Genomic DNA, 72089 nt, shown 5'->3' on the forward strand with positions numbered 1-72089 from the left:
CAAGATTTAAAAATTGAAATTGAGACAATAAAGAAATTGAGGGAATGCTGGAAATAGAAATCCTGACTAAAAGAACAGGAACTACAGAAGCAAGCATAACCAACTGAATGCAAGAGATGAAAGAGAATATCTGACATTGAAGACACAATAGAGAAAATAGATTCGTCAGTCAAAGCAAACACTAAAGACAAAAAAGTCATAACACAAAAGTCCAAGAAATTTGGGACACCATGAGAAGACCAAACCTAAGAATAATAGGGATAGAAGAAGGAGAAGAATACCAACAAAAAGGCACAGAAAATATATTCAACAAAATCATAGAAGAAAACTTTCCTAACCTAGAAAACTTTCCTAACCTAGAGAAAGAAATGCCTGTGGTGGTATTGTGTTCCCCAAAATATTGTGTACCTTAATAAACTTATCTGGGGTCAGAGAACAGAAAAGCCACAAGATACTTAGGCTAGAAAATGTTAGCACACACCTTTAATCCTAGCATTCCATAGACAAAAATCCCTCTGGATCTCTGAGTTCAAGGCCGCATTGGAAACAGCCAGGCATGGTGACTCACACCTTTAATCCCAGAAAGCAGCCTTTAATCCCAGGGAGTAGTAGTAGAAAGCAGAAAGGTTTATAAGGCGTGAGGACCAGAAACTAGAAGCATTTGGCTGGTTAAGCATTTGGCTGGTTAAGCTTTTAGATTTCGAGCACAGTTCAGCTGAGAGCCATTGGGATGAGGACATAGAAGCTTCCAGTCTGAGGAAACAAGATCAGCTGAGAAGTTGGCCAGGTGAGGTTGGTGAGATAGCTGTGGCTTGTTCTGTCTCTCTGATCTACCAGCATTGACCCCAATAACTGGCCTCAGGTTTGATTTTATTATAAGAACCTTTAAGACTCATGCTACAAATGCCTATGAAGATACAAGAAGCTTACAGAACACCAAATTGGCTGGATCCAAAAAAAAAAAGGTCCCCTTACCACATAATAATCAAAACACTAAACATACAGAACAAAGAAAAAATATTAAGATCCACAAAGGAAAAAGACCAAGTAACATATAAAGGCAAACCCATCAGAATAACACCAGACTTCACAATAGAGACTATGAAAGCTAGAAGATCATGGACAAATCTTATACAGACACTAAGAGACCATGGATGCCAACCCAGACTATTATACCCAGCAAAACTCTCAATCACCATAGGCGGAGTAAACAAAATATTCCATGATAAAACCAGATTTAATCAATACCTGTCCACAAACCCAGCCCTACAGAAAGCACTAGAAGGAAAAATCCAACCTAAAGAAACTAAACACACCCACAAAAACTCAGGCAATAGATAATCCCACACCAACAAATACCAAAGAAGGACAACACAACACAACCACAAAAAAAAACCAGGAATTAACAATCACTGGTCATTAATATCCATCAATATCAATGGTCTCAACTCACCTATAAAAAGACACAGGTGCTTGCTTTGGCAGCACATATACTAAAATTGGAACGATACAGAAAAGATTAGCATGGCCCCTACGAAAAAATGACACACAAATTCGTGAAGCGTTCCATATTTTTAAGATACAAGAAGCTTACAGAACACCAAAAAGGCTGGATCAAAAAAAAAGTCCCCTCACCATATAATAATCAAAACACTAAACATACAGAACAATGAAAAAATATTAAGATCCGCAAAGGAAAAAGACCAAGTAACATATAAAGGCAAACCCATCAGAATAACACCAGACTTCGCAATAGAGACTATGAAAGCTAGAAGGTCATGGACAAATGTTATGCAGACACTAACAGACCATTGATGCCGACCCAGACTATTATACCCAGCAAAACTCTCAATCACCATAGGTGGAGTAAATAAAATATTCCATGATAAAACCAGATTTAATCAATACCTGTCCACAAACCCAGCCCTACAGAAAGCACTAGAAGGAAAAATCCAATCCAAAGAAGCTAAACACACCCATGAAAACTCAGGCAATAGATAATCCCACACCAACATACACCAAAGAAGGACAACACAACACAACCACAAAAAATAACAGGAATTAACAATCACTGGTCATTAATATCCATCAATATCAGTGGTCTCAACTCACCTATAAAAAGACACAGGCTAACAGAATGGATAAGAAAACAGGACCCATCCATCTGCTGCATACAAGAAACACACCTTAACTTCAAAGACAGACACTACCTCGGAGTAAAGGGCTGGGAAAAGGCTTTCCAAGCAAATGGACCTAAGAAGCAAACTGGTGTAGCTATCCTAATAGCTAATAAAATAGACTTCAAACTAAAATCAATCAAAAGAGATCAGGATGGACATTACATATTTATCACAGGAAAAATCCACCAAGATGAAATCTTGATTCTGAACATTTATGCCCCAAATACAAAGGCACCCACATTTATAAAAGAAACATTACTAAAGCTTAAAACGCACATCAAACCCCACACATTAGTAGTGGGAGATTTCAACACACCACTCTCACCAAAAGACAGATCTAGCAGACTGAAAGTTAACAAAGAAATAAAGGACCTAACAGATGTTATGACTCAAATGGACTTAATAGATATCTACAGAACATTCCATCCTAACACAAAAGAATATACCTTCTCAGCACCCATGGAACCTTCTCAAAAACTGACGACATGCTTGGTCACAAAAACAAATCTCAACAGATACAAAAAAAATTGGAATAACCTCCTGTATCTTATGAGACCACCACACCTTAAAGTTAGACTTCAACAACAACAAAAATTATAGAAAGCCTACAATCTCATGGAAACTGAATAATGCCCACCTGAAACATCAATGGGTCAAGAAAAAAATAAAGAAATTACAGATTTCCTAGAATTCAATGAAAATGAAAGTACAACATACCCAAACTGATGGGACACTATGAGAGCAGTGCTAAGAGGAAAATTCATGGCTCTAAATGCACACATAAAGAAAATGGAGAAATCCCATACCAATGAATTAACAGCACAACTGAAAGCTCTAGAACAAAAAGAAACAAACTCACCCAGGAGAAATAGACATCAGGAAATAATCAAATTGAGGGCTGAAATCAACGAAATAGAAACCAAGAGAACAATACAAAAAATCAATTAAACAAAGAGTTGGTTCTTTGAAAAAATCAACAAGATAGACAAACCCCTAGCCAAATTAACCAAAAGTCAAAGAGAGAGCACCCATATTAACAAAATCAGAAATGAAAAGGGAGACATAACAACAGACAATGAGGAAATCCAAAGAATCATCAGGTCATACTTAAAAAACCTGTACTCCACAAAAATGGAAAATCTGGAAAAAAATGGACAATTTTCTGGATAGGTACCGCATACCAAAATTAAATCAAGACCAGATAAACCATTTAAATAGACCAATAACCCCTAAAGAAATAGAAACAGTCATCAAAAGTCTCCCAACCAAAAAAAGCCCAGGACCAGATGGTTTCAGTGCAGAATTCTACCAGACTTTTAAAGAAGAACTAATACCAATACTCTTCAAATTGTTCCACACAATAGAAACAGAAGGAATACTACCAAACTCTTTTTATGAGGCTACAATTACCCTGATACCCAAACCACACAAAGATGCAACAAAGAAAATTACAGACCAATCTCCCTCATGAATATTGATGCAAAAATACTCAACAAAATATTGGCAAACCAAATCCAATAACACATCAAAAAAATTATCCACCATGACCAAATAGGTTTCATCCCAGAGATGCAAGGATGGTTAAACATACGAAAATCTGTCAATGTAATGCACCATATAAACAAACTGAAAGAAAAAAACCACATGATCATCTCATTAGATGCTGAAAAAGCCTTTGACAAAATCCAACACCCCTTCATGATAAAGGTCTTAGAGAGATCAGGAATACAAGGAACATTCCTAAACATAATAAAGGCAATTTACAGCAAGCCAATAGCCACCATCAAATTAAACGGAGAGAAACTCAAAGCGATTCCACTAAAATCAGGAACAAGACAAGGCTGTCCACTCTCCCCATATTAATTCAATATAGTACTTGAAGTTCTAGCTAGAGCAATAAGACAACAAAAGGAGATCAAAGGGATACAAATTGGAAAGGAAGAAGTCAAACTTTCACTATTTGCAGATGTTATGATAGTATATGTAAGTGACCCCAAAAATTCTACCAGGGAACTCCTACAGCTGATAAACTCCTTCAGTAAAGTGGCAGGATACAAGATCAACTCAAAAAAATCAGTAGCTCTCCTATACACAAATGATAAAAGTCAGAGAAGCATCACCCTTTACAATAGCCACAAATAATATAAAATACCTTGGGATAACACTAAACAAGTGAAGGACCTTTTTGATAAGAACTTTAAATCTCTAAAGAAAGAAATTGAAGATGATATCAGAAAATGGAAGGATCTCCCATGCTCATGGATAGGCAGGATTAATATAGTAAAAATGGCAATCTTACCAAAAGCAATCTACAGATTCAATGCAATCCCCATCAAAATCCCAACACAATTCTTCACAGACTTGGAAAGAAAAATACTCAACTTCATATGGAAAAACAAAAGATCCAGGATAGCCAAAAGAATCCTGTATAGTAAAGCAACCTCTGGAGGCATCACCATCCCTGACCTCAAGCTCTACTATAGAGCTATAGTAATAAAAACAGCTTGGTACTCACATAAAAACAGACATACAGACTAATGGAATCAAATTGAAGACCCACGCACATATGAATACCTGATTTTTGACAAAGAAGCCAAAACTATACAATGGGAAAAAGAAAGTATCTTCAACAAATGGTGCTGGCACAACCGGATGTCAATAAGTAAAAGATTACAAATAGATCCATATCTGTCACCATGCCCAAAACTTAAGTCCAAGTGGATCAAAGACCTCAACATGAATCCAGTTACACTAAACTTAATAGAAGAGAAAGTAGGAATTACTCTCAAATGCATTGGCACAGGAGACCACTTCCTGAATATAACACCAGCAGCACAACAATTAATAAATGGGACCTCTTGAAACTGAGAAGCTTTTGTAGGGAAAAAGACACGGTCAATAAGACAAAAAGACAGCCTACAGAATGGGAAAAGATCTTCACCAACCCCACATCTGACAGAGGGCTGATCTCCAAAGTATATAAAGAACTCAAGAAACTAGACATCAAAATATTGAACAATCCAATTAGAAAATGGGCTAAAGAGCTAAACAGAGAATTCTCAAAAGAAGAATCACAAATGGCTGAAAGACATTTAAAGAAATTCTCAACATCCTTAATCATCAGAGAAATGCAAATCAAAACAACTCTGAGATACCACCTTACACCTGTCAGAATGGCTATGACCAAAAACACTAATGACAGTCTATGTTGGAGAGGATGCGGAGCAAAGGGAACACTCCTCCACTGTTTGTGGGAATGCAAACTTGTACAACCACTGTGGAAATCAATATGGTGGTTTCTCAGAAAATTAGGAATCGATCTACCTCAAGACCCAGCTATACCACTTCTGTGGGATGGTCTGTTTGGCAAATGTGTTGCTAATTAGTCAATAAATAAAACACTGATTGGCCATTGGCTAGGCAGGAAGTGTAGGCGGGACAAGGAGGAGAATAAAGCTGGGAAGTGGAAGGCTGAGTCAGAGAGACACTGCCAGCTGCCACGATGAGAAACAGCTTGTGAAGATGCCGGTAAGCCACAAGTCACGTGGCAAGGTATAGATTTATAGAAGTGGATTAATTTAAGCTGTAAGAACAGTTAGCAAGAAGCCTGCCACGGCCATACAGTTTGAAAGCAACATAAGTCTCTGTGTTTACTTGGTGGGGTCTGAGAGGCTGTGGGACTGGCAGGTGAAAGAGATTTGCCCTGACTGTGGGCCAGGCAGGAAAACTTTAACTACAAATGGCGTCCAACGTTGTGGCAAGAGTTTCCACCTAAAACCTGAGAAAAAAGATTCTAAAACGGAGCTAAAAACAGTTCCTAATTCTCTCTCTCAAATGAGCGGCAGCTGCTGGTTTGAGCTAATGGTGGGTTCCTAGTGTGCTCGCTCGACCTGCAGTGTGGCAGGAATGAGGCTTCTGCAAGTGGCACATTAAGCTGCATGGTGGATTTAGCCTTTGCTAGTACAAAACAAAAAAAGAGGTTTCTGGGCTACACGCTGCTTGGATAAAAGCATAGACCCAAGATAGCTCCCAGAGCTGATGGTAAACGTAGCCATGTTGGGAAGCTGAGGTGGGCAGAGCCAGCAGCCACAGCTGCTGCAGTTAAAGCAATAGATTCACAATAAGACAGATTCAGATGTAATAGTTTACAATGTGTGTAAAATATACGTAGGCTTGAAAGAGACAAAAAAGGTGGTATATACAGTTATAGAAACAAATACATAGTTTTAAAAAATAAAGTCTTTAAAGAGACAGTAAAATTAATATAAAAAATAAGCCACGTAAAGATGAATATTACACAGAGAATCTGGATTGTGTTGTCTTTGGGATTTTTAACTGCAGAAAAACATTTGATTGTAAAAGCTGTTGAGTTATGCCAATATGTATATTTTAAAGATATCTTGACTAAAAATTTTGGATATAAGGATATGTTGCTTTGGAAAAGAGTCTCTTTTGTTTCCACAGAAAGCCAGAGGCTATGGATTTGTTCAAGATTAAGATACATCAGGTTTGACCAGCCAAGACCCCCTGAAAGGTCACCGATGACACCATGGCCCAGATCATCCAATATCCAGAATGGTTTCAAGGCAACTGGCTCAGACGATACAGCCTCACGGACTACTCCATGATCCTAAAATTTTCTTTGTGTCCCCATAAGATACAGCGCCCCCCTCCAGCAGGAAGTAGTAAGAGAAGCTACACCCAAATTCCCAAATTATATGTAATTTTACTTTGTTAAAGTTAAAACCTTCCTTTTTGAAAAAAAAAAGGGGGAAGTGCTGTGGGATGGTCTGTTTGGCAAATGTGTTGCTAATTAGTCAATAAATAAAAACACTGATTGGCCATTGGCTAGGCAGGAAGTGTAGGCGGGACAAGGAGGAGAATAAAGCTGGGAAGTGGAAGGCTGAGTCAGAGAGACACTGCCAGCTGCCACGATGAGAAACAGCTTGTGAAGATGCCGGTAAGCCACAAGTCACATGGCAAGGTATAGATTTATAGAAGTGGATTAATTTAAGCTATAAGAACAGTTAGCAAGAAGCCTGCCACGGCCATACAGTTTGAAAGCAACATAAGTCTCTGTGTTTACTTGGTGGGGTCTGAGAGGCTGTGGGACTGGCAGGTGAAAGAGATTTGCCCTGACTGTGGGCCAGGCAGGAAAACTTTAACTACATACCACTCTTGGGCATATACCCAAGGAATGCTCAATCATACCACAAAGATACATGCTCAACTATGTTCATAGCAGTACTATTTGTAATAGTCAGAACCTGGAAACAACCTAGATGCCGCCCGTCAACTGAAGAATGGATTAAGAAAATGTGGTACATATACACAATGGAGTACTACTCAGCAAAGAAAAACAATGACAGCATGAAATTTGCAGGCAAATGGATGGAACTAGAAAATATCATCCTGAGTGAGGTGACCCAAACCCAGAAGGACAAACATGGTATGTACTCACTCATAAGTGGATACTAGATATAAAGCAAAGAACAATCAGACTGCAACCCACAGAACCAGGGAGGCTGTATAGCAGGGGGGAACCCTAGGATGACTGTGGCTTATAATAAGTTTTGGTTTTACTCAATTACTGGGCAAGCCTCAATGAAACATTTTACTATTAGGATAAGAATTTATACTGTATCAAGCTGATAATAGAAAATAATAAAAATGAAAAAAAAAATTATAAGCCATGACATTTCCCTACAATGAGACAATGTTTAGACATAAAAGTGAAGTGATGATACACACTGGGATATGGATAAACTTTGATAACATTATAGAAAGTGAGAGAAACAGATTGACCAAATTGTGCATTGTGATTCCATGTACAGTAACTGTCGAGAACAGGCAGATCCGAAGAGAGTGGATTACGGTTATCAGGCCTGGGGAGAGAGGGGAGAGGGAATGGGTGGTTATAGGAAGATCCCTTTTCGGGAAGATGGCGATATTCTAGAACTAGAGAGAGGTGATTGTACACTATCATGAATGTACAAAATGTTACTGTTTACGTTTAAAATGCTATGTTATTTTTGCATTTAAAAATAAATTTTATCTTATTAATAAAAAAAAAAAAAGTGCACCATGTTAAAAAAGAACAGCATATTCAAAATGGTCCAGAGAGGAAACTCAGAAAGGTCTGGGTGTCTGCCAGTGTCCAAACCTTGGTTTTTATCTTAGATTTCTTCAGTCTGAACCTCCAGCTTTCCATCAAATACTGAGCAATTTTCCCCAGTTCCCATAGAGTTGTCTGCTCCTGGGTTTCCACTCCGGTACAATTCTCTGTATTTGCCTCTCCCTCCAACCTCAGGGATGATTCTCTATTTGCCTCTCCCTCCACTTCAGGGATGCTGATGTTCCCTCTGACCTTGTTGCATCTACTGCTCTGGGAAGAATTGCTGTCCAGTTTACTCAGCTTTGTACATGCTTTAAAGCAGGACTGAAAAGGCTCTCATTTTTATAATTCTGTAAGCTTTTTATATGTTAGGAACATTAGTGCCTTTTTCATATGAATTAAACATGTTTCCTGGTCCATCATTTTGTTTTCATTTGTATTCTATAAATGTAGTCAAATTTATCAGTCTTTCCTTTAATGCTTGTATATTTTGAGCCACTTTCTCCTCCATTCTCCAACAATGGGGAAGTCCAAGGCTTTAAAACTTGTGTGAGGGTTTGTGGGAATGGTGCTTTGCTAATGCTCAAAGCCCACGTTTTCTTTGCTGGTGTAATGAGCCAATTGGCTGGCTGTCGATCTGATTAGTCAGGTCTGTATTCAGTTAACATGTTATGACTAATCCCAGGTAAAACGTTGAAGTCTGTGCTTCTGCTCTCCATCTCCCCCTCTGCCTATAGTTTTTTGTAACCACAATCTTGTCTCCTCAGAAGCCCTATCCAGTGTTCCAGCAAGAGCCTCAATGCACTGCTATCACTCAGCAGTTAAATTACAGGATTTTGTGTGTGACGTTTTGTCACTTCCTCCTCATATGATCTCAGGCAAATTACTCAATCCTTCTAAGATAACATCTCCATCACAGCGTCATTTTATAAGGTAGCATAACGTAGGGAACTTGCCAGCATAGGACTTGGTATATTGTCAGTGCTCAATAAATTAGTCTATATTAAAGGGAAGAATCCTTAATCCCCAAGTGATAATAATGTATGCAAATGGAAGTGATTAATGCAGAAACAATTCTACTGGAAGTGAAACTGTGCTGTATGTTGTGAGCACACACACACACACACACACAGGGCAAACTTTGCTAAGCAATGTGGATATTCTAGGTATGCCAACCAAATACAAATTATCAGTGAATACTATGAAAACTCAAAGCAGAGGGCATTTAGAGTTGGCTTAAAAAAAAAGTGTGGGAATTGAGCTGAACACCTGTCCTGAAAATACTGAAGTTTCTAGGCAATGCTCTGCTCTCAATGCTCTGTCCCAGACTTGGTGCCCTATCCTACCACAGGGTCCTAGCTGACAGCTCCAGCAGTCAGAAGAGTGGTGTGCCCCCACCCCCATCCCTCCATCAGTCCTAAGCAGGTCCTCTAGCTTAGTCTCCAGCTCAGCACTGTCTGCCCCAAGGGATTGGGCTGCCAGGTAGGAATCTAAAACCATAAATCCCTTTACACTGAAAAAAAAAATTTTTTTAACTTGATGGCTAGTAGAGAACATTGGTTTCATATGGCATTGAGAAGCATGACAGAGAAATTTCTAGAGGGGTGACAATGTTCTGAATTTTGGTGGGGTTTTGGAGCATGGTAAGGCACTTCTTAAAAAAACCATGAAGTTCACCTAAAATAGGTGCATTTCATTGTATATAAATTTTACACTAAACCTTGAAAATTCCGATGAATACTCATGTTGGAATATCAAGAAAAATATGCTGTTTGAAGTGGATCCAGATGGAATGGCTGTGATGGATAAATGGAAAGTTAGATGCTAATACAAAATTCAGGTGGTGAATACAGGTACCTATAAAATTCAACATTAGTTATCATAAATGGCTATGTGCAGAATGCACAGCAATCACAACATCTAGGCAGGAATGCCTTCTAGTGTTTCTGCTGCTTACCCGAGCCCCTGCTCTTGTCCTCTAGCCAAACATTCAGCCACAAAAAGTCCCTCCCCTACTACACTTTCCTAGGCAGGTCCAGGAGCCTCTTAGGCAAAGGAGAATGAAGCATGGTCCATTTGACCAGTGGGTCAGATCTTTGTGATCAAAGCCAAACCGTATCTATGTGCTGTCACAGCAGATCAGTAACGTGCTTTCCTCTACCAGGGAAATGTGCAAAAACTTGGAACTAAAGGTTTTTAATTGGAGCCGAGAACGGTGGTTCATACTTGGGAGGTGCAGGCAGGAAGAGCAGGGGCTCCAAGACGGTCTGGGTTGCATGGGACCCACTCCAATTTTTTTAAATTCATATAAATTTCTTAATATTCAGTTGGATTTTTCTGAATTCTTCCCAAATGGTGTAGAGGAATGAAAGCATTTGCCTTACATCCAGTGGCCATGAAGGGTTTAATATTTGTTGAGTCTTGGATATGGAGATGCTTTGTACAGTCTTAGATTCTTCAAATAGGGCTAGACAGCTCCAATGTCATGTCATGTTGTTGATAAATAGCAGATACAGGACTCAAATCAAGATCTCTTCAGCCCCAAACCATGTTTTCCCTTGACATTCTGACATCTGTTTTGATATGCAAAGTTCATATAACTGCAAGAATAGCGCCAGCCACTTCACATAAAGTAGCACTGGTTTATAACAGAATAGTTCCTAGGAGCAACGTCATGCTCTACTTCGTTTTCACCAAACCCATCTTTTGTAGCAGTTGTCACTAATCCTGACAAATACAGTCTGACTTGCCAGTACAGGCTGGAGAGAAGACTAACTGGTGAAAAGTACTTGCTGCTCTTGGAGAATGCCTGAGTTCAGTTCTCAGCACCCAAATGGCAGCTACCAACCATCTCTAACTCCAATTCTGACGCCCTCTTCTGTCCTCCACAGGTAATGGGCACACATATGGCGCACATCTAAACATACAGGCAAAAGACAATCATACAAAATCTCGAAAAACGGCCTTGGCAGTCCTGTCTTCTACATCTCTTGGGGCAGTTAAATATTTGATGTGCTTAAATAAGGGAATTTCTCCATTGCCTGTTTTACTATGACCACCTCTCAATGTCATGTATTTCCTTCATAAATCAGATAAGAATCATCCTATGGTATAAGGGACCCTCTTCTCCACCTTAAGCTAAAGCAGATTCGTCCACAGAAACTGCACAGTAATTACCAGCAGGTGGCTCTCATGCTGACCATTTTTGTTCAAGTGTCCAGGCTGGTCAGAAGTCTTCCTTAGGGTTGAACATTTCAGACTCCCGTGGGAATTTGATTGAGATCTGAAGGTGGAGACAGTGTGCCCTGTGCATTCTGTGATACCACTACCTCCAGGACTGCTTTAAACTTTTTTCATATTGAGTTGAATGACAGAAGTACCAGATGCCATATCCACTTTCTGAGCTAAGCCCAAAACGTACTTTCAAGTTTTAACCTAATGGTCAGGTGGGAAAGCTGGTTTTAACTGGATATATAGGTCAGTGAGCCCACGCTACTCCTCTGTAGAATTCTGCCCTTAGGTTGGACGTCTCTAGGCTAACCTGGGCCACAGTAAAACCTCTTCTCAGCAGAGACCTTATCTCAGCTTTGGTGTAATTTGATTCTCTTTGAACCTAATTTAATTTTCTAGCATTTCTATGTAGAGGGCCCAATTATCTCTATTCAGAAACACTTGCCTCAGCCAGTAATTCTGTGCTCTTGAGAAACACCCTTCTAAATACATTTTCCCTTTTTAATACAATTTCTGTGTTCTAGATTTATAGAAAAGGAACCAAGAAAGCATACACAATTCTAAAAATCAAGCTATCTCACTGTGAAAGGGAGATGGCAAGAACAAGAGATCTCCAAAGTGTTTGATGCAGGTCTTTCTGGCCTAAGTTTCCTTCCAGGTCAGAGGGGCAATCCATACTTCTGAAAAGCTTCATGTATGTTATCGAAAACTAGACTTGCTGAACATGTATTCAAGGTTACTCCATAGTCAAGTCTGTGAACAAGAAAGCTAGCCTGGCTTGAATCCAAATGGGGATTTTGAATACAATGATCTTTAATTTAGCTGGAAATGGATGGTTAAGCACAGGCTCTTTAAAGCATGCAGTAGCCCTCCAGTGCGCGTCATTATGTCTGTGGATCTAACTACAGGTCCGCAATGAACTGTGGCTTCGCTCTCAATGCTCAGGGAACACTGTAACACTTTGGATTATATATCTTGACTCTTCAAATGGCTTAAACACCTACTGGCTGAAATGTTAAATATTACACTGAACACCTCATAATGGAAGAAAAATTTCTTGGCAGTATTTTCAGGTCTAATGTTAGTGTGGAAAAATGCTTATTAGTAACTTAATGGACTTGATTTTGTGTCTGTGGTCTTTGTTCATTCAGAAACCCGGAATAATTTGGCTATAGCCTTCTAGCATATTTCCAATAAAGCAAAACTTTGATGCATCTAAAGCACTTCAATACACCTAGCAAACCATTTTCTAGCTTCTCCCTTGGGGTGTCATACGTCAGTGATGGTGCTACTTTCAAAGGTCACAATTCGATGTCAGAAGCATACCTGAGTGTTAATCATTAAAACTACTTTGTGAACTGTGGGGCTGTTAATCACTCCCACTTAAAATCAACATCTAGAGCCTCAGCACCAAGGATCTCACTAGCCAATCTCTCTGCCCCAAACCTCCTCATCCCATCCCTGTACTAGAGAATGATTGGAACCATATGGTCCTTGTCTACTAAAAATGATCAGACTTTCAGCAGGTGAAAGACAGGGAAGTAAAAACTGGGCATTAAACAAACAGGAAGGCGAGGGAGCTCAGAGGGGTTAGAGCTTGGCACATATCTGTTTGGGAACATGTTCTGTCGCTTCCAATGCCTCTCAGTCATCACTAGAGTCGAGTCACACACAGCCTAAAATGGCTTCAAGCCAACAGCCATTAAGGTAATGATACCCAAGAAGGGAAGCATTTCAGCAACTGTACTGACGGGTCGGATCCCTCCGCAAATGGAAACTAGCAACTGTGATGCTCCTTTGGACTACTGCACTAGACTATTCTGTATATAATCTCAATATATAATCTCTGTATATAATTTAAAAATATAAAGGGCTAGTTAACCTGCAAACTATGCTTTCAAACTAATCACTCTTCAAGTTTTAACACCAAGTTACTAAGACTATGGAGGAAAAGCCAAACAGAGTTGGTAGAGTATAGGAAAACCTGGGTGTTTAAACGCTTCTGGGAAGGCAAACTTCAGGCTTTGGCCGTTTGGACTTCCTCCTTCTACCCTGTGGCAACTCCCCAAACACCTGGCCAGACAAAAGGGACAAGCTGGCCTGATCATACGTTGTTGCTCCACTCCAGAACTCTTCCCAGAGACAATAATGGGGACCCAAACCTAGAAATGCATTTCTACACTACATGGTTTTTGCTGAAATTTGTGTCAACGTTGACAGTTGAAGGCAGAGAGGAGGAAGGTTGACACTTTCTTCCATAAGGTCTTGATGAGTGGTATCCAAGCAGACTGGGAAGGCAATTAGTCATTACTGTTTGGATGGCACTTTGCTTTGGTTTTGCAAGTTTTCCTTAAGAAAAAAGAAACTTGTTAATAAATCAAACCACAAAACATGTTAAATACCTGAGATAAACTTCAGTCATAAGTAAAATCTTAGACCATGTTCTACTTAATCTCAGTACCTTAAAGCACATTGATACTTCCACACTATTTCCTCTATTAACATTTTGACCATACCACAAGACTTGACTGATCATTTATCAGAACTTATTGTTATTCCCTATGTCAAAGTCCTAACTCCTCAAAGGAGTACCACTGCTCCTTTTCCTAATCACGACCTCCCTAGCATCATGGGTGAGAAGAAAATGGAAGCCCAGTGATCCACACCTTACCATACTTAAATCTGCCAAAGTTCAAATCCTTTCTTTAGAAATTACCTTTAAACACCATACCTCCCATAAATAAAAGCACTGTTTTCCTACCTCTTAAAATTTCAACATTAGTTTGTCATTTATTTTTATTTAAAACATCTGTAATCACAAAACACAAGTTATTTAACTCTTAGATAACTTTTTTGAGGCATTCAGTAATGCAAACAAAAAAAAATCATAAATTACAAAACCAAATTAGCTATAATTATTAATGTATGAACAAATGACCAATTATCTATAATATCAAAGCACTACACCTATAAACCTAAGTAAATTCCCTGCAATTTCTCAAATGTTGTAATAATCTCCACACGGAGCCTAATACAGTGCAAACTGACAAACTGTTAAACGGAATTAGAACAAAATCTGTCACAGATTATATCCAAATGCTACAGAATTCAAATAGAAACTTACTTATTGTACAGTGTGAGGTGAGGAGAAATGGCAGGTACAGAGCTGGGGAGCAGCCAGGCTGAAGCTGACTCAGCTTCAGTGAACTCGACTGGACTTTCCATGCTTAGGGAAAGAGCAGAGTTGGTGGCTATGCCGTCAGCAAAGCAAGGTATTTACTCAGGAGGTAATATTTAAAGAGACAAACTAACAATGAAAATATCTACCAATTACCCACCACTACAGTAAACAGAAGTACCAGGACACACAAACCCCACCCTAATTTCTAACTGAGGTATATACTTCTTGCGCCATTTATCTTTTGCTAATAAGGCTATGTGATGTGTTCAGAAACTAAAGCGCGCGCGCGCGCGCACACACACACACACACACACCCTCCTCCAGAAGAAAGGCAGTACCTACCCCAGCCTTTTTCCTTCTATCTGACGACCTGGAACAAGTAGTCACATGGCTATAAAAATTCAATCTGAATTGCATTTGCTACAATATTTATCTACCACAAGTTTTTGGTTTTTTTTTTTTTTAATAATCTGATCATCTTGGTATGGCAGTGCACAACTTTAACCCCAGCATCTAGGAGACAGAGACCCCTCTGGTGTACATGACAAGTTCCAGCCCAGCCAGGGCTACAGAGTAAGACCGAGTCTCAAAATTACTACAACTAGTACTAATGAGATCACTGTCCACTGTGGTATTGCAACTCCCTCCAATCACACTAATATTTAACATGGTTGTTTCAAAAATAAAACATTCAAGGACTCCACTGTAAATTTTTCTTCAACGTTTTTAACAGATGTTAAGAGCATTATCTTGAACAGTTTTCGCCTAAAAATGACTTGTTATATTACACATTTTATTCCATAATTCTGATAAGGAATCTGGTTTTCTGGTAATTAAACAAGATTTAGGACGATTTTGTTCTTGGACAACCTGAATGGCAGTGCGGTCACTCTAGCAAGCCAGTCATCCCGGGAACAGACACTCGAAGTACCATCGCACTGGCCAGGCTTCGGGCTCGGGGGCTATCGCTTCAGGTGGCAACATCCCAGTTAAGACAGAAGAACATTTCCCATGAAATGTTATGGCAAACATCACAGAGTATGCAGAAGATCCAGAGGCCATAAAGCTGGTGTCTTAAGTAACTCACCCTTGAAACAGGGACAGGTTTTCAAGTGATACCCAGTAAGTTCTTGCTCTAAAAATAAATGTTCCTGCTTTCAGAGTTCCTATTCTTCAATAGGATGTAACTGAGCAGCTTAACTTTTGCAATAAAAATCAACCATTCTTCTTAACAAACCAACAATGTAAAAGGAAACCCGTAAGAGACAAACTTTTCACAGTTAACGATAAATAAAAGTGCACTAAGTGTTCAAGTAGGGCATGTAGTTTAAAGACTACACGTGTCTCTTTGGCTTAGGTCATCTTTTAAAGGCTCTCCTCGGATCCCTGGCATTACTTATTGTGGTCATGACTGTTTGACTACAACGAGCTCCTGGTAGCTGTGGACTGATGGGTTCCCGGACATTGCTTCTACCACTATATGGAAGATGATATCCCCTTGACTCAGGGCCAGTCTGAACACCATTTCCTAAGATAAGAATACAAAAAAAAAAAAAAAAAAAAAAAAAAAATCACCATTTTCAGAAGTAGTCTATATTATGCTACAGAAACAATCATTTAAAGCTCCTACACACACTGTAAAGGCTTATATATATTATGGAAAACAAGCACCTTTATTCTATAATGAAAAAAGAGGTGGGCTCTAGGACTCTCTTCAACAGTGTTATTACCAAATACATCACCTTGGTACTGAATGAATAGAAAGAAAATCTAACTTGAGCAATAAAATTAGGAACAGAGTATTAAAAAAAAAAACATTAATTGCCTATACTGTAAAAAAAGGAGGGAGCAGAGAGATGTTTGAGTATTGCTGTGTGACTCAAATACAATTAATGTTTTGATGCAATCAAACTATTGGCATACAGATTTTCCACAATGTGAGTTGGTTACAAGTCTTTGGCTACCCTAACAACCACAGAAAGATGCATCTCAAAGACATATATATCCTCAGTTACTTAAAGACAAAAGACTTTTATTAGGTCTCCAAGGACCACTGGTGAGGTCTGAGAAGACAGGCTACTCTTTTAAAACACAACAAAGAACACCAGGAATGTTAAAATAGTCACCGACTGCTTCTCTACAGCATCATTTGTCTGGACAGGTTCCAATATGCCAAAACAGCCAGTGATTCTGCATATATTATAAATAACCACTACATCATACACATTTGCAAAAATAAAAAAATAAAAGATCTCATCAGAGGGTTACCAAAATTAGTCTTCTTACTAATCAATGTTCAGCATAATGGGCCCCAGTGTTTAAATACAGAATGTGCTCAATACATTGGCCTGGACAAGTATCTCCAAGTTTTACAAAATCATTTATTTGAGTATCCTTGTCTATTGGAGTTCCCGTTTAACACTAAATTATACCTAATGAGATTGTTTTTCTTTACATTTTTCATCATTCTCGTAATGTTTACATGTCAGCACAAATAGGGAAAAAGTCTTACCCACTGGCCCATATGTACTGGCACTCACTTTATCCTTCTCATTGTGTACCTGAAAGAAGTTTTAAGTTAGACAAATGAAGACAGAATTAACTCACGTATAAAATAATTTTTAAATTTTAAGGCTTTAAAAAATGATTTTCATCAGGCAGTGGTGGCGCACGCCTTTAATCCCAGCACTCGGGAGGCAGAGCCAGGCGGATCTCTGTGAGTTTGAGGCCAGCCTGGGCTACCAAGTGAGTTCCAGGAAAGGCACAAAGCTACACAGAGAAACCCTGTCTCGAAAAAAACCAAAAAAGATTTTCAACAATATTTAAAGATTTGTCTAAGTCCGTTCAATGTTAAAGCATTCAGAAATCTTCCCCAAGACTCTTAATAGCTTTTATTACACCCTGATAGTACCTCTACTCTGCAAAATACTAAACAGCACATATATCTATTGTCACAAAGTATATACAGACTCACAGGACCTATGTAATAAAGGTTACTTAAAGATTTTTTTCTTTTGAGACAGGGTCTCATATACCCCAAGTTGGCCTCACACTCGCTATGTAGCCAAGGATGGCTTTGAACTCCTTTCCTCCCACCTCCAACCCCCTGAGAAACAGGACTTCAGGCATGCACCACCACGCCAGTCTTAGGAAGCACTGGGGCTGAGCCCAGGACTTCATGCATGCTAGGCAAGCAGTCCATCAGTTGCACTATATCCCCAGTCCTCAACATCGTCTTACAGTTCTTTTCATTACACTTTGGACATCAGAGGTTTGGCCTACTGACAGAATTACAGTAAAGAGTCAACTTAACCCAATCATAAAAATATACCATGTATCTGGATTAATTACCCCTTTGTTCTGCTGCCCTCTATAATCTGGGTTTGGCTCACTGAAATTTGGCACTTCTGAATACACCATACAAAATCTGAAAGTAAAGGACAAGTTAAATGATTTTTTTGTATAACCTCCTTAACCTACAAAAATGAAAACCTTAGGTGTCAAAGAACTACCTTAACAGTAGCATGCTAATTCAATTCATCTGTAATAAAAACTTCCTAAATAACTACATCCCATATTAACACCCAACTATTTGATTCTCATCAAATCCCTCTTTTGATCACTATGAATCTGCAAAGATAATCGAAGGTAAAGAATAAATTCTAGATGATTAAGACAGATAATTGGCTAGCAAGCCACCACTTCCTCCCAGGGCTTCTTGTAATTGACAACACACTTGGTACCCTGTTCACACATAAGCATTTTCTTAGCTCTTCAACTCTAAAAAGAAACTAGATCCAGCTTGGGAAAATCTTAAACTGACCCTGACAAGGAATAGCCATGAGTAAAATGAGAACTTCCTGTGGTTCCTCACCTAGCTGACCTCCATTACTGTAGCATCTCTGTATACAAGACCATCCAGCTAGCCAGACCCTGTAATCCTGACCCAAAGACGTTTCATAACACTGACTCTAAAGGGCCCCACTGGGGCTGCTCAACGCAGCTCTGAGTACTGACAGTGTTTAAACCAGTTACCAACTTACAGCATGAAACCAAGTTTCCAAAGGCCAAGTAAGCGGTTTATAGCTTATACTTACTGTTTATTCTGCAGACATATTTGAAACTTAATCATACAAAATATATCTTAATACTTACTCCCCAATTTTTTGAAGTTCACCACCTCTTCCAGTATAAAGTGTCAGGCATCCTTTCCACATTGACGCATACCTAGAAGGAAAATAAATCAGGTTTTCAGAAGAATGTATAACTCTATTAGATTTTCAGTGTATTTCTGTATTAGGTAGAACTGCAAACCAACCCATTTACCCACCATGTCAAGTCAAATATAGTCCATGTAACTCTAATAAGAAATTACACACCGGGCGGCAGTGGCGCACGCCTTTAATCCCAGCACTCGGGAGGCAGAGGCAGGCGGATCTCTGTGAGTTCGAGGCCAGGCTGGTCTACAGAGTGAGTTCCAGGACAGGCCCCAAAGCTACACAGAGAAACCCTGTCTCGAAAAACCAAAAAAAAAAAAAAAGAAAGAAATTACACAAAGAAAATTCTACCGCCACATTATGACATAATCATCTAAATCATAACCCTAGGAAAAAAAACTTTGAGCACTGCTGGAGACTAAACCCAGGCCTTCCTTGAACTAGGCAAGCACTCAGCCACTATGTTACTGGATCTTGTTTCTAAGCCTTGCATTTAGGCATCTCCGGAAGTTGCCCAGGCTGGTCTTGAACTTGCTCAGTAGCCAATTAGCCCTCAACCTTGCCATCTTCCTGTCTCAGCCTCAGGAGGAACTGGGACGTCAGGCATGGGCTCCTATGCCTAACTTGAGAAAAACTTGACCGGACACGGTGACAGGCATTTGGAGTCCCAGCACTGAGAAGGCTGAACAGGAAAAACTCAAATTAGAGGCCAGCCTCAGAGAGGAGACTGAGGGGAGAGGAGTGGTGTTCTGGGAAAGCATGCACTGCTGTTCCTAAATGCATCAGTGGTTAACAAAGGGGGAGCTGCTTTCTGTCAGTGAAGAGCTGGTTTCATTCGTTAAAGCTCTCCAAACTATTTTTTAGAAAAAATGTTATACCTTCTCAGTGAACTGTTGGCCGACAATTAAAATTATTTTAAAACACAGACACCTAATTTCAACAGAAGGAACATCTGTAAAATTCTCTACATTGCACAGTTAGAGGAAAGCACACGATTTTTGTGCTCTAAAGACCGGTGTGCAGCTTAGTTAAGGAGGCCAGGAGGGAGGGAAACACCCAGAGAAAGAGAAGAGTTCAAGTGCATTCTAAGAAGGAGCTTCTGATACCAGAAATTCAGCATCTGTACTGCCTTCCAGCCACAGGGATGAGAATTTAACACACTAGTATTTTCTTTCACACTCACTGACATGGTCATGGAAGACAGAAGTTTTACTACAACTTCTGCAGACAGTTTCCAAGCTCCTCAAAATTTAGCACAACTTTATCAAGGAGCAAAAAATAAAAAGGAAAAAAAAAGGATCACTAATCTTCCTCTTGCCTTGCTGGCCTTCCCAAATTTTGCAACTTTTCAAAAGTATCAACATAATGGAACCAACTGTTTACTCTGAACAATTTTAAATGTGTATGACATTAAATCTAAGGAAAACACAAATTAGTCAGCTTAGTAAAATCAGACCGTCTGTTTTTTCAATGTTTCTTTGTACAACTACCAATAATACGTACTGGCTTATAATACGTACTATTATTATTATTATTGCTAAAGTCCTCACCATAGCCTCCAAAGGAGGAATTCTCTTTTGCAGAAGAAGATGTAATTTAGTGTTGCAATATGACTCAGTGTTTGAGAATAAGATGTCTAACTCCTGACTCTTACTTCCTGCTTTGATGATACTTTACCTCACTTCCTGAAAATGTTGTAAGTCTGTACAACAGTATCAAAGAACTCCTGTCCAGAGGACTAAATACTTCACTTCTCTGAGTCTTAGCCAACATCAATTGCCAACTATTTTTCTGGTACTTACCAATAAAATTACTACAATTCTCCTAATCACATAAGCTTCCACATTTCTAAGATCCTTCTCTGGCCTTTTCTTAAGACTAACATTTGGTAAAAACTTCAAAAGTTGATGAAAAACAATGCTCCATCTCTATGGCCAACAGTTTGCCAACTAAAGATGTTCTCCATGTATCAGATGCCCTTTCTGCCTATCAGATGCCCTTCCTGCCACTTTCTGTGGATTTGGGGGTTTGGGAAACACTGATCTTACAGAAGAAATCATTTTCAAGAATGAATGTGTATCCGAGACACTGTCTTTATCTTTTCTGAGTACAAACGTGACCACAGAAAAATGTTAAATTCAAGCTGGGCCTCTGAGGGCTGAATGCTTGCCTGGCACGTGGGAGGCCTCTGGCTCATCCTCAGGACATTTGGGTACATGCCTGTAATCTCACCACCTGGGAAGTGGAGGCAGGAAGGTCAGAGGTTCAAGCTCATTCTCCCGGGCATCTCAAAAGTTCAAAAACAACCTGGAATATAGGAGACACTTTCCAAAACGAAGGTGAAGGAAAGGGCAAAACTCCCCAGCTGCTCAGTTTATGTCCACACCACCTAAATGATGAGTGCAAACAGCGTTGACAGGGTCTCAAGGCACTAAAAAAGGAAGTGGAAGTCATTATATCGAATGCACGGGCTGATTATAAAGGTACTGCGGTCCTATCAGCCTACTGAAAAGGCTCACTGACTCCCATGCATTATTTTAAAAAATATAACTAACCTTTAAAACTGGAGGGGAGAAGTGAACTTCCTACCTGAAACACTCTTAGCTGCAAAGGGTGAGCTGCTGCCAATTCGGCCCACCCCAACAGCTCAGAGCTTCTTGAAGCTGCCCACGGAAGAGCCAGGTGACTCAAAACTTGGCAGGACGCCCTTAAGTCGGCGAACCCCACACCTACCCCCAATCTATGCACACCTACCCTCTGGTCAGCCGAATAATATCCCCTGTCTGTATGAGCCCTCCAATCTCATCCCACACAGAAATAGTGATGCTTCCCGTTTTATCAGCTACTTTACAGGACCTCACTTCATGGCCGTCTTTGGTTTTGGTCACGCGTCCTGTGAAGATTTAAAAATCAAAGGGAGGGAGGGAGGGAGGGAGAGGATATGTTAGATAACGAGTCCGTTCAGGGCAGCTGTCTCACCCTCCTAGGGCACGCTACATGCCTGGCTTCTGTCCCGGGCTAGGAGCCGAGTCCGGGCTAGGTTGGCCGGGAGCACGTGGGGGCGCGGGGCGGGGAAGAGGTCCGAGCGCTCGAGGGTGTGGGGCGGGCTGCGGACCCCACTTACCTATCTCCAGGACAATAAAGACGACATTTAAGTTTTTCAGTCCGGCCTTAATGTCTTTTATGAAAAGAGGAGGGTCGTTGACCCCAAACATACTGAGGCAGGTGCTGGCTACGCTGCGGCTGCGGAGACCCGCTGGGCAAAGCTTCCCACCCTCCGGGGCCAGGGGCAGAGCCTGGGGGAAGGTGGGCAACCTGGGGCGGGGCTGGCGACCGGGGTCAGGAAGCGGTTATTTCAGGGGCCGGGGAGACCAGCCCTGGAGGCACCAAGCCAAAAGAAAGAAAGAAAAAAAAATTGGAGGAGAGGAGGAGGGGGGAAAAAAAAAAGACGCTCACAAGTTCCAAAATCAAAAAGACGACGCGCTCGGCACACCGTGTGGGCGGCGAGCCGACGAGGGTGCGTGCGGACCGCCGCCTGCGCGGCTAAGGGTCTAAGAGCAGCGGGGACGGCCCTGCCCGAGTCTCGCTGTCCCTCGCACGCACGCACGGACGCACGCACGCACGCACTCGCGCGCGCGACCCCTCCGTCCCAGGCTCCGGGAAAGAGACCGTGACTGCAAAACGACGGCCGCAGAGCAGCAGCACAGCAACCGCGCAGCCCGCGTCCCCCAGCGGCGACTCCCGACTGCGGCCCCGAGTAGGGGCTACTAAACCTCGTCCCGCCCTTTATGGCGTCACGCGACGTCGCCACGCCCACGAGGCCCGCCCCTCGGGGCGGAACGGAGCGCCGCGGCCCAGCGCGGCCTCTCTAGCTCCGCCCCCATCCGCGCAAACCCCGCCCCCCGGGCTTCCAACCCGCGCTCGGCCACACCCTCTCCTCTAGCCCCACCCCCTCGCCGCGCAAAGCCCCGCCCCCCGGCCCTCCAACCCGCGCTCGGCCACACCCTCCCCTCTAGCCCCACTCCCTCTCCGCGCAAAGCCCCGCCCCCAGGCCCTCCAATCCGCGCTCGGCCACACCCTCCTCTCGCCAGGTCTTCCGGGTTTCTGTCGAGCTCGGTCTTTGGCCGCTGGTTGCGAGCTCGGGCAGCTTCTCCCGGTCTCTCGGGCCTTCAGTCCGCCCAACCTTGCCCTTTAGCACCGCGATCACGTGGAACGCTGGTGTTCCGGACCCCGTGGGTAGAGCAAACGTGCAGTTGAGAAGGAACAGGGCTCTGGGGAGGGCGGTGGAGCGGGATCGAGGAGGGAAGAGAGGCTGGCTGCCATGCCGGAGCTTCCCATCCCGAGGGAACTTGCCGACCAACCTTCCTACTTTAGGCGGGTTTAAAATTGGGATCCAGAAAGACGAGGTCGTCTCTTTAAAGATCTTCAAGCTACTTGTAAACCTCTTGTTGCTAAAAATAACCCTACGTAGTTAAGTTCCACAGAGGTTTCATTTTCCTTTAGCCCTTTTCTAATTTGTATTTGACTTTCATATAATAACTAAAATGAACTAATCATACAATTGCGACGGGAAACCTGAAAACGTAACCTGAAAGGGACGGGTGTGAGCTTTACACACAAACCAACTGGCGTTGGTAGCTAATTGTGTAAACTTTAAAATCAATAGTTAAGCTTCCATCGTGGTGTCTGACAGCCACTTCAATTGGACTCTAGGTGTCTGTTTGTTTTTGTAATGCAGGTAAAAAAAAAACATTCTCATAAAAGCAATACAGTACTTTTAAGTTGGATCTTGTTTGAAAGGTTTAATGATGAGCTTTTTGAAAGTTTAAAAATTGGTATCAAGCCACGTTCAAAAAAATAGAGCAGCGGGAAAGTGAAGCACATCTTTTTTTCTTCTAATCGTTTAACTTTTTGTGTGCGTTGGTGTGATGGTGTCAGATCCCTGGAACTGGAGTTACAGTCTACCATGTGGGTGCTGGGAATTGAACCTAGGTCCTCTGGAAGAGCAGCCAGTGCTCTTAACTGCTGAGTCATCTCTTCAGCCCCCTAATTCTTCTATTTTATCTATCTATCTATTTATTTATTGGTTTTTTGAGACAGTTTCTCTGTGTAACAACCCTGGCTGTCCTAGAACTCACTCTGTAGACCAAGCTGGCCTTGAACACTCAGAGCTCTACCTGCCTCTGCCTCCCGTTTGCTGGTAATAAAGGTATGTGCCACCACCTCCGGGAAGCACATCTTTAATCCCAGCATTCAGAGGCAATCTCCAAGTTCCAGGTCTGTCTGGTCTACAGCAGGAGTTCCAGGACAGCTAGGGCTATACAGAAACCCTGTCTCGCAAAACCATTAATAATAATAATAATAATAATAATAATAATAATAATAATAATAAAACTGGGGGTGGGGGGGGCAGGAGTAGCCGTTCCCTGAATTCTCAACCATTTGTCCTCATAAAGAGAATTAAGGAGAACTGCTCATACACATTTCATAAAGAGGACCTGAACACTTAAGAAGCCAGGCCCAGCATGGGTCTGGGCCAGATGGGATCCCAGCGCTGGCGGATAGAGGAAGTGGATACATGGCCCCATCCCAAACCCAGAAGCTACCTCCAATTGATAAGTGCTCACAAGTGAAAAGTTAGTTTTCTACACCATCTGACTGGTGATACAAACCACTGTTGAGGACAGGCCCTATGCCTAGCAGTAGGTGACCAACACAAAACCAGCTCAGTGGCACTTTTGGAGATTCTTTGTCAGGCATTTTCTTGTTTTAACCTTACAAGTCATTTTCATATATATTATGGTTTCCCGCTTTGTGGGTTTGTGGGATTCCTGTGTGCAAACGTGTGTCGCTGTGGCCGTGTGTGTTTCTTGTGCTTTTTCTTTGGTTCTTTTTCTTTGTTTTTTGCTTGTTTGTGTTTTTTGTGTTTTGTTTGTTTGTTTGTTTTGTTAGGTTTGGTTTGGTTTTTTGAGACAGGGTTTCTCTGTAGTTTTGTTACCTGTCCTGGATCTCACTCTGTAGACCAGGCTGGCCTCGAACTCAGAGATCTGCCTGGCTCTGCCTTCCGAGTGCTGGGATTAAAGGCATGCACCACCACCACCCAGCTCTTTGGCTCTTTTTCTTACATTTGTTTGTTTGTTTGTTTTTTATCCTATTCTGATTTATCTTATTACTGCTTTCTAGATGCCTGTTTGTTTTTTAACTAGAGAAAGAAAGGAAGTGGATTTGGATGGGAGAGGAGGTGGGGAGAACCTAGGAGGGGCTTGGTGAAGAAGTGAAACCATGATCAGAATATATGGTATGAAAAAGAAAAAGCTATATTCAATAAAAGAACACACACACACCAAAGAAAGAAAGAAAGCGGCCCTGTAAAAAGCAGAAACTAAGCCGGGCGTTGGTGGTGCACGCCTTTAATCCCAGCATTGGGAGGCAGAGCCAGGTGGATCTCTGTGAGTTCAAGGCCAGCCGGGGCTACAGAGTGAGTTCTAGGATAGGCTCCAAAGCTACACGGAGAAACCCTGTCTTGAAAAAACAAAAAACAAAAAAAAAAAAAGAAAAGGAAAAAAAAAAAAGCAGAAGCTAGTGCAGAGGGCTGGCCCCGCCCTTCCCCACCCGACCTCCCCCAGGACAGACTCAGCTGATCCTCTCTCACTTCCTCCCCCAGCACAGAGTTCCCACCCTGAAGATTGCAGCCTCGGCTCTCTCACTAACCCAAAGGCCACATTGAGAAACTGCAGCAAAGAGCACACAGTTCCATGGAGGGCCATAGGTTCCAGCTACTCCTGAGTCGGTGGTTGACAGGAAGGAAAACGAAGCTGGGTGTGACGGTGCAAGCCCTTCATCCCAGCACCAGAGGCAAAGGCAAGCCAGTCAGGAGCCTGTCTGCACAGTGAGTTCTGGCCCAGGCCAGGCCACACAAACCACCTCAAGAAAGAAAAAAGAAAAGGAAAAGGAAGCAAAGAAGGACGAGGATATCAAGAACTCTTTCTGGGGCTGGAGAGGGGTTCAGTGGTTAAGAGCAGTGGCTGCTCGCCCAGAGGAAGTCCGGGGTTTAATTCCCAGAGTACACAGGTAGCTAACAATTGCAGGCAATACATGCACATGGTACACAAACGTGCATGCTGACAAAACGCCAGCACACATAAACATAAATGAAAGAAAACTGCTCTGCTAGACTCCCTGTCTAACCATTACCTGGAGAACGTGCAGCAGACATTGAGCATCTGCTCTCTATCTGGCATGTAGACCGACAAGCCCTTTATACTCAGTAGTTCTCTCAACGATATGTTTTTCATGACACCCAGTTATAGAGCTGGGACTTAAACCTTATGCTTGTAAAAATTTTCTTACAAAACAAACATCTAAAACGCATTATTTCTTTATCTAAATGGATAATTGGCCTTTTTTTTTTTTTTTTTTTTTTTTGAAGGCTTTTTAATTCAGAATAATCCCCAATGCCCGATTGGGGGTTGTACGGCCGTGAAATCTGTAGTGGATAATAAGTTTTTAGTTTCTCTTGGGAAGAAACACATCCTTAAGTAGATTAATCCAAATCATTTATATTATCATTCAATGATGGGATAGGCAACTTTGGCTTCTATGTTCCAAAAAGCTTGTTTCCAGTATATCCTACCTCTCAATAGTTTCCTAAATTTACTACTTATGAAAAATCAAAAACACTACGTCAACCAGAACTAACGGGAGACAACATGCTTATTGGTTGAGGTACCTATCATGATTTTCACAGAAAGTAGAAAGGGGGTGGGGCCTTCCATGGGGTCAGTCTTACAGCACTGTGAGAACGCTTAATCTGGGATGCACAAAGAGTTGCTACTGTCCACTCATTTCCTAGTGTCCTGTCTAAACTTGAAGGGATGTGTGAACAAATGCATAAAATACTGTAAAACTCAGTGTGGCAGGTCTCAGAGCCCTTAACAAGCCTTGCAGAAAATATCAGAGCCCCAGCCTCACTCCAGACACAGGCTGGAGTGGGTCTTAGGACTGTTTAGAATTCCCATTTACAAACTGCTTTATTGGCAAAGGTCTGTAATCTCCAGCACTTGGGAAGCTGAGACATGAGGGTCACAAGTTCAAGGATGACCTGAGCTATGTATCCAGACTCTTTCCCAAAGGAAAAACAAGGCCACAGATTTCTGATTTACCGTGGTAATTTCTCTACAATAAAAAACGGATGCCCAGCTCTTATTTTGGAGCCTTGTCGAGCTCACACACGCGTGTAGACACCTTCAAATCACCATGAAGAAGAGTCAATGCTCTGTATTAGGGTTCTCTAGAGAAACAGAACTGATATATTAAAGGAGAGTTTATTAGAGTGACTGATAGGCTGCGGTCCAGCTAGTTCAACAATGGCTATCTCCTGACAGAAAGACCAAGAATCCAATAGTTGTTAGTCCATGAGACTGTGTATCTTCAGGTGGCCTTCAGTCCCAAGGAAGTAGGGATTCCAACATAAAACCTTTTGTTTTGTGGATGAAAAAATACAAACCAGGGGATGTTAACAGGAATACCATCTATAGTTCCTAATGAATTCCTTTGTTCCAGTCATAATCACTAATGGTTGATAATATTATGAAAAGAAAGCCAATCCACAATTGGACTCTGTCACAATGGGGCTGACATCAACATTCAACATTTATAACACATCCCCAGGTAATGATCAATGTACAACCAAGCCTGAAAAGCACAGGAGGTTAAGAGATACTTTTTAGAACAAAACATTTTCCATTTAACTCTTAGTTACCTGGACCAGTGTTTCCTTGTACTAGTTAGTTATAATGATGAACTTCTGGGAGTAAAATTACTGAGTATGACTTTATATAATCAAATTGCATTTGGGGAATTTTGAAAATATATTTCCTTGTATACTTTGCATAGGCACTAAACATAATTAACCTATTGATACTAAACTTACCTTTGTTAGGATTGAGGCTGCATCAGAATAAAAAAAAAAAAAGCACCAGAAAAATCCATGACGTTATGGAACTTACATTCTAAAGGGGTAAACAGAATAAATTGATATAATTATATAGTAACTAGGGAATTATGAACAGTAGGGTGAAAAATAAAGCAAGGAATAGACATGAATCTGTAAGCAGACCATCAGAGTGCTCAGGGATTCTTCAGGTAGGCCTGAAGCTACAAGTGGGCTACAGAGTGCTCAGGATAATACTTGAGTAAAGCTATAAAGAAGGGAACAACCAAGGGGTATTTAGGTCTAGGCAGCAGGCACAGAGCGAGAGCCACTGAAAAGGTTCAAGCATCATTTTCTAGGAATAATAAGAGTCTTCCGTAACTGAAACAGTGAATGAGGAGAGTCTGGGAGCTGAGAAGGAAGGAGGGGAGGGGGAAATCACATATATAGGGTTTGGGCAGTCTTTGGATTTTACTGTGAGGCAAGAAGTCATCTAAGTATTTTGAGATCTGGCCTGATGTGCTAACATGGTTGGCAGCAGGGCCATCTGGAGGCTTTATTAACCCACTTGAGATGTGGCAAAGCTGACATTAGCATATTAGCAGGGACCATGGCCCAGTGGCACCAACGTGGCAGAAATAACCACCAAATGACTACCCTATTGAAATAGTAAGAGTTAAGTGTGATTCCAACCTTGAGTCTGAACAAATATAACAATGAAGTTGTTGAGAACCCAAGTGAACCGTTTTTTTGGGGGCGTGGAAAGATAAGGAGGGTCGTTTTAGATACGTAAACACTGTGTGGAGGGAAGAACAGAGGAGAGTGGTGTAATGAATGGCAGATGAACCAGATGTTTCCGGAAAGATGAGTCGGTCACTGTCCTGAGTACCGCTCTAGATCAAATGAGATCAAACAGGCACACCATTGGGGCAACAAAAAGCCATTGGTGGCACTGACAAGATTAGTTTCAATGATGATGTTGATGGAGAACAAAAGCCTGACTAGTTGGAGTCAGAGGTGAAAAGAAGTCCAGGAGTTGGGTACATCAAAATAGGTATGCATCGCTTCTACTAGGAGGCTCGCTGCAAGAGAGCAGAGGAATGGGTGATGACTTGGGGGAGAACAGGGGATGACTTTCCAAACATGTTTTAATCACATGTTTATTTATTTAATGTATGTGAGAGAGAGAAATGGGGGAGAGGGAGAAGGGGAGGGAGAGAGAGGACGACTTAGGAGAGTCAGTCCTCACCCTGCACAGTGTGGGTCCTGGAGGTCCTACAGGCTTGGTGCCAAGTACCGTTAAACACGAGCCGCCTCACTGACCCAACATTTCTTCTGTTTTCTTAAAGCTGTGGGAAATGTTACGGCAATGCTGAAGAGCAAGGCTCAGTTGAGAGGAGGGAGACCAGATTGCTGCAGATACATCCTGGTCCTCAGGTAGGTGACAGGGACGGAACTGGAACTCCGTGACAAGGGGAGAACAGAGGCAGGTCTTCTGGAACTGGAGGGTGTTCTGAAATGGTGACAGGAGAGGTTGGAAGTTCTTATGTCCGTTGTTCTGAGAGAAATAAGACCACCGGTGTAGAGCAGGCACAGAGAGGAGGTACTGGAAGTGTGAGGAGCGGGCTGGAGACAGGCTGCAGGGCCACGTGGAAGAAAGGATGTGTTACACTTTCGAAAGTGGGCTCAAGTCTCACTTGAAGCCTGCTAACAGGCAATTTCAAGGTAGACCAGTGAACGTGGTGTAATGGTTTTTACCAGACACAATCTGTGAGGGATTAAGACAGACTGGCTTGGAGTTAGATATACCTGGTATTGGAGTTTTGACAACGGTAGAAACAGTCTCTGTAACTTACGTTCCCCACATCTTCCCTAGCCTGTGAGTTGCCACTCTGTCTGTATTTTAAGTACAGAAACCTGATCCTTTAACTAGTCTTTAACTCTGTTCTCTTTCTCCCGTACTTTTCTGATGCAGACAATCCTTCCTCATAAAGAGAGGGCATCAACTTTCTTCTGTGTCCCCCTCCAATTTGTCATGGATGCACTTTGTTGTTGGTGTGTTGTTTTTGAGACGGTTTCATGCTGTCCTGGAATTCACGCTATGTAGCCAGGGCTGGCCTCACACTTCTGTCCACAGTTCTGCCTCATCCTTCGAAGTGCTAGGTTCACAGTCATGAGCCATGAGCCATCACATCCAGGATGGCTGATTTTTAGTTCTTTCATCTATCTATATGGTGCAAAGCTATAATGAAATGTTCAATAGAATGATATTTTCTCAGCTTTTTTTCCTTCTTTTTTTAGTTTTTCGAGACAGGGTTTCTCTGTGTAGCTTTGCAGTCTGTCCTAGAACTCACTTTGTAGACCAGGCTGGCCTTGAACTCACAGAGATCCGCCTGCCGCTACCTCCCGAGTGCTGGGATCAAAGGTGTGCGCCGCCGCCGCCGCCGCCGCCACCGCCGCCGCCGCCGCCGCCGCCGCCACCGCCGCCGCCGCCGCCGCCGCCGCCGCCGCCGCCACCACCACCACCACCACCGCTAAGACTGTCTCACTACAGAGCCCTGGCTGACCGTTATAATACATAAGTTCTCCTCTCCGAACTGGTTAGGACTTCTATTTTAGACTTTAAAATTTTACAAGATTTCAACTGTTGGTTTCCATTCCCTGTAAAGATCCTTGAAAGCAGTTTTGTTTTGATTTTTCCAGAGTGACCCCCATGGCAAGTTTCCCAGCGGGAAACAGGAGTTCCACATGCTTACATATCCAAAGTGTTCGCTCACATATCCTGGGGAGGTGTAAAAGTGTACAAGTGTGGTCCTTTTCTCAATATGTGCAATAAGCCAATGGATAAAATGTTTTCTGGACATACTAAGTATAGAAGGAAATAGACGTTTCAATCCTAGATGATAAGAAAGGGGTTTAATTTATTAAATGTTTCTTTTTTTTAGGAAAGTCTTTGTAAGTGTTTGTTTTGCTATAGTCTGGCAAACATCTACCAACCACTGAGCCGTATCCCCAGCTCTTCTGCACAGCTGTTTCTGTTAGTTCTTTCCTTCCACATTTCTGTGAGTTCCAGATACCAAGCTCAGGCCACCAGGTTTATGTGGCAATCACATTACCAACTGAGCCATCTCACCGACTCCTTATACAATTACTTATAGATGATAAAAATGCATATGTCCCGATATGAAAATGAGTCTACATGAAAAAATAGGAAGCTGCAAGGCTGGGATATGATGAAATCAGAGAGTACTTGCCTAACATGCAGAAAGTCCTGGGTTCAGTCCCCTCCCTGGACCAGATAATAAAAATGTGTTACTGTGCTTACGTTTTATATAATGAAAGCCCACATAAATATCCACTGATGTGTCTGTTTTCATACCATACATCTGGAAGGACATTTACCACATAATGGCAGAGCACTTTAGGGCTTGAGATGAAGATGTAGGAGAAGAAAAGAATTTTCATTTTCCTTGTATCCACTTTGTACGATTTGAAGTTTTTGAACTGTCTTATTTTTGCTGCTAGTGTCTACTTTTATTTTGCCCTTCTCGTACTTCTGTTTTGTTTGACACTATTGGCCACACTCCCTTCCCCTGACCAAACGTTGGGTCATGTGTCTCTCCTAAGTACTCCTCCCCTACAGTGTTCTTACGTCTAATGGTCTGACTATTTCTTCCAAGTATTGAAAGTCCTTGTGTGATCTGAGGGGGTTATGCGTGGTCTAGCTGTGGGGAAGCCAAGGGCAGTGTACAGGAAGTAGAAAGGAGAAGCGAGCTAGACAAGGTAGCAGCAGGTCCTGATGGAAACTGAGCCCCCGGGGCAGGGTTCCTGTACCACCATCTGACTAGGGCAAAGGAGCAAGATAGAGACTTACGTAAGCAGGAGCAGTGAGTTCACTGATTCCATCTAGGGAAACATTACACTAATGTCCCTTTCCTGTGACTTATTAGCTAGCTCTCCTGTGTGGGTGGGACAGATGGAAGAGGCAGGGACCTTCTAAAGGGGAAACAGTGCAGGTATCCTTGTGAATGTAAGAGAAATCAAGATCTTGCTTTTTAAAGTCAAAAGATTCAGAAAAATATCAAAAGATGCACACACACACACACACACACACACACACACAGGTTGGGGGTAGGACAAATAAACGGATGTACTGTGAGCAGTACAGGTATTCAAGGAGCATCTACTGCAGTCACTCAAGGACCCAGATTCCTCCCATTTCCCACTTACCGTCACCTAACGGCACCAAAGTTGGGTTGTGATCATGTTTAGCGTTAAGCTCCATGGAAAGGGAAAGAGCAATTTCAAGGTAAATGACTTATCGTTAAGGCACAGAAGATCAGAGCTCCTCCAAGCGGGCACATTTCAGCCTCCAAAGTGTCCTTATAGATTATGAAAGCAATCTACGTCTTTTAAAACTAAATTGTAGTAAATGAGTAAGTGGAAAGTTAAAATCTGTCACCCCCCCCCCACACACACACACACACACAACAGTGCTACCCAGCTGTAAAAAGTGAATGAAACTTCGTGAATGATGAGTAAGGAATAGATTAGGCCTCATTGTTGTGATACTTTGTTTGTGTTCTGAAAAAAAGGAAATCAGAAGGCAGAACTAGCCAGTAGTTAACCATAGAGACCAGGCGGTGGTGGCACACACCTTTAATCCCAGCACTTGCGAGGAGGAGACAAGAAGATCAGGAGTTCAAGGCCACCCTGGGCTACACAAGATTGAACCAGTCTAAAAGAGAAATGGAGCCAGGTGGTGGTGGTACACAAATTTGATCCCAGCACTTTGAGAGGTGGAGACAGGAATATAAGGCGTGTGGAAACAGGATCTAGGCCCCCCATTCAGTTTGAGGATTCGTAGAGACAGAATGTCCTATTCAGTCAGAGATTTCGTAGAGGAAAGAAGTCTAGTGGCTGGCTGTTCTGCTTCTCTGATCTCCAGGCAAGCTTTATTTGTCAGAACACAAAATATCACACAACACCTCATATTATCCCTGAAAAAAAAAATGAAACATCAAGAGGCCAGGGCATGTTTTAAAGTCAGAAAATGAGTTAATGAAAGGAGGACCGTGACCCAGATCTTCCATTTCTTATCCACTGTTCCTGGGACAGATTTACTGACCCTCCTTTCTGAAGTTATTTATCACTGCTGAACATTATATTCTTTTGTTTTGTTTTTAGACAAGATTATCACATTGTAAAAAGGCTAGCTTGGGGCTCACTATGTAACCTGTGCTGGCCTTGAACTCAAAGCAATCCTCCTGTCTCAGTCTCCTAAGTGTTGGGATTACAGGGATGAGCTACCTACCACACTGGCTGTGTTCTTCATTTAACACTAAAGGTTTTAAAGATTGTGGCATCTCTCTCTGAGCAAATGAACCTGAACCATTAAGCTTCTTCTTTGCCAACACAATTCAACCTTCTTTTAGGCTCTTTCCAGAGCATGAAATAGTCACCAGGATTAATCTTTGGGTATGAACTGGCTGCATAAAAATGCTCATCAAAACCCAGCGTCTTAAAAACAGCAACCCTAGACTTTCATGATGTCATCTAGGAGTGACTTCTGGTGGCCTTGCCTGCAAGCATTCATATGCTCAAGTCATCTTAACTGCTCATCTGAGCCTAAAGGGCCTGAGGAGACATCACTCACACATCCGGCAGCTGGTGGTGGCTCTGCACTGGGACACCTGTCACTCCCCACAGTGTCTTCTATCCTCTGAAAAGTGATACCAGGTTTCACAGGAAGATGATGTCAAGGTTTCAGGAGGGTAGCCGATGCTTCACATTCTCTAAAGGCATAGACTCTGGAACCAGCAAAATTTACATTTGTTCCATCTTGTTGACCCAAGCCAAACACATGTCCAGCCTAGATCTAAGGGAATGAAGAGAGAACAGCCAAATCTTTTTCATTTTGTCCCCAACTCTATCTTTGATAGAAGAAGGACTATCACATTGAAAAGATGCGTGGGGACATGGGGAGGAATGACTCCTTGGGAAGCATTACTATAATGGTTTCCTGTAGCTGAGATTTCCCATGGTTTGCCAATCTACCCGTCACCTCTCCTATTTTGTCCACAGAATGGAATTTGCATACTATGCTCTGTATTGTGTGACTCTTCCTAGGCTTTGAAACATCAGACTCCAGATCCGAGCTTGGATTAGTTAAGACTGGGACAAACTGAAGTGAGAGAAAAATCACAAAAGGAAAAGCTAAATGAAAAACAATGTTTATTTCTGGCATTTGTCAAAGTACAGAGGTGGGGGCTGGCAATATGGTTCAGTGGCTAAGTTCACAGTCTTCCAAAGGACCTGAGTTTTGTTCTGAGCACTACGTCAGACAGCTCACAACCTCTTGTAACTCCAGTTCCAGGGGAATCTGATACCTCTGGGCTCCACAGACATCCACACACGTGCATAAACCCATAAACACACATATACACACAAAATAAAAAATAAATCTTAAAAAAAAACAGCAATGAGGTGGTTTCTAAGGGATTGGTCTTCTTGCTCTCTTGGCCACACTATCTACTCCCAAATGGCATCCTGCTCCCAGACAGTCGACAGGGCTTCAAATATTACATCTTACGTCACTTGACAGGAACAGAGGAAGAGAAAAGAGTGGAATGCATTCCAGCCAGGGATAATTTCTAGAACAAACACATCCATCTCTCGTGCTGTATAGGTTTGTGCTGAGTCCCAAATCCTCAATCGTCAGCAAGGGTCTCGGGAAGCAGCAGGAGCCAAGTCAGGAGTTGGTAAATCAATCACTACAGAAGAGCAGACTTGGATGAAAACATCAGTGAGGGAGGGGGAAACCGAGCAGAGATCTGAGATAAAAGGCACAGGCAGGGGAAAACGTAAGTACAAAAGCCAGAGGCTGCCGAGCAGGGCATTTTGGGAATGTCTGATGAAGGAAGGAATCCCACAAAACCAGAATAGGGAAGAGGGGGCAGAGATCAGTGTGTGATCAGGACCAGGTGCTGTACTGGGAAGGAGGAGACCAGAAGCAAGGGTGTGTTAGGGCCCAACGCTTTGTTGAAGGACTCATAGGACAGTCTTATATATAGCTCTAACGGTGACAGATTAAGACGGAAAAGGCACACAGGGCAAAGTCTAGAGGAAGCCATGTCCAAACTGCTCCCGCAGGAGTCACAAGTGGGAACATCTGGTAGAAAATGCTGCCTGCCGGGAAGGGTACTGCAGACTTGGTGCCGCAGTTCTTACTGAGGGCTGGACGTACTAATACTCTCCTTATGGTGCATACCCAAGTCCCTGGACAGCAGAAGGAAAGTCCTGAAGATGGACTGTGATGTTTAAACAGTGCAAGCACAGGAAGCCACGCACAATTCAGAGACTGGTGGGAACTCCCCTGGAACCTAAGCTCCCAGAAGCTGGTCAGGTGGCCACAAGCAGATCTTTCTAGAAATATCAATCTTGTACCTCCTGCTAACTCTTCTTTGCACACAGATCCACAGAGAGGGACACAGAGTGGAGTGGAATAGGAGGCCTGTTTGGAGAGCAGGTTTGAAAGCAAAGCAAATCAGCAGCCGTCAGCAAACAGTGGCCCAAGCGGCTTGTTTGTTCTGTTACCTACGGCTGCCTTCCAGATGCAGGACAGAGTTGAACACGCGTTCTGCTAAGGTCAAAATATTTACTACCCAATCCATTCTAGGAGACTTTGCTCTGGTACAGAACCTTTGTCAATCAGAGCCAGTATTGTTGTGAGAAGAGGAATTCAGAGTCTAGCATGACCTGGAAAGGGGATAGTTCATGGGTGCGTGGACAATCTGCCGTCTCCGCTTCGGTCTACAGACAGTCTGATAAAGTGAGCCAGTCCCCCTTGACCTGCTCTCTCACCTCTAAAGGAATCTCACCTCAAGTACCTTTCTAAGTATGACGACAGCCGGAAACACACACAAGGAAACACACAGTGCGGTTACCATGAATGTAGACGAGTTATACGCCATTCAGTGTTTTAGACTCAAAATCATCACATCGTGAAATTAATTAGTATGACTCTCCTATACGAGTGTGATCATGTGGATTAATAATACTGGATTTCTAAACTTTACAGTAGGATTCTCATTGGCCCTAAAAAACAGTCTATTGAAGAATGTTCTAGTTGAGAAAGCAGATAATCAACTTCTCAAGCTACATTACGTTATCAGAATCTCCTTCATATCAAATAACTTCAAATGATAAACAGACTTAATTGATGGAAGAGGTTTACACTGTTCAGCAATTAGTTATTGCCTATGCTCTTTGTTTGGTCTTCCACCAAGACAGCAAAATAGGGCAACGAACATGAATCTCAGAATGAATTTGTTTTCTTTTTAACCATTCTTATGTGTTTACTATTGTGTGTGTGATGTGTATGTATGTGTGTTTGTAATGTGTATGTATATGTGTTAGCGATATGTGTGTGTATGTGTGTGATGTATATGTATGTGTATGTATGTGTGTTTGCGATGTGTGTATGTGTGTGTGATGTATATGTACATGTATTTGTGATGTGCGTATATGTATGTGATGTGTATGTATGTGTGTTTGTAATATGTGTGTGTATGTGTAATATGTGTGTGTGATGTGTATATATGTGTGTTTGTGATATGTGTGTATGTGTGTGATGTGTATGTATGTGTGTTTGTGATATGTGTGTATGTGTATGTATGTGTGTTTGTGATGTGTGTGTGTGTGTGTGTGTGTGTGTGAGATGCGTATGCATGTGTGTAACATGGCATGGATGTAGAAGTCAGAAGACAATGTTGAGGAGTCTGGACTCTCATTTCACTTTTACGTGGGTCCCGGGGATGGAATGCAAGCTATCGGTTTGTGTAGCAAGGGCTCCACCCACTGAGCCATCCTGCTGGCCCTGGGAATGATTTTTAAAAACAATTCACTAGAAATTGGCAGACTAGAAAGCGGTAAAGTTGAAGCTGACTATGTTGGCCTTCCTGACCCAATCACTTCATTTCTAAATTAACGTGGAAGAAGCCATGCTGGGCATGGAGCAAGAAATAATAAAAAAGAAATTAAGTTAAAATAGCTTAAGTGTAAATTAAAGAATTTTAAATAATTTTTAAAATGAACAATTTTTTCTTCACTTGGAAGGTTATAAGAACTGGCATAATAAACTTGCCTTATTTTAGTCACTTTTATATGTTTTGACTTTAGGGCAATTTTGGAATTTTAGAAACCTACAAAGGTAATACAAGGTTCCTACATATCCCTCGAAGGTTTTGCCCTAGTGTTGGTATTACACATTAGTGGGAAATATTTATTATAATTAATGAACCAGTTCCTAATGGCAGTCCCTACCTCCATTCGTTTACATAGTTTTTACCTAATGTGCTTTCCAGGTTGGCTTCGACTACCTGTCTCTGAACCAGTTAAATGTTGGCTAGAGAAATTTGATTACCAAGAGTGATAAGAGTGATTTAATCTGGGTCAAGCACCTGTCCACAATCAGTGAGGAGAGAACATCAAGGTTGGGGCTGAATAGATGATAAATCAGCTATGAATTCAGTGAGATACACATGGCTTTCTGATGAAGAGTTCACTAAGAACACCACATACACACACACACACACACACACACACACACACACACACACACGCATCACTTAAAGAAAATTCATGTTATTATTCATGAATGTGAGAGATTCAGCTAACCATGAGTGACTAGAGAGGCTCATGATTGCTTAACATTCCTAAAACGCTTTTCTAGAAAGTTCTAAGATTCCTAAGATTCAGTAAAACAGAAGAGGTCTATGTGGTTGCTTAGTTGTCTCTCTAATCAGCTGATAGACATGCATGAACCCATGATAGACATGCATGAACCCATGATAGACATGCATGAACCCATGATAGACATGCATGAACCCATGCCCTACTTATTACCAAGTTTTTCTTTATTATCCTCTTTTTAAATTAAAATACTCCTTCTTAGAGAAGAAAACATTCACGTGACTAAAAATTAAAAATGTACAAGATGTATTTAGGCTTCTCTCTTCTGTCCCTGTTCTATAGCCACCTGAGTCCCCTCAGTCACTGTGGCTGCCATTTTCCTATGTACCATATCAGAGACGAACTAAACTTTTGTAAGTAAATTCACATGTGTATTTTCCTCTACATTTTGCCCCTCATTTTTATAAGTTCCTTGAGCATTTCTTATAATGTGTTTGATTATTTTCACCATGTCTCCCATCTCTTCCCAGGTTAACACCCCCTTCCCTACCCACCCAATTTTGTATACTTTCTTCTTTAACCCACCAAACCCATTTGTGCTGCCCATATGTTCTTGGGCGTGGCCTTCCACTAGAGTGTGGGCAACCTACAAGGGATGATACTCTTTTTTTTTAAAATATGGAACACTTCATGAATTTGTGTGTCATCCTTGCTCAGGGGCCATGCTAATCTTCTTTGTATCATTCCAATTTTAGTATATGTGCTGCCGAAGCGAGCACTTTTTTCTTTTTGTTTTTTTTGTTTTTTTTTTTTTCAAGACAGGGTTTCTCTGTGTGGTTTTGGTGCCTGTCCTGGATCTTGCTTTGTAGAACCAGGCTGGCCTCAAAATCACAGAGATCCACCTGGCTCTGCCTCCCGAGTGCTGGGATTAAAGGCCTGTGCCACCACCGCCCCTCCCCCCCCCACTGCCTCCCCACCCTGCTTAGGGGTGATACTCTTAAGATACACAATCTCTCTTTCCCTCTCACCCTCCCTTTCTCCCTCCCTCCCTTCTTCCTCCCTCCCTCCCTCCCTCCCTCTATTCCTCCTTCCCTCTCCTCTCCCTCCTCTCTGACGCTATCAATTGATGATAGCTTCTTAGCTAGGGGTCGAACACTGTGCCCACCTCCCCTCTCCACACTGGGATTCTGTCCAACTTGAGCTTCCACAGATCTTGTACTGTCTGTCACACTGTTATGAGTTCATATGTGCGTGTTGTGGAATGTTATTTTAAAATGTGTTACAATTGTTTATGCTGTGGAGCATTTAATGGTGCAAAGATGTGTTGCATTCTTTTATGTTGCATTTGTTTAACTCTGTGAAGCTGTGTGACTGTGCCTGCCTAAAACACCTGATGGTCTAATAAAGAGCTGAATGACCAATAGCAAGGCAGGAGAAAGGATAGGTGGGGCTGGCAGGCAGAGAGAATAAATGGGAGAAGCCTGGGAAGAAAAGATAGAGGAGTGAGAAAAGAAGGGGCCAGCCACCCAGCCACACAGCCAGCCACGGAGTAAGGGTGAAAGTAAGACATACAGAAGTAAGAAAAGGAAAAAGCCCAGAAGCAAAAGGTAGATGGGATAATTTAAGAAAAGCTGGCAAGAAACAAGTCAAGCTAAGGCCAGGCATTTATAAGTAATAAGAAGTCTCTGTGTATGTATTTGTTTGGGAACTGGATGACGGCGGGCCCCCAAAAGAACAAAGAGCCAAAAGAGTGAAAAACAGCCAACAACGTGTGCACCTGGCATGCTGTGTTCAGAAAACACTTGTCATCCACCACATCCGGCTTTTCCCCCCGAACCCTCTTCCACACTGATCCTTGAGCCTTAGAAGGCAGTGTGGTGAAGATATCCTGTCTGGGGCTTAGCACTCCAAGTGTCTTATTCTCTACACCTTGGCCAGTTGTGCATCTGTGTGTTAAGTGGTGTCTACTGCAAGGAGATACGAGGGCTGAGAGATGCATGAAGCCATTAGTACAACAGGTCTTTAGGGGACAGTTTAATACTACGTCCATGTAGCAGAATAATAGTAGTAGGTTCTTCCCCAGGGCTTATGAACTAATTGCATTTTGCTTCTTTTCCCTTAAAATGAGTCCCAACAGTCTTTCCACAGTGATGGATAGCTTGCTCATTCTTTTTTGATAGGTTGGCTATAATTTACTATTAATCCTCTGTTGATGGAACAAGAGGTTTCCAATATTTTGATATTACAAACTGAGGCAAATTTCATTCACCAATATTTCATTTTCCCTCCAACAATTTTTCCCACTGATTAAGATATTCTAACATCTTTTTTTTAAGGGCCATTTATGTGGCAGACTAAAACCACTTCTAAATCATGTATCCAGCTCCTTATAGCAGAGCCTTATGTCCCACTAAAGTCTTGTACTTTCTTAGAGCTTTGCTCAGAGTACCAGAAACTGGGGCTCATGCAAAACAAATACCCCTGGCACCATGTGAATCAAGATGAGAATAGTGCCAGAAGAAACATCACCCTGCAGTATAGCAACTAACTGGCCTCAGAATCCTTCATGTTCAATATCAGAGAAAAGCCACGAGGCTCCTGGGACTTTACGTATGCCTGACATTTTGTGAATATCCCCTGATAAGAGTTGTTTACATTTGTACTCCGCACCGCACTTTAGCTGACTCCCATGAACAAGGGCCAGAAAAACTTAACGCATTCTTTTCTACCCATCAACCCACAGCGGAAGCTAACCTTCCCTTCTCCCCTGAACAATCTCCAAACAGCTATCCAAATCAATGCTGACTGTGCAGGGACCGGAGACTTCACAATAACAGCCCCGTCACTGTCCCCGGGAGCTAAGTGAGGGACCCATGATGAGAAACACACAGTAAGAGGACAGCTAGGGACTAGGGAGATGGCTCATCAGTTAGGCCTGCAGTCCCCTTCGGAGGAAGTTCAGTTCCCAGCACCCACTTCAGGGGGCTCACTGCCTCCTGCCGCTGCAGTTCCGGGGGATCTGGTGCTTCTGGCCTCCACAGGCCCACACACTCGGACACAAACCCACACACAAAATATACACACAATTAAAACCTAAAAATTCAAAAAGAAGACCCCTAACGTTTGTTGAGCATCCACTGTACGCCAGGTACTCCTGCTAAGAGTTCACAGCATTTTTTTTCCCTTAAATCTCAGTCCTCTGCAGAGACCTACAATCGGGGCCATTCCTTCCTTTACACCCTTCTGCCAGCATGAATTCTGATGATTCTCATTTGTCCCGAGAGAACTGCTAAAATAAAAATACCCTGCCACAGAGAACACAGTTAACTCGGACCAGTCTTCACACACCTTTTTGACTGACTTTGTTATATTCTTTACAGGATTAACTTTTCATGAAGCCGAGAAGAAAGGAGGATGGACACAGGTGTGGAGGAGAGGGGTCTGCATCCACAAGTCGGCATGTGCGTGGCGGGTGCTTGCTTGGCTTCCTGGTTGTACTGGGGATGTGAGTGTCATTTTTTCGACTTTTAATCCCCTATAAACATGTGGGGAAACGAAGGCCAGGATGGATTTTTCAAGTCTGCAATCATTAATAATAATTAACTTTACTTAATGGTTCATTAAGTAGCAGCGTGCTCAAGGATTAGGAACTTCTAATCAATGCATTAAACAGTCTCCAGACATTGATTAAGGGTACTTTTGAGAGTTGCTTTGGACTGCACCTTTTAAAATATAATTAATACTAAGACAACTGGTTTCCTAGAGATTTCCTTTCAAAAGAAATCTTTGCGACCCCATGTTGGGGTTTAAATACCAAATACGAGTCGTGTTTCACAGAGGCACTATTTCTCAAGTGCCAGACCCTCAGATCGCAGACTAATTGCTGTAAGGAGGGCAAGCAGAGCAGAATGCTTGAGCTAAGTGGACAGCCCAGTCAATTACACACACTTAGCCAGACATAAGCAAAAGGCAATCTCACTCTGGTCTATGTCCAGCTCAGAAGCGTCCACAGGGTACTGGGCTGGGCTGTATTATTTGTAGTTTCTTTTTCTTTCTTTCTTTCCTTCTTTCCTTCTTTCTTTCTTTCTTTCTTTCCTTCTTTCTTTCTTTCTTTCTTTCTTTCCTTCCTTCCTTCCTTCCTTCCTTCCTTCCTTCTTCCTTCCTTCCTTCCTTCCTTCCTTTCTTTCTTTCTTTCTTTCTTTCTTTCTTTCTTTCTTTCTTTCTTTCTTTCTTTCTTAAAGGTTTATTTATTTATTATGTATACAGTGTTCTGCCTACATGCATGCATGCAGGCCAGAAGAGGGCACCAGATCTCATTACAGATGGTTGTGAGCCACCATGTGGTTGCTGGGAATTGAACTCAGGACCTCTGGAAGAGCAGCCAGCGCTTTTTTGTTTGTTTGTTTGTTTGTTTGTTTGTTTGTTTGTTTGTTGAGACAGGGTTTCTCTGTGTAGCTTTGGAGCCTTTCCTGGAACTCTGGAACTCACTTGGTAGTCCAGGCTGGCCTCGAACTCACAGAGATCCACCTGGCTCTGCCTCCCGAGTGCTGGGATTAAAGACGTGTGCCATCACCACCCCAGCCAGTGCTCTACCCGCTGAGCCATCTCTCCAGCTCTATTTGCAGTCTTTTAGCTGGCTGAGTATAGTTTACTGAGGGAGTATCTAGAGCTGACGCAGAAGAAACTCTCCTGGTGTCCCACCCCAGCCCTGGATATAGTCCATCAGCAGAAACCCACACCTGGCCCTAGCTGATTTATTTCCAGAGAATTATTGGAAACGAGCAGTCATGTCCAGTCCAAGCTTATCCCCTCAGGGAGCTCTGAGCCTGGTGAGTTTCAAAACCTCATAGCTTCTTGGGAAATGTGAAATGAGCTTCTGCATCTCTTGCTAGATAAGATGCCCACGTCATTGGAAAAATGAAAATAAAAAGCCATCTGTATTGTGTTATTTATGAGTAAAACAGGAAGTGAAAATTGCATGCAAAAGAACAGCATTTCAAAACCCTGTGCACTGTAATAGTAGAATCCATAGTCCTTATATGGGAGGGATAAATCCCACTAACAAAACAGGCTTAACTTGTACTACACCTCAATACAGCATGGAAAGTGGAGGCTCACAGGAACTTAAAAGTTGTCTGTTGTCCCTGAAGCTCCCTTATTTGAGCCCAAAGTGATTGTCACTCAAGGCAGTCCACTCAGGTGATACAAAGAACAGTACTCTTGGAATGACAGAACTTCAGCTTGAGTTCAGATCCCGTCATTGTCCACTGCACAAATGCACACACACACACACACACACACACACACACACACACACACACACTCACAAAGCAGACAAGAAAGCACCAAGTGAGAAACAGATTACCTGTGATTTTTGGCAAATGTGTTTTTGAATGTGCTCTGAGAAAACTCATGGCATATGTACATAGAATGCTATCTGTTTTTTGATAGTTAAGCAGATATTAGGATATTATTGACTTATTTGGGAGTATTCATAATCCCAAACAAAGTGAATTGTTGTTAATATCTGGAAGGTGATGTGATCAGAAGCAAAATGGAAATTTGATAGCCTGGGGGAACAGCCAAGTGAATAAAATAAAGATGATTGGCAAGAAACAAAGCAAAAGTAACTCCTCAAAAGGCCAGGCACAGTGTTGAAGCTTTATGAATATTATGTACTTAATTCTGTCATCACTCTTTATATCGGTAATGTATAGTGCACAATTAGTAAGAGTTAGAAATTGGATCTGCACACAGGGGTACCATTCCAGAGCCTGATATTATTTGTATTTTATTTTTAATGAAGTTATACATATATTTATTTTTTAAAAATCACATATTTCTACAAAATTTGTTTTTTTTTGTTTTTTGATTTTTTGATTTTTTGTTTTTTTTGTTTTTTTTGGTTTTTTTTGGTTTTTCGAGACAGAGTTTCTCTGTGTAGCTTTGCGCCTTTCCTGGAACTCACTTGGTAGCCCAGGCTGGCCTCGAACTCACAGAGATCCACCTGGCTCTGCCTCCCGAGTGCTGGGATTAAAGGCGTGCGCCACCACCGCCCGGCTACAAAATTTGTTTTTAAAACAAATGTCTCAAGCAGGCATCTTCTCAAGTGTACCTATCACTCCCTGGACATAATTAAAATTTGTTTTTAAAGCAAACATCTCAAGCAGGCATCTTCTCAAGTGTACCTATCACTCCCTGGACATAATTCTATTCATTCCCTCAAACACACTCTTAATCGATTTCTCTTTCCCTTCACTTCACTAAACAGTGTGTGTGCTCAGATTGTTAGTTTGTGGGCGCTCCATTTTAGGAATTCTCTCATTATGTCACCGTAGACACTCACTCCCATTCTTTCTCCTTCTCCACTAAACTATGAACATTCCCCCATCTTTCTGTTGACCCTCTCCATGTGCTCACACCACGGCTGTCATTATATCCAACCTGTCACCTTAGACAAGGGAACAAAAACCAGAACAAAGAAATAATTCTAGGAAAGCGCAGCTTGGTGAACCCAGAATCCACCTAAGCTAAATATTTTGCGTGTTAGCACGCGTGTTAGCAGTAGACTAATCCACAATTCAACATAGGGTCCCTAGGGGCCCTGCATGGTCCTCACCTACAGGTAACCTTGGCAACTTTGTTAGAAAAGCAGCTGGGATGGTTCACATCACATCGGATCTCCTTCCTTCCCAGTGGTGGGGGGGACAGTAGAAATCATGAGCACCTCTCTGTTGTTGTCCCCTTTGGTGAAATGTCTCCTCTTCCAGAGACAAGAAAATTTGTCTTCCAGAGGCTCAAAATCACAGCATTTGTCTCTCTGTCCGTCTTCCACCCCGACCCTGCAGAACTCTGGCTCAATACAAATCTTGCCACATTTGTTCCCAAGTGACCTAGGCAGGCACTTGGCCTGACCCTCCCTCATCCAACTGTAAGAAATGGCAAGCCGGTACCTTCACATCATCCCCCCTCTTATCCATTATTCCTGGCAAGCCAGAAGCAAACGGGGTGGCTGCCTCTCACACGTCCTGTTGAAATTCATCCTTCAGGAGAGCAAATTCCCTCTGAGCACATCGCTCGGCCTCAGTTGTGCGTCTCGTTATCCAGAGCAGGAGTCATGCAACTGTGGCTGCAGCCTCCTTGCAATCCTGTTCCATGCTGGCTACTTTCAGAGATTACAACACATGCTCCAGTCTTGCAGCGATTTGGGAGTGACCCCAAGTCATGTGGTAGACACCACTGAAGAGGGAGGCAGGTAACCCCACAGCAGGTGGAGGCAGGTGGCTCTACTGGGAACCTTCCTCAAGCCCCACACGCTTACACTCTCTGTGGGCAGACAGCTCGGCCTCAGTTGTGTGTTCTATTATCTGTAACTGTCACTACAGCAAGAAGGCATACTATCCTTTATTACATGGGTAAGATAGGATAACCATATTGGGATCCATCACCCACCCACCCCCGCTGCCACAGACATCCCATCATAAAGGGCTCAGCCCCAATACAGTAAAGACAATGCAACCATTCCACCCAGATCCATCTTTGCTTCTGTCAGGTTCCCGTTCCAGTGCCAGTCTGTTATATGACTTTTCCTGGATAAATACACAGAAATATGTCTATTTACCCAATAGAGCACCACTGGGCCAAAGAAATGATTCCATCCAAGTCCAGCTTGGTGAACAGTGAGTTGACTGGGGTTACATACAGAATCATGGGTGAGTCTCAGACTTCTACATCACTGAAAAGCCCCATCCCAGAATGGGTAATGAATGACTAGCAAGAGCTGCATGGTTAGATTTCCTGTCTCCAATCAAATCTTCCACCTCCTATACACTCTACAGTCAAGATCACATGTAACTGGGACACGATTATGCACAATAGGGGGCGGGAAGGTGTGGCTAGAATCTCAGCAGAGGGTCTGATGATCCTTCCTGAACCTTCTTCTACAGGGGAGTGTTGATAGGCCCGGACTGATCATGGCTGCTTTGAAGACAAGGCTAGCCAGGCCAAACCTGGAGGATGTTTATGCTGCAAGCTTGAGAAGGACCATGATGTTCACAGCTAATCTCCATAGCTCGTGGGGACTGCGTTTCCTTCCCTACACGGCCCTTCATTTTCCTACAAAGTATTCTCTTGATTTGATGTTGTTATTGTTTACCTAGGTTTACTTATATTTATTCCCAATTCAACCTCTCCTTTAATTTTATGGGCCTCTTTTCAATATATCCAAATGCATCAAGAACCCTAACAAGTTCCTTTTCTGGAAGAAACTTGGCTTGCCTGAATCTGGATCAAGTCCTCTCCAACATTAACCCTCATCGGCACCAGGGCTTTCTACACAGTTAGTCCTAAGGCTTCTCTCTTTCTGCCTCTCTCTGGTTTACAAGGCTTCCTCCTTCTCACTTACTTCCCACCACTTAGGAACTCCCTCACAATAACATAGAGTAACTAAATGTGGGGAGACCTTATGTATCTTCATTTGTAATTTGTGATTTTTCAGTAGAAAAATAGAAAAAGTCCGTTTTTCCTTTGAATTTTAAAACTCCTCTATGGTACTCTAGATTTGTTTCTGCTGTTGAGTACACATGTGACATTCTGCTTCTTGATTTTGTAAATGTTAAAAGTGAAGGGTTTCCCCCTTAGGATTTTGCACTTTCTTTCTTTAGAATTCTTGTCTGTCCCTTGACACAGGTTTACAGAATATCTAGGGCTGGGGATGTAATTCAGTGGTATAATGTTTGCCTAGCATACATCTCTGGTAATATAAAAGAAAAAGTTATACACTGTCTACCATGTGCCAGCCGTGGTTCCAGGGCCTAGGAATATGTCAGTGAAAGTTGTATCACCACTTTCCAATGAGGGTCTCTGTTACTCCCACTCTGGGGGCACCTGAGAGGCCCAGACATCCGGAAACAGAGTCTGCACCCACTTTCACTGGTTTTTCTTGTCTCCCCTGCACTCTCTCTCCTTTTAATAACCTGCTACTGGATGTTGAGCCTCCTGACGGGTCCTCTAATTTTCATAGCTTTTCTCTCCCACATCCTTATATTAGTCTTTTTGCTTACTTCCTTGGGGCTTTCCCTAACTTTATCTTTTAGCCTGCAGATTGAATTTCTCACTTCTAGCGTTATGTATTAGTGGCAAGCCTCTTCTGAGCTCAGCAAGTATTCCTTTTGTAGACAGCCGCATTATTGTTTCCTATCTTCTCCTATCTCTCTGAAGACAAGAGAGTTTATGTCTGAAGTTTTCTATGGGCAGAATTTGTTTCCTTTGGGTTCCTGCCTTCTTTTTCTTTTGGTCTCTATCTTTCATTAGTAAGATTTTTACAGATTTTTTTTGCCATCCCACACTGGCCTTGTGCATCCCTAGCTTTGTTTGAGAATAGGATTGAAAGTCAGTGCTCTATGCAAAAAAAAAATTTGTCCTTTGTTTACTTCAGGATGGTGTGACAGAGACCACCACATTGGACCAAAGTCGGTGCCTTTCTTCATAGGCCAATGAGACTGCCCAGAGGATGTGTCCAGGTTGCTGTTGGGAAAATGTAAGCCTGCCTGCCTCCCTACCATGCCCTGGGAGTCAAGTCAAAGAAGAAAATGGAGGAAGCCACAGTAAACAAATTTCAAATTTACTGTTGATCCCTAATCTCTAATATCGTCATAGCACTTGTACTTCCTCAGGACCTCAAGTGCAAGTTCCTAAGGTGCCTGTGTTCCACCCTACTGAACTCTGCACTGTAGCAGAGGTGATTCCCAAAACTGTAAGTAAGATTCAGTCTTCCCGGATGTCCTAATTCAGATGCTGCTCGTCTAATTCAGTCTTACTGCTGCTGTCTTTTCTGTTCCATAGCCTTGTCCTCCATGTTCATACATTTATTATCCTCTTATGTGAGTTCACGAGGAAGCAATTGGAAAGTTTGCACCCAAGCATTGTCTGACGGCATTGCTTTCTTCCCGAGACAGAGATTCAGACCCAGTCCTCCTGCTTCAGCCCCCTGTGTGCTGGAATTACAGGCTTGCACCACCACACCAGCTCAGAATCCAACAGCTAGAACTGGGCTTGCCCTGATTGTATTCTGGATAAAATACCCATCAGGCCTCTCTTATCACTACTTGTGTTTTCATTCCATGATGTAAGATGCAGCATATTAAATATATCTATAACCTAGCATCCAAACTATGATTGCTACAATTCTTTTTTTGTTTGTTTGTTTACAGTGGTCACTATAAGAGGTACCTCATATTCTCAGTTACTTATGTCTGAAAATGGAGAGCCCTTTAACGCCCACATCTTCATGTCACCAAGTCCTACTTCTGAATATGCCTGCCTGTGAACATTGAGGACACAAATGTACTTCCTTCCATCTCTTCCGTGATGGTCCCAGTTCAAGAACGTACTACTTCTCCCCTACACTTTTCCAGTTGTGGCCTGCTGATTTCCCTGCTGAATGTTCAGGCTCTTACCTGTCCATTCCTCACACTGCTGCCATCACCGTCTTTGCAAAGTGTCAGCACGTCTTGATTGACGCATCTGCTTTCATCTCTCAAGTGCTTCCCAATCGTAAGAGGCCCTAGCAAGGCTAGTAAGGGCCTGCAGGCACCGGCCACACCCTCCTCAACCTCACCTAGAGACTGCTCTCCACCTAGATCTCTTGCTCTCTGTCCTTGTTCCTGGTGTTCTTTCCTCACAAAGACAGAAAGTCTCCTTGCTACAGCTGCGTCACCCAGCCTGGCTGACCCCTCACTTGGCTCTGGTTATGGCTCACGTCTTGGTTCAAGTATAATTTCCTCAGAGAGTCCTAGCAAGGTCAAGAATCTGTTAGTGTAAGAACATGCCTTGTTTCTTTAGAGCCTTTGTCTTGCTTACTAATGAACTCCATTTTAATGACTATTTGATTAATATCTGTCTGTCTCATCCAACTGTAAGGGCCATGAGACCAGAGAATATATGTTACTCCTCATCATTAGACATCCTCAGGACTGGCTGAACTGCTGATTATACATTCTATTTTTCTTATTTAATTAATTATTTTCTTGCAGTATCTTCACAAATACTAGGCCATGCTCTACTACTGAACTATTCAGATATATAGATCATTTAGGGTTGATTTTAAAAGAAGCCAATAGTGCCAGGCATGGTGATGCATACCTTTGATGCCAGCACTGGGGAAGCAGAGACAGGCAGACATTTGAAAATGTGAGGTGAGCCGAGTGTACATATTGAGTTCCAGGCCAGGCAGGAACACACAGTGAGACCTTGTCTCACAAACAAAATCAACCAACCAAAAAGAAACAAACAGTATCTCAGCGGAAATATTCCTCAGATTCATTATATCTTCATGCATTATCAATGTCTTTTAATGAATGAAGGTCTTTGTTATTTTTAAATGCTGTAATAAATTTCTTAGGATCATGTTGCTTATTTGTTTGTTGAGTCAAGGTCCTGCCATAGAGCCCAGGCTTACCCAGAACTTTCAGTCTGCTTTCCCCAGCTACACACTGGGGTTACAGTCGTGTGCCACAAGCCTTGGCTAATTTCTTAGACGTGTTGAATGTATAGGATTGTCAACTGCTATGGTAAACAATCTCAGGCTGATTGAGTAGGGGGTGGAGAATGAGATAATTTTGAAGTTTTCCAAAGGCAAATTAAAATTTATTAATGTTCCGTAGATATTATAAGTGATTGGATTAACGATCATTGTCAAACATAGGCAGTGTTTTGTGACAACTTTTTGTTGCGGTTATTATCATTATTGAGAATGTATCACTCATTTATAATAAGCAAGGGCTTGAAATACATTACTGAACGTAATCTTTACAAGCCAACCCTAAGGCAGCCTATGGGTAGTGTTTCCAGTTCATCAATGACAAAACCCAGGCAGGCTAAGAAAGCAGCAGAGGCTTTACAGCCGAATGGTTGAACCAGGGGTCATACCTAAGACACTGACTCCAGAGTCCGTTTCACTTAATCCTTTTAATGAGAAAAGTGAAGTCTGTTTAAGAAGTCAGTTTCATTTTCAGTGTGTGTGTGTGTGTGTGTGTGTGTGTGTGTGTGTGTGTGTAAACGTGTGTTTGGAAGTCAGAGGATGGCTTGCAAGAGTCTGCTCTCTCCTTCTACATGCGGAGTCTGGGTATCTAATGCAGGCCATCAGCCTTGTTGGTAAACACCTTTACCCTGTGAACCATCTCACTGGCCCAAGAAATCAGAGAAATCCAGAAATCCAGAGAAAGTGACCTTATACCAGGGAGGATCTTTATTTGGGCACAAAGAAGGGGCAATTTAGAATCATTAAGCACCAAGAAAAGCTGCAGGTCTACTTTGATGGATGGGTATCCAGCCCCAAAGACCAGTGGGGTATCTTTAAAAGCAGAGTTTGGACCTACAGTCGTTAGAAGTCTAGCTCTCTAAGTCTGGGAGGTTGTTGATAGCTATCTTTTGTCTCCAACTTTTTCCCTGGTTGAAACTTCTCATTATCCCATGGCTGCTTAACCAGGGTGAACCTGGCTTTACTGAGTTTGGTAGTCACTTTGCTTAATGACTTGCTGTGTGTGAACAACTTGGCGTACTCTTCATCCACAGTCAGCACCTACTCAGTGTAACCACTTGCTTTGTTGACATTATGTAGTCTTCAGGGAAGACACTGAAATCCAAAGCTTAATGTCATGGTTCTTATGTGCTGCTGTAACAGAACAGACTGCATCATTTGTATAGGGCAGAGATGGATTGGTTCATGGCTCTATTAGCCGCAAATCCAAAATCCAGGGCCTGGCATCTACTGAAGGCTTTCTCGTCACATGTCAGGGCACGAAGGCGAAGAGAAAGTAACAGAACCAAGGGCTGAACCTAACCTTTCCTAAGGAATCCACGCTGACAATCATGTCAAGAATATGTTCATAAGGGTGAGTCTTGGTGGCCTGTTTACCTCTGGTCCGACTCCACCTCCTCTAAACGGTTATATTGAGGGTTAAGTTCCCAACAAGTTGACTTAGCAACACATTCAAACCACAGTGCTAGAGATTGTCTCAAAATACGTAAGATTATAAATAATGGCAAGGAGAAAAAACGCAAGACGAGTTTAAAGAAATGAACATGATTCTTGTCGTGAGGATTCGATAAACTCAAAAACAAGGAAAAAGGGGTCTGAGACAGAGGGATCGGGACAAATTTGAGCCAGCCATTTCTACACAGTGAACTCTGGGCCAGCCAGGGCTGCATAGTGAGGCCTTGCCTCACAAAACCAAAACCAAACAAACAAAAAGCACTTAAAAAGAAAAAGATGAAAATACAGCGACTCTAATCAGGAAGGCAAGAGCCATAAGTATAAGGTTAAGAAGACTGAATTACTCGGTACAACCATCTTGAAGCTTGCTTGAAATACATCATTTACTTTGAAAAACTGCATTATATGTTTTAAAACAAAAAGAATCTAGGTTAAACCTGATGACACAGACCTGTAATCCCAGCACCTGGGAGGCGGCAGCAGGAAGTTTGTCCAAGGAAATCTCTTCTCTCTCTCTGTCTCTCTGTCTCTCTGTCTCTCTCTCTCTCTTTCTCTGTGTGTGTGTGTGTGTGTGTGTATGTGTGTGTGTGTGTGTGTGTGTGTGTGTGTGTTAGTAATTCTGTATATAGAAGGAAATATGTTAGACTGAATTACTATAGCTCTTCCCAAATGGATTCAGGAAAAGATTAAATCTATGACCTAGAAGTGTTTCCTTTGGACCTGGGAATGTCACTTAATGCTTCTGTTTCTAAATCTGGCTGTACATGGAGATCAGGCTGGGAGCTTTTTATAAAACACAGATTGGGCCTCACATCCAAGCATTCCAAAGAAGAGTCTACAGAACTCCTGCCGACGACAGGGTGAGCCGCTAGGTCTGCAAAGCAGCGAGAGCCAAGCCTCTCGGGCTTCAGTTGCCTCAGTGGAGAATAATTGACCCTGCAGTCCCACAGGATGTCATTAAGATGAAATGCAATAAAGTACAAAGGACGCCAGCAAGGGGACTGTCCTGACTTCTCAAGGTAGGATAAGAATTCTCGTTGACCAAATAAGCCTGCCAGCGAGAGCACACACACACACCATTTCACAATCCAAATGTGTCTCTGACACACACATGACTCATCAAAGTCTAAGATTTAAATAGGAACTGAATGGTTCCCACACAAATCAGCTCATCACCCTCATCTACGTCTCCCCGCTAACCTCAGGAACAAAGCACTATTGTGAAGAAAATACATGGAAAGTTATCAGAAATATCTAGTTGTCTCGGGGGACAGACCAGTCATGAGTTCCTGGTGGTGTTTCCCTACTTCCCAACTGTCCTAATTGCTTAGTTCAGTTTTATAAAAGATGACACGTTAGCTGTTCCTCTCCAGCCTTGCATCAACACACATTTTGCAGCTGCTAGAAGGATTTTGACTAGACTCCTTGGGTCCCCACTTACTGCTGCCACGTGCCTATCCCTCAGCTTTTGCACATCAGCTCCTATCTAACCAGCTGCCAGCTGCTCTCTTGACTCTTGCAGGCACCGATGAGCCCTGAGCAATAGTGTTGAGATCCAGGAGGCATGAGAGCGCACACACACACACACACACACACACACACACACACACACACACACGCCCCGGAACAGCAGCAGGTATGGCTGTCAGCTATTCTCCAGAATGCCTTGGAATGGAGTTGAGAAGAAGCTCCCACAGCAGGTGCCCTTGACTTCCTCTCCTGCGCCACAGCCCTTATTCCCTCCCCGGATTCTTTCAGATTCAAGGACATCTTTGAGAATCATTCGGCCACAAATCTTCATCTAAGGATATTTCTGATAATTTCATCTTCCTCAACAGCAGATGTTGTATAATCCTGAGATGGAATTTGTGTCTGTGTGTTCATGAGAGTGAAGCCTACCGATTCTTCTTATGGGATCTCCAGTCTTTGCCCATCTTTCTCATTTAGATTAGGGCTTTTTTTTTTTTAATGTATAATCTACATACGGGAAAGTTTTTACTGTGTAGCTCAACAGATTCTACACACACACACACACACACACACACACACACACACACACACACACACACACGCAATCAACGCCCAGATCTACATATAAAAGACTTCCAGCACCCAAGGGCTCTCGATGACTCCTCCCAGTCAGCAGTAACCATTCCAGAGTAACCAAGATAATAAATTCCATCACTGCAGACAAGTGGAGCCTGTTATGTACTTATAAACACAAACATCCTGAGTGTTCTCTTTTCCTTCCACAATATGTCTGGGAAATTCGCCATTGTTTTATTTTTCTATCTAGTTTTTTTTTCTCCCTTTCCTCCCTTCCCTTCCCTTCCTCTTTCCCTCTTTCCTTCCTCCCTCCCTCCCCCCCTCTCTCTCTCTCTCTCTCTCTTTCTCTCTTTCTTTCTTTTTCTTTTTCTGAGAAGCTCCTGTAAGGAGGCCTTCTCAAATTCACAGTACTCCTCCTGCCTCAGCCTTCAGAGTATATGATTTTTCCCCACTGTTTAAATATAGTAAGATCTGTGTACCCATTCTACTGTTGATGGAGCTTGGGCTTCTTTGTAATTTGGAGTCATTATGAGTATGGCAGGTCGGAACATTCTTCACCTGCCATTGACAGAGATGAACTCTCATTTCTGGCTGTGTCCTCAGGACTGGAATTGTGAGGTCCAGGTTAAATGACTGTGTAGCTGCCACTGTTGCTAAGGCAAACACATTCTTTGTTATGTTCATGTATATTTCTACTTAGTTACCTACCTTTTTAATTACAGTTACCTTTTTCTCCTCAAGTTTTATTGTAGTGTAATTTTTATACATAAATTTTGCCTCCTTTTCAATGTAAAGTTTTAATAATTTTGACTAGGATCCCAGTTGCATAATGAATCCCACAATCAGAATAAGGAACACCACGACCACCCTAATTATCTTCTATTTTCACAGAAATATTGGCATTGTTTATACAATCATATATGACTATCTCCCATTTTATCTGTTTTCTTTCCTTAATTTTCCTGTTTATTCTTTCAAATGAACTCTAGAATGACTCTGCAAGTCAGAACAAATATCACTGCCTTCTTATCTTCAAAACACACAAGTCGACAGATCAGCCTAGGGAACCGTCATGCACCACATGACACGAGGCAAGCCTCTATCCTGTCTGATAACCATGATTGTAACAATGGTGCCTGTATTGGGGGTTGACATAAGAAACAGTGCAAATAACTAATAAATCTACAGCAAAGGCTTGCAATTTGCCACACACTTCTAAACATTCTGTCTGCATTAACTTACTCAACTTTCACTGCTGTCCTACGGAGTACTGATTTTTCCCTCTCCCGGTTTCACAGATGCAGAAACCAAAGCACAGAGAAGGTAGTAAATTTCCAGCCCTGAGTCCTGCCAAGAGCCATGTGCTGGTGACTGCAGTGTTCCTATGCCTCTGCCTCCCAGCCAAGCGGGCGACTCAAAGAGCCTCACTCAAGGATACAGCCACACTGCCTTTATTACATTGTTTGTCTTCTTTATGCTTTCAGTAAGTTATATAATTATCCTCATTTGTGCCATGCACATTTTAGTTTAAGGTAGGCATAAATATTCTACACCCTTTTGTACTATTGTTGGTGGGTATCTCTTTTTCCCACTGTGTTCCTCAGTGGTTACTGGGGGAGGGGGCCTGTGAACCCATTCTCAGTAAGTAACTAAAAGCACCGCATCAGTACCAATGAACACGCCCACAAAGAGCAGCCTCAAGCATGGTGACACTGCTTTATTGCTGATTGGAATGACAGTGGATTGATAGTGAGGAAAAAATGGGCCAGCCCTTCAGATCTCCCCACCATTGGTCAAAGGAGAAAGAGAGGAAAGGGAAGGAAGACACTTTCAAAACACACGCTGTACCCACCCCCAAATTCTATTCTTAAACTTCTTTTCCTTGTGCTACTTTAAAATCTTATCTGCAGTTTAAATTGACTACAGGAAAATTTTGACATCCTTTCACTGGTTAAAGAATTCTGTGGTGAGCAAACAGCTCTTTGTATCTAGACATTCAAGTTATATTACACTTGACAAATGAGTCAGGGAAACTAGCTCCAAGTTCATTCTGAATTTAATTTCTCTTCAGTAGATAAATATTGTTCACGTTTAGGGGCGGGAACTCTTGGGCAGTATGTTGACATGCTTTGACTTGTGTGCAGTAGATACAATTAAAAGTGGGCGTTTCGGTCCTTGGAGAATATTTTACAGTTAGTAAGGATCTATTGCCACTGGAACAATTATTAATCTGCCACTCGTTGGGACAATGGGAAGAAAGGTCGAATTCAGGGTTTAAGGACAAGACAGCATAAGAAAGGTTAAACAAAGCACCATTTGCAAAAGGAGTAGGCTGCAGGGTTGCTACAAGGAATGACAATGGACACCAGGATCAATGTCAATGAATCATGTCCCACCTGACCAGCGGGAAGGCTGACGGGACAAAGTTAGGCCTGCGAATAAGGACACAATATGAAGATTCCCAGAAGCCAGTCAGATCCGGATCCAACCTACTAAGCTTAACATACACTCAAAGCCAAAACAGCCAGGAAAAAAAAAAAAAAAGGTAATTTCCAACACTCTGTGACATGTTTCTTGACGTAACTTGATTACACATAAGAAAAATGTGTTACTCTAGAATTAATGGTATAAATAATGATTCCATAAACAATAACAAAAAAAGGACGTGTATTTGGTCACGGCTGGGAACTCCAGGAACACATCTGGGCTTCGGGACTCAATGACGGCAAATGGAGCACCTTATCGCCTGTTGTTTCCCGGCTTCTCCTGTGTAGAACGATCATGAAGAGAACTGAGTCAGTGTCCTATTCCAGTGTCCTACTGCCCAGTAGAACAAGGGCAGTGACCTGGGTCTGTAGGGGTGCTGCTGCTGCTGAAGAGAGAGGGGCAGTGACCTGGGTCTGCAGGGGTGCTGCTGCTGCTGCTGCTGAAGAGGGGCAGTGACCTGGGTCTGTAGGGGTGCTGCTGCTGAAGAGAGAGGGGCAGTGACCTGGGTCTGTAGGGGTGCTGCTGCTGCTGAAGAGGGCAGTGGGGCTTAGAGACAGCAGTTCAGCTCACCCAACCATGAGTCACAGTTTGGAAGGAAGCCACTCAGCCGGGGAATCTGGGAAGGTGACTGGCATATGGCATCATTGGGCTTGTCCAGGGCCATGTCCCACTGCCTACCTTCCAGTTTGCTTCCTGCCTTGTCCTCCGCTGTTGAGCACAAGGTTCAAAGATTCCAGCCGTACCTACTAGTGGGTGGCTGTAAATCACATACGCTGGCCAGAAGAAGAAATTTCTTTTGAGAAGCAACCCCAAAGTGTGAGCTTCTTAGTTGTTCTGTCATTAGGTGAAACGAAGTAGTGTATTTTAAATTCCTAAAAAGTTCATCACCAAGCTGGCTGTGGTGGCTCATGCCTCCCTATAATCCGAGTACTTGGAGGGCTGAGGCAAGTGAAGTGTCATGAGTTCAAGGCCAGCCCCGGCTGTGCAGTAACCTTGCTTTAACAAAGCAAGTAATCAGCAGTGTTATCAGAATACCTTCTACTACTTCCCTTTCTCCACAATGTTCTTTTCTCTAAGTCCCTTTCTAACACCGATTTCCCTCATCTGGGCAGTAAGGACAGCAACTGGAAGACCTAGACTCATGATGATCTGGAGGCTCACGAAAAAAAAAAAAAGGCCTCTTTTATGACAATTCTTCCGAATCTCATGGGGACTTTTTTCACTGGTTCAGCTGGGTCTGTCTCTGTCCTTAGGGAGAAATGGAGTACCTGATGTGTCGTGCTTGTCTTGACAACCCCAGCTGCTGGCGTGAGTCAGCCTCACCTGAGCCACACAGGGCAATAATGATGGGGGAAGGGGGCATATCCGTGTGCAGAACGGACAGACGGGAGAAACACTTTACCAAATGTTTATGTCTTCACATTAGCAATTATCAAGCTTGGCTACACAGTACAATCACGTGGGAGCACAAGACCCGAGAACAATTAAATCCCGGGCTCTCAGCAATGGAGACCCAGGAATCAGCTTGGTTACAGTAATAGGACGTTGCTAATAATGCACAACCCAGGTTGTCAGACATTACCTTATAGACAACAGTATTTCTTAGGCTTTCGCCAGTGAAGGATGATGTTTATCTTGTTCTGTGGTCATTTTTTAACTTGTTATTCAAATCAGAAGCCTGTGAAGACACAGTAGCTTTTGAATCTTTCTGTGTTCTTTCATAGAAACACACAGAAGAACCAAGGAGGAAAGGGGGGCGGGTGGCATCCATGGATGGCATACTCAACCAAACTGGGTACAAAATCCACCCCCAAACCATAAAATAAAAACAAATGATAGCAACCCATAATGTCTCTGCAGGTGGTTGAAAGGGAAGCTACCAGATGACTGAAAGACCCGAGACAAAGCAGATCGCTTCCCAACTTCCGATGGGTTGTATCACAATGAATTTGGCATAAATTGAAACTGGCAGAAGTCAAGATGCATTAAGGCATTGAATTTAGCCAATCCACAGCTTATGAGCCATTACTAACCCTTGAGGCTCCGTGACTGACTGGGAGCTGTGATGAGCTCTCGTGTTCAGCATCAACAAACGGTGTTGTACAACGTAGCGCTGAGCTCAAAATTCATATCTGAAGGCTGAGGACTTAGCCCGGCTGTCAAAGTACTTGCATGGCATCCATAAAGCCCTGGGGTCCATACCAAGACGACATCGAGCAAGCTGGTGGCGCAAGCCTGTAATCCCAGCTCTAAGGAGGCGAAGGTAAGAGGCTCAGGGGCTCAAGGTCACTATCAGCTAAGTGAGTCTGAGGACAACTTGGGCACATGAGACCTTGTCTCAAGAAGAAGAAAATAAAATCAAAATTCAAAGCATTATTTCTACTGAGTGCACACTGCTTTCCCACCATCACAAAGTGAAAATACTATATGTGTAATGTAATAAGCTTGGGCAGTCTGTAGTGGATTAGAGAACATTAGCATGCTTTGAGGGCAGGGCCCTGGCCAGATAATGTTTTAAAGACCAAACTGAGTTGGCATGAAACTTTTCAGTTAACCTTCATAGGTTTCTTGGTATTTAATATTTTTTACGGAAGTCATGTATTACTGGAACATAATCATGTAATTATGTATTATAATATGTGCACTATATATTAAACAAAGGGGGTATCTCCAATACTAGAAAACAGAACTGTGAAACCTGAGTGTAAATGAGTGGAAGTGGACTTAGGCCTCCTAAAGGTGGTGCAGACAGGACCCATTAGGATGTCACTGAGGTCAAATTATCTACAGTATAGATTCTATACCTTGTGAAGCCAACCAGGAAATCAAGGGGGAAAGTGGAGCTTATGCAGAAAGTTTGTATGGAAACGAGGAAGTCACACCCACCATGCAAAACAGGCTGCTGGTGTAATAACGTTTGCTGCAGACATCATGTGAACAGGACTGCCTGGGCCAGTGGTGGGAGACTGCCAAAGCGTTCGGGTCAAGTGTTTCCATTCAGCTGAAATGCCAAACAAGCCTCAGGAGAATGAGCAAGAAGAAAGTAAAGTTGATCTAGAACCTTATCTATCAGCACCGTGGCACAGGGCTAACTCGACCCAGGAGAGATGCTAAAGCAAGCTTCTAGGGTAGGGTCTCCATCTTTTCTCTAATCCAGACAAGAGTGACATACATCATGAACATCTCACCTACCAGTTTTCTTAGGGACGCTTGCCTTCTTCCTCCTCAAAACAATGTGTCAGAAGGCCGATGAGTCTCAAGATCCTTGAAGAAAGGACAAGAGGACAGTCACAGAAGACCCCAGTGTGACTGTTGCCAGGAACCATGGAAACAATTTGTGCTTTACCATGGAAATCAATTAGAGAGAGTCTATGTTTAACTGGTGACCCGTGCAATCCCCTCATTCTGTGTCCCCTAGCAAACAATAATTCCAAACTTCACGTTCTCTGTCTGTAAAGCAGGCTTAATAACTCTATTCACAGTTGGGTATAGTGACTGCCACCTATAATTCCAGAGCTAGGCCAACTGAGAGCCCGGGCTACAGAGTGAGACCCTATCTCAAAAACAGACAACAATAATTTTACCCAAGATGTTCCGGTAATAAAATGAAATAATGAAGACACAGTGTCTAGGATAACACCAACAAAATATTAACTAATGACAGTAACAATTACCAGTGACACAGGGTAGACACCAAATCTCTAACCTGAAGGGAAAAAATGCCACTGAAGACCACTAATCTCATAGCCTAAAATTCCAGGTTTAACAAAATTATTTCACTGTCTAAATGTTTCCCTTATGGTGCTCATGTGATTATATCATGTACTCATTTTTTGTTGTGCATAGAGCACATATGATTAATCATTAGAAAAGTTGTCACTTTTCTAAAATTAAGTATTTACCTTCAGTTGCGTATTATTCGGTTCAGCACCATTGGACATGGGAGATTTGAGACTCCAAAGACCTGGGCGAGGCAGCTGAAATGCAGGGTCAGCAGAGCTACCTGCCTAGCCTGTTAGGTGGGACCAGCCTGTGAGATCACAGATTGACCAGCTCATTACAGAAACACGCCCCCCCCCACACACACACACACCTCGTCCGTGCATTTTGAGCCACTGAGGCCTCATGGATTTGGTAAACAAGCAGTCCTCAGTGTTAATCAGGGCCCTCAGTGGCCACAGCAGCCACCTGTTTTTCTGCATGCGGCTTCAAATGACTTGGTATGAGTAATTTCTCAGTGAGGTGACTACATCAACAGATTGGCTCGGGTTTTATGCAGACTTAGAACCTATTTTGCTTGGTGTAGTTTTAGCGCGGACCATCTTTCCAATCATTTTTTTGTCTACAAGCTGTTGGCTCTGGGAAGTATTTACATTTTAATTAGGAGCGTTCAACTCCCTTCTACTCAGTCAAGCCGCTTATTTTCTTCCTACTGGCAGCTTTGGAGGAAGCAAAGCTTAGGCTGCCTTGCCTTGCCAAGCCACCGAACCAAAGCTCAATGCCTTGCAGAAGCACGAAACCACATCCTCATTCACCAACTTGGCTTCTTGTCTGGGCTTTTTCATGGGGACTCTGAAATGAGCTGCTTTCTGTAGCCAGCAGGCCGTCACCTACTTCTTTTCTCTGGGTGAAGCCACATTTTAATATAGCACATATACACAGCACTCACTGAACGCCAGGAAGTGAGTTTGTTTCCTGTGTATCTTTTCAGATAGGTCTATCCTCGTAATCATTTAACCTCCTAATTTACAAAAAAATACTATTAAACTTTATTCAGCCCCATTCCCCTTCTAAAACAGACAGAAAGCGTACTTCCCTCAATGACACACAGCTGTCACCAGGCATTAGTCATTGGACTACGCGCTGACACCCACAAGGGCTACAGATCGGAAGGACTGCTGTCCTCAGCATTGGCTGTCCCCAGGGGTGCCCCTTGCACTCCAGCTTCCGGCTCTGTGTCTTTCTCTTTCTTTCTCTACTGCTCACTTGCTGTTTCTAATCTGCCCTGAGTTAGGAAATCACCTAAGTATGTTTCCTAGAACAAGGGATAGGCCAGCCTGTTCCTAGAACTCGAAGCCTGGTGGAACACTTGATAAGTGAACTACATAAACTTCAATGTGTGCTTGCTGTTAGTGAGAACACTGTTAGCTGCAAATAACTCGTGAGAGCTTCAGTAGAGGAATTTATTGTCTCCTAGCTCTGTCTCCTCCCCATGGTTGGGTTCATGCTCTAGCTGGTAGCAATATGACTTGGTGGTAAGAGACACATCAAGACGCATCAGGGTTCCAACAAAGGAGAGGGGACCGCAACTGCTGATGCCTCTCTCAGGAAAAAAGTGACCGTCCCCAGCTGGCTGCCCCCTCAAGGCCCACAGTTGCCCTCTCAAACTCACCACTGGCTCAGGATCTAGAATTCTTGGGACCAGCTCAGGCCTAATTGGAATGCCTTTGGGAAAAGAGGGGACGTGAGCCATGGAAATGAACCAGAGTGCTTGCGAGAAAGGGGCTGCTCTGCCATCGTCGTCGTCGTCGATCTCTAAAAATAACTTTTCTCGCTGGAAACTGTATCTGCAAGTGACTCAGATTTGGAGCAGATCACTTTTAGAAATGTCAAGAATTGTTTGAGATAAAATTGAATGGTTCCTGGGGACATTTAGTTGGCATGAACATGGGACTGGAGACAAAGTTTGCTGTGGATCCTATGTGACTTTTGTGGCATTTATTTGAAGTTAGACAACAGATCAAAGGTCTGCACAGAGCATTACAAGAAGATGTGCAAAGTACTGAAGGAGGGGTGGTGAATGTGGTCGTGGGTTTTTACGCCAGCCCGGAATCCTTCCAACCATTGCAGACCAGCTCGCCAAGCGGCAGTAATGGTGCATCCACCAGCGTTTTCTCCTTACGGCACATTACAAAGATGTTTCAGAGATAATTCGGCTCTAAGAGAGGTCATAACGTCTTCTTTCCTTGGGTTAGAATATCAGAACAAGTGTCCCATCCTTCTCCACCAACCCCATTACACAAAGGTACTGACTGGTCACACAGAGTAATGAGATGGAGGAGGGCTTATTTTTGGTCCCATTTCCATTGACCAAACTGCATGTACTTGCTACTGTATCTGCTCTGCCATAGAGCATGGGCAGAACATGGTTTTGCTCCTGCCTGAAAGATCAAGGTGGCATAGCACATCACAAGACATATCCAGAGGGCAGACTGGCTCAGGACTCACAGAAGAGTCAGTTTCACCTCCCACTCCCGAACTTTTGCAAATTGTCAGCACATCAAGCTGTGAGTATTAATGCCATGATATCTCAAATTTCACAAACCATAGTAGATGATTTGACTCAGAACAATTTGGCCAAAGAAAGTGTTTGTAATTTAGTTAAAATGTATTTTAAAGACAATTTGTTCAAAAGAGCAATTATTAGAAATAGTACTTACATGAAATGGCTAAACACATTGAATTTCTTCTGTGTGCTAGTTATTTGAAGTTATATAATTATATATTTGTTGTAGAATATTATTTTTAAATGTGTTACATTTGTTTATGCTGTGGAATATTTGTTTAATGATGTAAAGATGTGTTGCATTCTTTTATGTTGCATTTGTTGAACTCTGTGAAGCTGTGTTACTGTGCCTGCCTAAAACATCTGATTGGTCTAATAAAGAGCTGAACACCCAGTAGCAAGGCAAGAGAAAGGATAGGCAGGACTGGCAGGCAGAGAGAATAAATAGAAAGGAGAAAAAGAGAGAAAAGAGATCAACAAACAAGAAAAAGAGGAGAGGCGGACCCCAGGGGCCAGCCACCCAGCTATACAGCCAGACATGGAATAAGAAGGAAAGAAAAGATATACAGAAATAGAGAAAGTTAAAAGCCCAGAAGCAAAAGGTAGATGGGATAATTTTAAGAAAAGCTGGCAAGAAACAAGCCAAGCTAAGGTCAGTCATTCATAAGAAAGAATAAGCCTCTGTGTATGATTTATTTGGGAGCTGGTGCAGGGCCCCCGCAAAAGAGCAAAGAGTAAAAACAGCCAGCAACACATATTAATCATGTTTATAGATATCATAGGGCAACTTTGTAGCTTTCTGAGCATCTGAAGTATTTTGTTTTGACTCTCAGTGTTGACTCTGTTTGCCAATTGTTTATGCTTTCGGAAATTAGGGGAAATACTCATAAAACAGCGTATACCTGGAACAGGCAATATAACCAACCAAAGTATATTGATGAAAATAGTCACAAGGGAATCTATTAAAACAGAATTCTATATGTGTTCTTCTTTCTCTTTATTTTATTATTTAAACTTTCTTTCTTTTCTCCTGGCATGTAAGTAATGCTACACAACTTTGAGAAAAATTGAAAATGGGCTGGGGAGATGCTCAGTCAGTCAACTGCTCACCTTGACAGCACAAGGACAGAGCTCAGTCCCCCAGAAGCCATGTACAAATGACAGGAGTAGACCAGAGAGGTGACTCCATGGGTTAAGGAACCTAGTGCCTGATAATCTGGGTTCAAGTCACAGAGTCCATTATGGTAGGAGGAGAGAACTGGCTCCCAAAATCTGTCCTCTGACCTCCATATGTTCTCCATAGCTTGGTGCTAGCACACACACACACACACACACACACACACACACACACACACACACACACCCCTGAGCCTTTCAAAATAGGCTCATGCCATACTGCCTCCTAACCCCCAATAGACACGATCATGTAAGGCATTGGCTTTTGATCTCTGAATAAATCCAACAAATATTCTATTGGTCAGAGCAAATTAAAAGCTTAGTTGCAAGTAGTAGAAACATAACTGAGACAGGGACAAAGTGCTTAGAGTCACACAACCCATGCCCATAATGGAAGACAAACATTAATATTTTTTAAAGTCAATTTCCATCAGTTGGGCATTTTAAGCATCTAGTCCTATTGGCAAGTTTTCTGAAGGTAGTCTTGAGTTTCTCTTGCTTGTGACCCAAGCACTCCAGCAAATTCCTGGCAGAGCCCAGGGCCCCTCAGTTTTCAATGATGTCATCCTTCTAACAGCATGCCACCTGCCTGCCTCCATCAGTCATTTCCAGGCCAGTTGCCCTGAGGCGTACAACATCTGGATGTCCACAGTAAGTCACCGTGGGCCTTGTTCCAAAAGAGGATTTCGGGTGACTTTCACAACTACATTCAACAACTAACAAAATCAAAGAGAAGCTGGTGATGAGTACCCAGAGTTTCTGCTCTATAGTTACATCTGGGTTTGGGTCTAAGGTTAGTGCAAAATGAAAAATCCAGAAAACACCCCCCAAAATACATTTTTAAAATGTCTTTTAGAAAGAAACCTTTTCCTCATATTAGGAGGAGCTGAACTATTATACTACTACTACTACTACACCCAGAGCGAAGGAGAGAGACGCAGCGCGGTGCAAATGACAATCAGAGTTAGGACACCTAACGCTGTCAAGCCCTAGGAGTCTAAAGGTACTGTAACTGGGTTGTCCTAAAGTTGAAAAGGGATAGTGCTGCTCTAAGAATGTTGCTCCCTGTCCTCTAAAAGCATGCACTAAGAGGAGATGCAAAAGATTTCCTGAACTTGAGTCTGAGAGGAGCATTTTTGTATGTTTTCTCAACATCAGCCAAGCTTGCTGGTGCAGGCCTATAATCACAGGAATGTGGGATGCTGAGGCAGGAAAATAGCTGCTTAAAAGCCTGCCTAGACTAAAGAGCAAATTCAAGGCCAGCCTGCCCAACTTAGTAAGACTCTGGGGATGTACGTCAGCGGTAGAGCATCGGCCGACCTCATGGCCACCCCTGAGGCTCAGTCTCTAATACCAGGGCAAAGGTGATGGAGTGTGTGTCAGACTCAACCAGATACGAACCAGAAACGAAACAGTGTACTGTAGAAGCATTCTGGATGCAGGGCCCTGGGTGGACACCAGAGAAAAGAAATCCCTTAGACTTGATGTCATTTGAGATATAAGACATATGCTTAGACAATTTTCTCTTTGAAATAAAAAGCCTAATTGTGGGTAGAAAATAGTAACTTATCTGCTGGGTCAGGGAAGCTTTGGAAAAAAAAATGAAATTGTGAGGTGGACAAGATGAGACGATAGGCCAGCATCTCACTGTCAGTCAAGACTGAAAAACAGACTCAAGCCAGTGAATGTTGAAAGAAACCAGAGAGCATGATGCTCCCTCCAGGCGCCTGCTATGCCCCAGGGTGCCACAGTGCCCTGCTGCTCAGTGTGGAGCTTCAGTTCCATCTGTTAAAGGGTGAAGGCAAGTCCAGAATCCCCAGCAAAACTGTAAGGCAGTGTAAGTGTGCTGTCTCTTTGCTTCTGTCTCGTATCCTTCTCCTACCCCAACTTTAAAGGATGCTGCATCCAGGCTAGAAGAAGGGATGGAAAACACGCAGCACTCCCGAGGTCCAGCCATGTCTAGAGGAAGGTTGCTTAGGATACAGCCCTAGCACTCGGGAACAGAGGTAAACCCTCCAAGGAGCAGAACCCGGTGGCACTTGGGCTTAGCCTGAGATGATGAAAAAGATGATCCTGTGGTCCTCCTTTCCCAGGCTCAATTCTATTCTGAAGAGCCTCTGAGCAGCATCCAGAGTCCAGTTCCTGTGTGAGTTCTGGCTCCAGAGTGCTGGGATTAAGGACATGCACCACTATGCTTGGTCCCAAATGCTTTTTAAAAAAATGCCATTGTACATACTGTTCAAAACAATTTCTCTAGAAACTGATGTCTATGTACTGTCATTCAGTTTTAAAATAGAGGTTTTTTTTTTTTTCTTCAAAGTCCTCCACCAACTTGACAGAGTGTTTTCATTTGACTGTGGTTACCAAAACAACTGATTCTAGAAGGGAAGGAAAAAAGCTTGGAGGAAGTCTACTTCTCAGTAAACAGTTGTTGCCATGAAAATATGTAAGCAGTATTTCATACTTGTGTGGATCATACTTATGAGATATTTTGCCCAGTATTGCTATATTCCTAATAAATGTTATTTTATAACAACAAGGAAGGCTTAAAAAGTCAACCTGGGCTGTCTTAGTGTTATCACATCCATAAATAATTTCAGTAGAAGGTTTTTCTAACACCTGTCTTATACCCCCGTTCACGTGGGGCACTACCCTTGTGTCTTTTACCCCCAAGAGCCCTAAGCCTCATTTGGCAGTATTTATCTACCCTCTAGTGTGAAGGAGGTTTTATGAGAAGTCCATCACCTGAACCATTTAGCTACCTCATCCCGCTGAAGATTTTAAAATAGAGCCAGCCCTTCATGAGGTCACTAGAGTAGACGTAAGTGATGTAAGCACATGAACATTCAAGTTTCCTGGTGATAAGACTAGAACTTGGAGGGAAGCCATGATGAGCACGGGTTCCCGGCTCGCCTACCTCTCTCTCTTCGTCTTCTCCCCTCTGCCCCAAGATGCAGACGTCTGAGATTTCTCCGTACAGTCGTTTCCCAGCCTCTGCTGCTGCCCATGCTGAGGCCTCCCTCCCTCCCTCCTTCCCTCTAGCTGCAAACAGGGCAACCAAGCCTTGCTGCCCTGGTCATCAATCAGCTTCCAAAACTTAGTCCTGCTTCCTTTGAGCGTGGCTGGGATGCTGCGGCAAGGGAGGGGGACCAGAAATCTTACAAGCTGTCACCGCTGGATCACAATGTAAGACACACTGAAAAGGAAGCAGAGAATCCATGAGTCTTATTCCAGCACCCTCATTTATTGCTACAGTCGAGATTACTGTCTAGCCCACACAAGCACCACTCAAGCGATGTTGTTTCCCTATGCCACATGCAGGCAGACGGAAAGCTGCGGTTCTTCCGGAAGTGCCACACGCGAACGGGGGTATAAGACAGGTGTTAGAAAAGCCTTCTACTGAAATTATTTACGGATGTGATAACACTAAGACAGCCCAGGTTGACTTTTTAAGCCTTCCTTGTTGTTATAAAATAACATTTATTAGGAATATAGCAATACCGGGCAAAATATCTCATAAGTATTATCCACACAAGTATGAAATACTGCTTACATATTTTCATGGCAACAACTGTTTACTGAGAAGTAGACTTCCTCCAAGCTTTTTTCCTTCCCTTCTAGAATCAGTTGTTTTGGTAACCACAGTCAAATGAAAACACTCTGTCAAGTTGGTGGAGGACTTTGAAGAAAAAAAAAAAACCTCTATTTTAAAACTGAATGACAGTACATAGACATCAGTTTCTAGAGAAATTGTTTTGAACAGTATGTACAATGGCATTTTTTTAAAAAGCATTTGGGACCAAGCATAGTGGTGCATGTCCTTAATCCCAGCACTCTGGAGCCAGAAGCAAGTGGATCTCTGTGAGTTTGGGGACAGCGTAGTCCACATAGTGAGTTCTAGGCCAGCCAGGACTATACAGTTAAAACCTGACTCAAAAACAAACAAAAGCCATTTGGGGGCCTGGGGCACTGGTAAAGGCAATGGGTAAAGACACTTGCCGAGCAAACCAGATGACCTGAATTTGACCCTTGGACACAGGTAATATAGAGGGAGAAAATTGACTTCATAAAGTTATCCTCTGACGTCCACACATGTTACCATGGCAATGCTCCTAGTAATAATAATAACAACAACAACTTAAAACCATTTTGTTAGCACTTCCTCTCCTGCCTAATGAAGTATCTTGGTTGCTAATCAAATGATTTCATTATTCTTTTCCATCCAAGTAAACAACTGTGGAACCGAAGTTTAGTTTCCACACAGAACACAAGATGCTGACCTCACAAATATTGCATCGCGTGGTGGGCACTAACAGAGGCAGGGCAGCTGCCAACAGGGAGAGGGGGGTGCAAAGGCTTGTGGGAATTTGAAGAAAGGAGGGAACACAAGTATCTGTCAAATTTCAACCTACAGTAAGTCAGGGGTTTGCTCAAAGCAGACATGGCATTAGTTGCTTAGTATAGCAGTAGAGGATGAGAAGGATTAAAGAGAAACCATCGCAGGACTCGCTTAGCTCCCAAGCACACTCAGAGTGTAACGACTTAGCATAATTTTAAAAGTGACCAAAATACTTAAACTTCATTTCTCCTAAGACACAGTTCTTCTCACTGTGGTGAACTTACCCCAAGTCCCCAGTTCTCAGTCATTTTTATAGCTTTCTAATATGAAAAGAAAAGCATAAGAACCCCATCAGCCTAGGTCTCCCACTTTTGTGTCGTAGAGGTCCTGTTTCCTCCCTCTGATCCACATGGGATCATCGAACGTGCTTAGCCTGAGCGTGAAGTTACTTAGGGCTTAATTTACTCACTCCAAAGCTACTCAGTGAGCAGCTGGTGTCTTCTAGGCACTGCCAACAAATCCAACTAGACAGATGAATGTAAATCATCAGGAAAATGCCAATCAAAACCACAGTAGAACAGCATCTCACTTCTGTTAAGATAGCTTTCTATTTTTCGGGAAGATGAGTGTTGGCAAAGATGTGGGTATATTGGACCCTTGTGTAATGCTAATGGGACTGTACAATGGAACAGCTTCTATGGAAAACACTATGGAGGCATCTCTAGAAAGTTAAAAGTGGAGTTACTATGTTTTCCAACAATCACACACACATACACACACACACACACACACACACACACACACACACACACACACACACATATATATATCAAAGAGGTGAAATCAGAGTCCTAAAGAGTTGTTTTCCTTACTCTTGCATTTATCACAGTGTTACTAATAATAGCAAAATAGCCAGATAGCCTGAATGTTAATCAACAGGATGGATAAAGAAAACACAGCATGAATGGACAATAGAATGTTACTGAACACATAAAGAAGGATATCTTAGCATCTCTGACATCACGGATGGATCTAGAAGACACTAGGGGCACATGCCAGTGGCAGGAAGGCCAAACACCCCACAGCTCTGAGGGAAGTATCTAAAACATCAGATTCATAAAAGAAATAAAAGCAGGCTGGTTGCTGCCAGGGGGTGCGGAGGGGAGATGGAGCTGTGGGGGGAGTGAATATCTGTTATGCAAAATGAAAGTTCTAGGGAACCTGTAATCATCGCAACACCTAACACATGATGATACTATGTCAGGCACTCAAAATTTGCCAAAACTGTAGACCTCTTGTTGAGAGAGGGTCTCAGTCTGTAGCCTATGCTGGCCTAGAATTTACAGTTTACGGCAATCTCATTCTGTCTTAGTTACTTTCCTGTTGATGTAAAGAGGACCATGACCAAGACAACATATAGAAGAAACAATTTATTGGAGGCTTACAGTTTCAGAGTCCATGACTGTCACAGGAGGAAGCATGGCAGGCAGGCATAGACTCTAGAGTAGTACCTGAGAGCTTTATTGGTAAGTAGGAAGCAAAGGGGCAGGGGGAGGGAGAAAGGAAGGGAGGAAGAGGGAGAGAGAGAGAAAACTGGAATTAGTTATAAGCTTTTGAAACCTCAAAACCCACCCCCAGTGACACACCTCTTCCAACAAAGCCACACTTCCTAATCCTTCCCAAACAGTTCCACCAGCAGGAGCAGAAGCATTCAGATACATGAACCTAAAGAGGTCATTCTCATTCAAACCACCACACTACCTTAGCACTCCACATGCTGGGATTACTTGGTTAGGTACAACACCACCTAGAAAGTGTTCTTGACACAATTAAATAGGGAAAAGTGGAGTTAAATGAGAAAGGGAAACAAATATACATTTTTAAAAGATTGGATGTGGGCAAAGGAGTCAATAGATATTAAAACAAAAAACCTAGCTAGGGAGACAGGCAGAAGAATTAGACTGCTTGGCTAGAACAGCCTCCAGAGATATCACTGGAAGCAAGCCATTCACATGAGACTCTCAAGGCTCATTATTTTCTATGCATTCCCAATGAGAATGGTGTGTACATACTAATTTTGCCAGTTTGACAGGAAAAAAAATCTGTTTTCTTCATATAGCTGGAAGAATACCCACAGACTCCTTGCCAAAGTCACTGCTCCATGGATTGTCCAGTTCCCACATAGCAGATGTAATTTTTCTCTCTGTTCTGGACCAAGCTTCAGGACCCGTAACTGGATCCTAATGGCTCCCTCCGGGGAGGGGGTGAAAAGGTGTGGCATCAACAACACAGACACTGGGAGTCAGTAGACGACAAACAGCAGACTAGTTTATTCAATAGTAGGGAAGGCCTCATATACCCTCCTCCTAGCACCCAGTCTGTGTCCCAATCTGGTGGCATTGTGTAGTCATCCCTCATTGGCTGGGCACAATCAGGAACTCTGACAGTGACAAGGAACTTTGACAGTGCCTGTTGCTAGGCCCTCAAGCAGACTCCAGGTTGGCTCATAAGGAAGTATGTTATGTGTACGCCTTGGCAACTGGTTTGACCAATTTCCTCGACCCTATGGGCCTGTCCTACCACAAGGACCTTTTCAAAGGCAACAAAAAGACTACGTTAGAAGTCAGAGGGTTCATTGTCTTCATCTCTTCAGACTGAGACAGGCCAACCATCTGCATGCAATGCAGTTCCCAGACATCCACACAATGATAAAGGAGCACCATGCTCTAGAAGACCCTGCCACATCAAGGGGGACACAGTGGCCACAGGGCATCACTCAGTGGATGAACCAGGGTCTCCCCAGCCGACTGTGAGGAACCTGACAGCATGTCTTTGGAGTTATTGAGTCTAAATACTGTCTCTTCCAATGGCATAGTTAGCCAATTTCCGTGTCGACTAATTAGGGGGATTTGTAAGCCAACACCTGCAGCTAACTGGAATCAATCCAGGCCTTTATCTGTTTGGTTTTTTTGTTTTGTTTTGTTTTGTTTTTTAAAAAGTTTTGTGGAAGTGTAACTAACATAGCCATTTTAAAGCATCTGGTTTAGTGATTTTTAGGAAATTTATAGTTCTATAAAATTTGCTGTCACCCCCAAAAGATTCCTGGGTCCTTTTGCAGTTCAACACCTGTTCCTGCCCCAGTCACTATTATGCTTTCTGTCTCTTATAGATTGGTCTCTCCAGGAAATTTCATATAAACTGAGTTATATAATATGCAGAGCTTGTGTACCCACTTTCTTTTTGTTAGCATAAGTTACCAAGACTCTTTAACGTTACAGCATGGAACAGGACTTCTTTGGGTTTTGTTGCTGTAGAGTATTTCATTGTATGACTAAATCACATTTTTTTTTAAAATCACAAACTGATTGACATTGGATTACATCCCCTTGAGGGCCATTATGAATACACTTTCTATGCTATGCTTACATGTTTGTTTTTAGAAACACATGTCATCATGACACTTGGTTAGCTATCTAGGAGTAGACTCACCAGGTCATATGAAAAGTTGTTTAACTTGAAGGAATTGCCAAGTAGTTTCCAAAATAGATGTGCCATTTTACATCCCCAACCGGCATTTTATGATGTTTCTACATCTTCACCAACAAATGCTGTCATCTATTTTTTTTTTAATATAGATTTTTAGTTTTTTGGTTTGGGGTGGGTTATGAGTATAAGTTAATTGTTAGCTAGCTAGCTGGCTAGTTAGTGGTTGGTTGGTTAGTTTTGAGGTGGATCTTCCATTTATCTCAGGCTGAGTTGGGGCTCATGACCCCTTCCTCAGCCTTCTGAGTTCTGGGATTCAGGGAAACACCAGCTTTGGCTTTTACTTCAAAGACTTAAGTTTTTCCCACCCTTCAACTCCCAGAAGCATATGCTCCTATGCATGCAATTTGTGTTGTAACTGGCTAAGACTTTGGAGGCCATTGCTGTTTGGAGGAGACCGAGCAGTAGAAGATGGCCACAGTATAGAAGATGCTCACTGTTGTAGCAAGGAAGAGGAAGGCCAGGCACCACCAACATCCAATCCTTCTCTCTTAAGGCCGGAAAACCACTTCCCATCTGCTTCATTTGACTGGGAATCAATCCAGTTTGCTTGTGCAACAGTTAAAATGTTTACCTGTAGAGGAAAAAGGAATTTCTCCACTACCACAGAAACAAGATTTTAGCATGACAAATACTTTTGACTATCTGTTGCAAAGGAAAAACAGTGTGTGAGGAAGTAAAACAAAACTTCAGGCTTTACATAAATGCTTAGACCTGTCCATTCCAGTGTTTGCAGTAGCACACTGGGGTTAGGACTTCAGTACAGAATTCTGTAGGGGGGAAATGGGGTGCAGGAAAGATGAGGTGGAGTGGTTTTATTGCCTCTTAGATAAAAATTACTGAGTCACAAATGGTGTGTGTGTGTGTGTGTGTGTGTGTGTGTGTGTGTGTGTGTATAAAGTTGACAAATGCTTGAAAAAAATTAAATTGAGGTTAATCATTATGAGCTCTTTGTCAGCCAAAACTCTTAACCGCTTTCATATCAGTGGTCCTTAAAGAAACTGAATAGATCCTTTGATGACGCATTACCCATGACTTATGCGAGTTCAAGGTTTGCCAACATCTTCTGCAGTTAAGAGCGGATGGGAGGCAAACTGGAAAGAGAAATATTTTTGTGAATATATTCTATAGGCTTGAACAAGTGGAGACAGCATTCAGGCCAGGTGTCTCTCTCACAGAATAGCTTTGCTCACGGGCCCTCAGCAGTGAGCTGCAGGTGTGCTGGATCCCTCTGAGTGCGTTCACATAGCAAGAGGCAGGTATGGCCGCCAGTCCCCATCTCCGAAGTCAGTGCAGTCTATAACTGTCAAACGGGAGGTATCAGACCTTCCTTCTCCCCAGAAAGATGTACCATCACAGCCCGGAAGTGGGCCATACGTTCTGCAGCAAGACATTCTTGTTTTTCTTTCTTTGAGCATTGCAATGTTCTGAGAGTTACCTTGGAAGGCAGCCGTAAGAAACACTACAAGAAAAACTCAAATGGCTTAACAAGTCAAAAAAGTATAGATATAGTTAGACTTTTTCTTGCTAGTTGTAAAAAATGATAGTCATGAAGTACCCTTGGATTTGATACCACAGTTAACATTTATGGTGGAAGGTAGCCATGGAAATTAAGTTCACAGTCTTTGAAGATGAACAAAAGAGCTCCCCAAATCATGATTAGAGACAG

At 42.7% G+C, this 72089-nt stretch overlaps 1 protein-coding gene, 2 long non-coding RNA genes and 2 other non-coding genes across 9 annotated transcripts; 2 read left to right on the forward strand and 3 right to left on the reverse strand.

The window, feature by feature from the left end:
- Window positions 1–1469: 1469 nt before the first annotated feature.
- Window positions 1470–1576, forward strand: LOC131923743 (U6 spliceosomal RNA). The gene has a single exon (XR_009382678.1). It is a non-coding gene; the product is annotated as a U6 spliceosomal RNA (small nuclear RNA).
- A 9181-nt stretch (window positions 1577–10757) lies between these two features.
- LOC131923149 (uncharacterized) lies at window positions 10758–15015 on the reverse strand. The gene is made up of 2 exons (XR_009382536.1): window positions 14651–15015; window positions 10758–13875 (listed from the first exon to the last, which is right to left on the reverse strand). It is a non-coding gene; the product is annotated as an uncharacterized LOC131923149 (long non-coding RNA).
- Window positions 15016–15413: 398 nt separating this feature from the next.
- Nabp1 (nucleic acid binding protein 1) lies at window positions 15414–22685 on the reverse strand. 3 transcript variants are annotated; one of them, XM_059278077.1, is made up of 7 exons: window positions 22381–22685; window positions 21679–21817; window positions 21095–21159; window positions 18863–18934; window positions 18059–18134; window positions 17220–17268; window positions 15414–16235 (listed from the first exon to the last, which is right to left on the reverse strand). In XM_059278077.1, exons 4-7 carry the CDS (start codon window positions 18922–18924, stop codon window positions 16066–16068), a joined length of 357 nt encoding a protein of 118 aa, XP_059134060.1. In that variant the 5' UTR covers window positions 18925–18934; window positions 21095–21159; window positions 21679–21817; window positions 22381–22685; the 3' UTR covers window positions 15414–16065. The 3 variants fall into 3 exon arrangements, with proteins under 3 accessions (XP_059134060.1, XP_059134059.1, XP_059134058.1); XM_059278076.1 differs by lacking the exon at window positions 21095–21159 and having other exon boundaries at window positions 22381–22684; XM_059278075.1 differs by lacking the exons at window positions 21095–21159; window positions 22381–22685 and adding an exon at window positions 22049–22338.
- Window positions 22686–23003: 318 nt separating this feature from the next.
- Window positions 23004–47648, forward strand: LOC131923113 (uncharacterized). 3 transcript variants are annotated; one of them, XR_009382521.1, is made up of 5 exons: window positions 27258–28068; window positions 29206–29293; window positions 40930–41054; window positions 46986–47303; window positions 47393–47648. It is a non-coding gene; the product is annotated as an uncharacterized LOC131923113 (long non-coding RNA). The 3 variants fall into 3 exon arrangements; XR_009382520.1 differs by lacking the exon at window positions 27258–28068 and adding an exon at window positions 23004–23156 and having other exon boundaries at window positions 46986–47648; XR_009382519.1 differs by having other exon boundaries at window positions 27274–28068; window positions 46986–47648.
- Window positions 38222–38328, reverse strand: LOC131923738 (U6 spliceosomal RNA). Its single transcript, XR_009382673.1, has one exon. It is a non-coding gene; the product is annotated as a U6 spliceosomal RNA (small nuclear RNA).
- Window positions 47649–72089: the final 24441 nt, after the last annotated feature.

The sequence above is a fragment of the Peromyscus eremicus genome, chromosome 13 (genome assembly GCF_949786415.1).
Source record: "Peromyscus eremicus chromosome 13, PerEre_H2_v1, whole genome shotgun sequence".
NCBI classification, from domain to species: Eukaryota; Metazoa; Chordata; class Mammalia; order Rodentia; family Cricetidae; genus Peromyscus; species Peromyscus eremicus.

What these genes read in the sequence shown, in the direction of transcription:
- Nabp1 (XM_059278075.1), bottom strand. Translation starts at nt 22,139, where the DNA reads ATGTTTGGGGTCAACGACCCTCCTCTTTTCATAAAAGACATTAAGGCC. An exon ending in CTTTATTGTCCTGGAGATAG is followed by an intron (nt 21,818 to 22,048) that starts GTAAGTGGGGTC and finishes AAATCTTCACAG; the next exon opens with GACGCGTGACCAAAACCAAA. An exon ending in CAGTACATATGGGCCAGTGG is followed by an intron (nt 16,236 to 17,219) that starts GTAAGACTTTTT and finishes TTCTTATCTTAG; the next exon opens with GAAATGGTGTTCAGACTGGC.